Raw genomic sequence first — 72,089 nt, forward strand, 5'->3', positions numbered from 1 at the left:
CGGCATCGCTGTGCAATAACAGTAACATCAATTGATTTTCCTTCGGGAATTCAACAGTTCGGCTTTTGTTTTACTATTCTGTATTTCGGTTCCTGTCTTGTCAGCGTCATCAAGTGTCTAGACGCAGACTGTTGTCCCCCTACATGCCTTAACATGTAACAAAAAAGAGAAAAAAATCCTTGAAATATTGGGACGGGTCATGTGACAACAACTAGTTCTTCCACACCAGTTTCTTTCCTCCCCACAATAGGCTTATTATGTATTTTTCCAGTGTTCTCTTTCCTCTGCTCTTATTTGCCGTACCTTATTCGCCATTTCGATATTAATGTCATTAATAGGTCCTTTAAGGGGAGTTGGAATGCCCTATCCTGACAATGTTAAATTTACTGACTAGGCTTCACTGTATTTCAGGAACCACTGTAGCCATTGACATGAAACTTTTACAAGACATTAAACTGAACAACAATAATTGCATTTCAGCCACTGCTTTCGGATGTACAATTTTTAAATTACACCGTTAAACTTTTGTGTACTTTTTTGTATGTTATCCTAAATAATTTCAATTATACTTAACATTATGTTCTTCTTTTAGTTAAGTGGACTCAGGATATCTGTGTTATTACTCGCTGAAAATTTGAATACGCTACTAGACGTGGTGGCTAAGATTTAGGGAAAAATGCAACAGAAAATGTAAATTTCAGAAACGACTTCTAAACCTTCAAAAGACTGTAACTCACCTAATATATGCTTAACATTTTATTTTGGGTCACTCAGAAGCACGCTCTTGATCTTTTTCCAAGTTTTTTTGTTCTTTTCTTTCTCTGGACTCCTTAGTGGCCAACTGTGCTGCATACTCTGCATTATCAATGCGAACCTTGTCCATCCATTGAAGTTCTCTGATGAAGTTTGCCCCAGGATTAACTCCCATATGATGTAGCACTTTCACCATACCAATGTTGCCATCATTACAAGCAATGACAGCATCACTGCCCCCCCCCCCCACTTTAGTGTCTTCATGCCAACAAAAACATTTTTTGGTAAGCGAGTCCATATAAGATTATTGAACGACTCATTGGGATTTTGAGTCTGACCATGCAGACACTTCTTCATAAATTCAGGATTTGCCAGGTCTCTGTAAACAGATTTTATGATATCCATGACTGCTGCTGGGATGGCATGTTTATGGCTGTATGAACTGTTTGAGTACTGGGCATTGCGGTAATTGCACCATGAATCAGGTCCAGGAGGGCAAAGGTGGTTTACTGGTTTTACATCAGTTGACAGTCTAAGGAAGAAGGTAGACCATACTGCCTGCTTCATTTTCAACAAATCTTCAGTATTATTTCTATTGGCCATCCCATAATACTGCAGTAGTTCATGAATCATTTTGTCTGTCAGCCTGCCTCTTATGGTTTTACCGTCAGAAAGTTTGTCTCTCAGACTTTGTTTCAACTTCTTCAACCTGGCACCCATCCTCTTCTGGACATGATCTTTATAACACAGCAGTTCACAGCCTTCTACGAGGGTCACTCCGAAAGAAATGCACACTAGCTTTTTTTTTTAAAAATCCATCTTTTATTCTACATGTTTGAAATTTTACAGTGTGTAGATACATCCTTTAGGAACAATATTTTCATTTCTCCACATAATTTCTAACCCTCTCAACTGCCTTACGCCATCTTGGAACCAGCGCCTGTATACCCACATGGTAAAATTCTGGACCAACCTGTTGGAGCTACTGTTTGGCAGCGTGCTCAAGGGAGTCATTATATTAAAACCTTATTCCATGAAGAGAGTCTTTCAGTTTACCAAAGAGATGATAGTCACATGGAGCCAGGTCAGGACTGTAAGGCGGGTGTTTCAGTGCTGTCCATCCGAGTTTTGTGATCGCTTCCATGGTTTTTTGACCGACATGTGACCGTGCATTGTCGTGCAAAAGCAAAACATCCTACTTTTACCGATGTGGTCGAACACGACTGAGTCGAGCTTCAAGTTTCTTCAGTGTCATCACATGTACATCAGAATTTATGGTGGTTCCACTTGGCATGATGTCCACAAGCAAGAGTCCTTCGGAATCGAAAAACACCGCAGCCATAACTTTTCCAGCAGAAGGTGTGGTTTTGAATATTTTTTCTTCTTGGGTGAATTTGCATGATGCCACTCCATTGACTGCCTGTTCTTCTCTGGTGAAAAATGATGGAGCCATGTTTCATCACCTGTCACAATTCTTCCAAGAAATTCATCTCCACCATTCTCGTACTGTTCCAAAAGTTCGCTGCATACCGTTTTTCTTGTTTCTTTGTGAGCCACTGTCAACATCTTGGGAACCCACCTGGCACAAACCTTTTTTAACGCCAACACTTTCAGTATTCTACAGACACTTCCTTCCCCCATCCCAACGTAGCGTGACAATTCGTTCACTGTGATGCGTCTGCCAGCAGTCACCAATCCGTTAACTCTCTGCACATTGTCTGGAATGTGTGCAGTACGAGGCCTGCCGCTGCGAGGACAATCCCCAATATTGCCGTGCCCGCTTTCATCACGTAACCTGCTTGCCCAACGTCTAACTGTACTGCAATCGACAGCAGCATCTCCATACATCTTTTTCATCCTCTTGTGGATGTTTCCCACTGTCTCGTTTACACAGCACTGGAATTCTATGACAGCACGTTGCTTCTGGCGAACGTCAAGTGCAGCAGCCATCTTGAAGACATCCTGTGAGGGCGCCGCTCACGGGAGCAGGTTGAACTAAGTTTGAAAACACTGTAAAACTTTCACACATGCAGAATGAAAACTGTATTTTTACAAAAGTAGTGTGACCCTCATATACAAAAAAATTAGCGATTTTAGTAGGTCTTGAAGTAACGCACATAAGAATTTTAACATTTTAACCACTGTAGATTATATTTAAAAAAATAAAATAAAATACTTCCCATGTGAGTATATATATATATATATATATATATATATATATATATATATATATACACTCCTGGAAATGGAAAAAAGAACACATTGACACCGGTGTGTCAGACCCACCATACTTGCTCCGGACACTGCGAGAGGGCTGTACAAGCAATGATCACACGCACGGCACAGCGGACACACCAGGAACCGCGGTGTTGGCCGTCGAATGGCGCTAGCTGCACAGCATTTGTGCACCGCCGCCGTCAGTGTCAGCCAGTTTGCCGTGGCATACGGAGCTCCATCGCAGTCTTTAACACTGGTAGCATGCCGCGACAGCGTGGACGTGAACCGTATGTGCAGTTGACGGACTTTGAGCGAGGGCGTATAGTGGGCATGCGGGAGGCCGGGTGGACGTACCGCCGAATTGCTCAACACGTGGGGCGTGAGGTCTCCACAGTACATCGATGTTGTCGCCAGTGGTCGGCGGAAGGTGCACGTGCCCGTCGACCTGGGACCGGACCGCAGCGACGCACGGATGCACGCCAAGACCGTAGGATCCTACGCAGTGCCGTAGGGGACCGCACCGCCACTTCCCAGCAAATTAGGGACACTGTTGCTCCTGGGGTATCGGCGAGGACCATTCGCAACCGTCTCCATGAAGCTGGGCTACGGTCCCGCACACCGTTAGGCCGTCTTCCGCTCACGCCCCAACATCGTGCAGCCCGCCTCCAGTGGTGTCGCGACAGGCGTGAATGGAGGGACGAATGGAGATGTGTCGTCTTCAGCGATGAGAGTCGCTTCTGCCTTGGTGCCAATGATGGTCGTATGCGTGTTTGGCGCCGTGCAGGTGAGCGCCACAATCAGGACTGCATACGACCGAGGCACACAGGGCCAACACCCGGCATCATGGTGTGGGGAGCGATCTCCTACACTGGCCGTACACCACTGGTGATCGTCGAGGGGACACTGAATAGTGCACGGTACATCCAAACCGTCATGGAACCCATCGTTCTACCATTCCTAGACCGGCAAGGGAACTTGCTGTTTCAACAGGACAATGCACGTCCACATGTATCCCGTGCCACCCAACGTGCTCTAGAAGGTGTAAGTCAACTACCCTGGCCAGCAAGATCTCCGGATCTGTCCCCCATTGAGCATGTTTGGGACTGGATGAAGCGTCGTCTCACGCGGTCTGCACGTCCAGCACGAACGCTGGTCCAACTGAGGCGCCAGGTGGAAATGGCATGGCAAGCCGTTCCACAGGACTACATCCAGCATCTCTACGATCGTCTCCATGGGAGAATAGCAGCCTGCATTGCTGCGAAAGGTGGATATACACTGTACTAGTGCCGACATTGTGCATGCTCTGTTGCCTGTGTCTATGTGCCTGTGGTTCTGTCAGTGTGATCATGTGATGTATCTGACCCCAGGAATGTGTCAATAAAGTTTCCCCTTCCTGGGACAATGAATTCACGGTGTTCTTATTTCAATTTCCAGGAGTATATATATATTCGGAAAATTGCAAATTTTATAATGAGATAAAAATCCGAAAATGTGAAATTCTTTTTTTCCATTCTAATTCCTCTTAAGCCACTATAATGTTACTTATTTATGGTAACAAAGCGTTTCTATGGGTGACAATTTCGTCATCGTGTTGATGACACCAAATTATTTTCATTGGCTCTGCCAGTCAGGTAAATAGCAATAAAGCAGTAAACCCGATTCGCTACGGAATCTAATTACCATGTATAAGCTTCAAACGTCCGATAGCTTTACAAATGAGTTAATATGTTAAGCATTTGACGTTAAGCTCGTTAGCGAGAAAAAGTTTAGAAAAGTTTGAAATTATGCTTAAGGTTTGTTGAAAGACACTAAGTGCTCTCATTATGAATCACTGGATGAATTAGTCTAGGTAACGCTCAATGATATAATTCTGCAGTGTTACATTCAGTGATACATATATACAGATACTCTGTGCAAAGTGCGTTGCGAATAGACTCGGTAATAAATAAGGAATAAATTAAAAGGACGTGTCTGATTCTGAAGTGTTACTGCATTGACCCCGAAAATGTAGTAAGCTATAAACTTTTTTCCTTTCATCGTTTTTGTGAAGGCCGGTGAGGGCAGCGGTGCGGGGGCGGGGGGTTAGCGAGAAGAAGTTCCATAGAGGTTTGAAATTGCGTATACAGTTATGTCGGAAGTCGCTAAGTGCTAACATTCTTAAATACTGCTTCAATAAAGTCCGGGTGCTTGAGCGCCTTCAATTACGATGCCTCGAGACAAACGCACAGTTTCTAATTAAGTTTTATACCTCTTAATAGTAGCTTATGACAGCATTTAAATTTTTTTAATTAGCTTAATAATCACACGAAATACTGAAAACAATTTATTGCCTCTGGAAGACGTTAAATAGGCAGCCGGCTTCTATTGTTGGGTTCAGCGTTCCGTGTTCCGGGATAGGCGCTTCGCAGTGTAGAAAGGATCAAGGGGAATCAATTGACATTTATTGCCACTATAACACATTATCATTCTTCATCGGGGGATAATAAAACTGAAAGAACTAATTGACACCTTATTCTCGAAAATTAATATCCAACTTCGATGTGAATAGCACGTACGAAAGGTCTTGTGGTGAATTCATCTTATTAAAACTAAAGATCTACTTACCCTTACGCGAAGTATGTTGTGTATGTGTTGGATAATATCATTCGCCTTATTATTGGTTTTCCTGATACAGCATGTGTCGTAGTTTTAACGGTGTCAGTAATAGTACAAAAAGTAACTAAACAGCGTTAGGCACAAGTTGCAGCTTTCATAGCGTAAGATAACAATTTCCGGCACTCGTTTCAAGTTTCTGCGCCGACCGTTCCGACGTCCATCAGGTTTCCGTCGGTTGAGGAAGAACTTTCTTCGGTAAAAGCGGTCAGTAGCCACTTGGATTCCATAACTGTGTTAATGGGCGTATGCTCTCTCCCCCCTCACAGCTGCAGCTTTCTCTCATGCTAACTTCTCTTTGATTGCGACCATTCTCCTCTGATATGTAACTCGCAGTCGTGGACGTCCGAAAGCACCGACGGCAGATGTTCACTTACACCTTATTAGTCGTTCCATGTGCTGCTGACGTATCTACAGTATTCACCTAACAGTATACGCCTTCGTAGCAGAGGTCGCTAACACATGCTTCCAACACGGTGGTTGATGTGGAGATAGCCAATTCAAATATAGCAGGGAAAAAGAAATTTCATGGCGAATATTCGTAAGGTACTTGATTGCCAGAATTTGCGCCTTTGCCTTGGATTAGATTACGAATCTCATTGCAGTTTGTCCGTGGTTCGTTCGTCATCGGATGTGGCCATTAAGCTTGGTGCCATCCCCCCCCCCCTTCCCCCCTCCATGAAGCTACTCAAGAGAAGTAGGCTATGTGTCGTGACATGGTTTTACCCTCTGCTATTCCTATACTCAACACAATACGGTACACACACACGTATTCGTTACAATCATACACTCCTGGAAATGGAAAAAAGAACACATTGACACCGGTGTGTCAGACCCACCATACTTGCTCCGGACACTGCGAGAGGGCTGTACAAGCAATGATCACACGCACGGCACAGCGGACACACCAGGACCCGCGGTGTTGGCCGTCGAATGGCGCTAGCTGCGCAGCACTTGTGCACCGCCGCCGTCAGTGTCAGCCAGTTTGCCGTGGCATACGGAGCTCCATCGCAGTCTTTAACACTGGTAGCATGCCGCGACAGCGTGGACGTGAACCGTATGTGCAGTTGACGGACTTTGAGCGAGGGCGTATAGTGGGCATGCGGGAGGCCGGGTGGACGTACCGCCGAATTGCTCAACACGTGGGGCGTGAGGTCTCCACAGTACATCGATGTTGTCGCCAGTGGTCGCCGGAAGGTGCACGTGCCCGTCGACCTGGGACCGGACCGCAGCGACGCACGGATGCACGCCAAGCCCGTAGGATCCTACGCAGTGCCGTAGGGGACCACACCGCCACTTCCCAGCAAATTAGGGACACTGTTGCTCCTGGGGTATCGGCGAGGACCATTCGCAACCGTCTCCATGAAGCTGGCTACGGTCCCGCACACCGTTAGGCCGTCTTCCGCTCACGCCCCAACATCGTGCAGCCCGCCTCCAGTGGTGTCGCGACAGGCGTGAATGGACGGACGAATGGAGACGTGTCGTCTTCAGCGATGAGAGTCGCTTCTGCCTTGGTGCCAATGATGGTCGTATGCGTGTTTGGCGCCGTGCAGGTGAGCGCCACAATCAGGACTGCATACGACCGAGGCACACAGGGCCAACACCCGGCATCATGGTGTGGGGAGCGATCTCCTACACTGGCCGTACACCACTGGTGATCGTCGAGGGGACACTGAATAGTGCACGGTACATCCAAACCGTCATCGAACCCATCGTTCTACCATTCCTAGACCGGCAAGGGAACTTGCTGTTCCAACAGGACAATGCACGTCCGCATGTATCCCGTGCCACCCAACGTGCTCTAGAAGGTGTAAGTCAACTACCCTGGCCAGCAAGATCTCCGGATCTGTCCCCCATTGAGCATGTTTGGGACTGGATGAAGCGTCGTCTCACGCGGTCTGCACGTCCAGCACGAACGCTGGTCCAACTGAGGCGCCAGGTGGAAATGGCATGGCAAGCCGTTCCACAGGACTACATCCAGCATCTCTACGATCGTCTCCATGGGAGAATAGCAGCCTGCATTGCTGCGAAAGGTGGATATACACTGTACTAGTGCCGACATTGTGCATGCTCTGTTGCCTGTGTCTATGTGCCTGTGGTTCTGTCAGTGTGATCATGTGATGTATCTGACCCCAGGAATGTGTCAATAAAGTTTCCCCTTCCTGGGACAATGAATTCACGGTGTTCTTATTTCAATTTCCAGGAGTGTATATGTGAGACGGTTTTACCAAGACTTGTTTTGTACACATATCACTCTGCCGCTGGCAAGTAACTCAGGAACAATATTTTGATGAATAACGAAGTTTTTATTTTTAATGTTTTGATATGCTTGTCGAGAAACTGGTCACATGTGCACCTTCAGTGGCGCATTGTAAGTGTAGTTAAACGTGAAGAGTCTTTAAGACATCTGCTAGAAACAGTTATGTATGCAGTACATGCCTCATGTTGTTGAAAACAGTAGTCAAATACATGAACTTCTACAGAAGAAATTAAATTTTAAAAATAAATGCTATGTAGCCAACGTCGGCTCCTAACCATAAAAACCAGCAGAAAAATTTTCCTATCGGACAAGGAAAAAGGCGAATATACGCCTCTTTGTTAAAAGATTCTGATTGAAAGGTAGGGTAACAGCTGCCTCATTCTATCTTCCTCAGTACCTCTAAAAATTTTTGCAAAATCCTTGGCATGCGAGCATATTCGCCCTCTTTTTGACATGTTACTCACCGCTCACTCGTACAAGCTGCCGTAACTATATCTCTCTCACACCCAATAGTGCATCGCTTTAAGTCACTCATGCCCATCCACTCCCAATTGCCTACTCATTTGGCCCAACTCATTTTCATATCTCTTCCTGGCTTTCGACTGCCATAGTATTCTGTCTCACAATCACAGTCACCTTCTTTCTCTCCTACTACTACTGTCTGTTCTCACTGTCACTGTCTTCCTCTTATTCTCCTTACTGCTGCTGTCTCATTCATTGCTTCCAACTGCTGCTTTGTCTTCTCACTGTCACTATCTCTTCCTCGTTGTCATTGTCATATACTGTGTCTCTCACCCACTTTCACTTTGTCCTCCTCTTTATTCCTCTCCCACTGGCACTGTCTCTTTCACTCTTTTCCTGGTACTGTTCTTTCACTGTCTACTATGTTCCACTGCCACTGTGGCTCTTTCTCTCACACAGCCTTCGTATCCTTGTAATCAGTTATTCAACATGACAGTCACAATCGCATTATTTATTTTGCCGCCAACCGGTTTCAAACCGCGATGGGGTCATCTTCAGGGCAATTTACACCATTTGCCTGTGCACGGTAGGCAGGGTGACGACTCCGGCGAGCGACAAAATGGTGTAAATTGCCCTGAAGATGACCCCATCGCGGGTTGAAACCGGTTGGCGGCAAAATAAATAATGCGATTGTGACTGTCATTTTGAATAATTGATTATAAGTAAATGAATCGCTGTTTATCTCCATACAACTATGTTGTCTAAAAATTTTCGTATCCTTGGCTGTTTTTATGACACAACCAAAGCCTAATATCCTCCGGTATTTATTACATCTGCATCTCTTTCCCGCTGCTAATGTCTCCTTCTCTCTCAGCATAAAAAAGCGCCAAAATGTTCGCTTACCGGTATGTCTTCGAACAATTTTAAAGGTGCTGAGAAAGGTAGAATGAGGCAGCTGGTACCCCAATTTTCAATCAGGGTCTTCTAATGAGCAGGAGCATATTCGCCTTTTTTGTGCTCCGACATAAAAAATTTTCCGCTTTTTCCCTTCCTTACATGCCACAACAGGGCCTGATACTCATATGAGAAGAAATGTATGTAAAATTGTAATAATATAAAACTAATTTCACATCTCAGACCGAATTTTACGTCCATAAAGATTTTGCATGTGCTTCAGTACTACAACGTAGAGTTTCCAGAACCCTTCCGATGATAACGGAGACATTTTACGTCATATTTCTCAGTGCTGCGACACTTTATAAGCGACGTTTTCGCCTCACACCGCACTTTAAGTGAGTATCTTGCGAGAAAAAGTACGATGATTTTGAACATCTCTATTTCGTAAAATGATAAAGACATCCGGAAAATTTGCGAGGTTGTTAGAGGAATATATTTTAAAAATTGAAACCATTTGCTACGGATAGCCGTCTTGGAATCCGTGACTGGGGTTTGGTCCGTTGCAGATGGCGAAAAAATGGTAAAAAACTCTGTTTTGAGGTTTCCTTAGGAACCGCCCATGAATTTACGCAAGTGCATCATTCACTCTCATTCATTCACGGGTATATCTGTCAGTTCAATTGAATCATGCATTTATCAAGGGTACACCTGTCATCAATCAATTAATTTAATTTTTAATTGAGCATTTTACATTTAGGATGATTTTGAACCTTTGTATTTGAGAAACGGGTAAAGACATCAATAAAATTTTCAAGGTTATTAGAGTTCGGGGTCTTAGGAATATATGGTAAAAATTTCACCGGTTTCCTGTGCGTAGCCATCTTGAAATCTTAGGTTGGGGTTTAGTCGTCTGGTGACGGCGAAAATGTAGTAAAATCCCTTGTTTAGGGTTTCCCGATCGACCGCCCTTCAACTAATGCTGCTTTCGTCCCATCAACTCCACCGTAGACCACATCCAATGCAAAAAGAACGAATTGATTTACTCCATTTGCCTAAGCAGTAGGATATGTTAAAAATCATACTTTGACGCTATACTGTAGGATAGCGACACAAAAAGATCCTTATGGTGGATATACAAATGTTTCCTAGACCGAGGGCTACCCAAAGCAGTTGATCCTGCATTCTTATCACCAATATAAACCGAGGTATGTGACCGAAAAATCCCGTTTTCATGCTGTCGCTTGCATAGCTATAAAATTGCTGAGTTATTTAAGACATGTGACGGACAAAATACCCGTGGGGTGTCGGTGAGAAAAGTCTTGCGAGGAGCTACACGAGTTCATAGTCACCTGACAGTCGCATCCAGGACAAGGAATGGCAGTAGGCCACACACAGATCAGTCGGAACGTTATGAGCAGCTTTCTACAGTGGGCACGACAGGTCGGGGCTCGGTGGCAAGCACTTTACACGGTAGACAAGAGACGTAACAAGAGGATCGGGTACAGAGAAAGCATTGGTGAAATCTGTGTACTGGAAATGGGGTTGTTGAACTTTTAAGCGGCTATCGTAGAAAAATAAAAGAGTACGTTTGCTTAAAATTTCTCAGGTGATCTTAATATCATTTAATTTCAGTGATAACATTTATAAAATATTCCGTCGGTTCTTGGACGAACATAGACATATTAGAAACTGAAATACACATTGTTAATGTCCCATAGCAATATTTATTTTATATTTTGCTACGAACTGACTTTCAGCTGTCTAGGGCATCATCAAACAGCTTAGGACTGAATAGAAAGTCCAAACATCAGCGAGAGCTTCTAGCTTTACGAAAGCCGTTATTTCCAAACATATGTGGTTTTTAAATATTATACATCAATACAGAAGACATAACACTGAAATGCTTCAATCTGATATTTGTACAAAACAAGAAATGTTATGTAATGGTAAACTGATAGTATATGAGTATAAACCAACGAAGCCAATGCATGAGTGACTAAAACGTATTGAACTACTCAATTTGTGCAGATATTAGTTAAAATAGTTAAAATCAACTGTACACATACTGATACTGAAATATACATGACGATGGTATGTACCAACAGACCTTAAATTACTGCACATTGAACTAAAAGACTAAACTTACATGAATAAAAAGGGCAAACACTACACCAAGTAAGTAGTGGAAAAGACTACTATGATATGTGGATAAATATCCAGACGTTGATGGAAAAATGGGGGGGGGGGGGGAGCAGATAATTTACATGCAAAATGGAAATGGTGCAAATGGCTCTGAGCTACTTAAACCTAACTAGCCTAAGAACATCACACACATCCATGCCCGAGGCAGGATTCGAACCTGCGACCGTTGCGGTCGCGCGATTCCAGACTGCAGCGCCTAGAACCACTCGGCCACCCCGGCCGGCTAATTTACAAGTTTATCGTATTATGGTGAGCAGCTAATTTACAATAAGCTTTAGATCTTAGGGTGATCACGATGCTAATTGGTTGCTGCTACTTTAGCAAGAGTGAGTAATGGAAATGTATTTGATCATTAAGGATTAAATCAGGAATCTGTGGCTGATGTTGACTGATAGCTAGAATTTCCAGTAATGTTAGTTTTCCTCCTTTATTTGATGTATGAATACCATCACATTTATTATTGTAAGAATGGCATTTTTCAAAACGTGAACAGCAAAGATGGAATTATCTTTTTTTTTAAGTTTTCCGGTTCTTTTCGTGTTCAGTCAGTCTAGCAGTTGTAGACTTCCCTGAAAAAACTGGTCTACATATGCTTTGCCACAAACAAACTATACAAATTCCTAAAAAATCTACTTTGCTCTGAAGGTGGAATCCTGTCTTCTAAATGGCGCAGAATGTGGTCAACGATATTCTGCTGTAGAAATACAGTGTAGATTTCCTAGACATTAATTTAATGACAAGTATCCCCCCGTAGCATGGGGACCCACCTGTTAGTGTGATTTAGTACCACTTGAGGAGCTACACTCCTGGAAATTGAAATAAGAACACCGTGAATTCATTGTCCCAGGAAGGGGAAACTTTATTGACACATTCCTGGGGTCAGATACATCACATGATCACACTGACAGAACCACAGGCACATAGACACAGGCAACAGAGCATGCACAATGTCGGCACCAGTACAGTGTATATCCACCTTTCGCAGCAATGCAGGCTGCTATTCTCCCATGGAGACGATCGTAGAGATGCTGGATGTAGTCCTGTGGAACGGCTTGCCATGCCATTTCCACCTGGCGCCTCAGTTGGACCAGCGTTCGTGCCGGACGTGCAGACCGCGTGAGACGACGCTTCATCCAGTCCCAAACATGCTCAATGGGGGACAGATCCGGAGATCTTGCTGGCCAGGGTAGTTGACTTACACCTTCTAGAGCACGTTGGGTGGCACGGGATACATGCGGACGTGCATTGTCCTGTTGGAACAGCAAGTTCCCTTGCCGGTCTAGGAATGGTAGAACGATGGGTTCGATGACGGTTTGGATGTACCGTGCACTATTCAGTGTCCCCTCGACGATCACCAGTGGTGTACGGCCAGTGTAGGAGATCGCTCCCCACACCATGATGCCGGGTGTTGGCCCTGTGTGCCTCGGTCGTATGCAGTCCTGATTGTGGCGCTCACCTGCACGGCGCCAAACACGCATACGACCATCATTGGCACCAAGGCAGAAGCGACTCTCATCGCTGAAGACGACACGTCTCCATTCGTCCGTCCATTCACGCCTGTCGCGACACCACTGGAGGCGGGCTGCACGATGTTGGGGCGTGAGCGGAAGACGGCCTAACGGTGTGCGGGACCGTAGCCCAGCTTCATGGAGACGGTTGCGAATGGTCCTCGCCGATACCCCAGGAGCAACAGTGTCCCTAATTTGCTGGGAAGTGGCGGTGCGGTCCCCTACGGCACTGCGTAGGATCCTACGGTCTTGGCGTGCATCCGTGCGTCGCTGCGGTCCGGTCCCAGGTCGACGGGCACGTGCACCTTCCGGCGACCACTGGCGACAACATCGATGTACTGTGGAGACCTCACGCCCCACGTGTTGAGCAATTCGGCGGTACGTCCACCCGGCCTCCCGCATGCCCACTATACGCCCTCGCTCAAAGTCCGTCAACTGCACATACGGTTCACGTCCACGCTGTCGCGGCATGCTACCAGTGTTAAAGACTGCGATGGAGCTCCGTATGCCACGGCAAACTGGCTGACACTGACGGCGGCGGTGCACAAATGCTGTGCAGCTAGCGCCATTCGACGGCCAACACCGCGGTTCCTGGTGTGTCCGCTGTGCCGTGCTTGTGATCATTGCTTGTACAGCCCTCTCGCAGTGTCCGGAGCAAGTATGGTGGGTCTGACACACCGGTATCAATGTGTTCTTTTTTCCATTTCCAGGAGTGTATTATCCTTGGCCTATTTTTTTCTCCTGACTATATTATCAATCACGGCAGGACGATACCATTTTTGTATACAACTTCTTTGCGTATTTTTAATTCACTCTGAAAGTCTGGTTTGGTTTTCAGAGTAGATAGAAGGCAGTACACTCTAGAGTGGAATGTTAGGGCTACAGGGTACTCGAAGCTTGCAGATATTACTGTGTCTGTAGAAATTACCTACTTTTATCTCTTAAATGGATGTATTTGTTTACCAGTGTCAATGGCAAAGACTAAGAAGCTGATTGAATCTCCTCCTAACTGCACTGAAATCTTAGTTTTAATGTGATTTGAATTTAAATGTCGAAAAAATTGTTTAATTACCTTGTAGTACCGTTCCACAATCAGAGTGTAATAAAGGGTTCAGTATTGTATCTCATAACTCATGGGCTCCTTATCTAAAAATGTTTCCTGTACTGGGTCTCTTGAAACTGAAAAAAATGTTGCTCCGAGCATGCCGAAGTTGCCAGGATTTGTTCTCATTTTAAGTAGCAACTCTATTACAATTTCCATAGCCTCAAGGAGCATGAATATTGGAAAATAGGCTGTTAACATCAAACAAAACTAGCTAGGTGGAACAGATAAATCTTTCAGTTTTTTCACCTGACCAAGAGAACTAGGTATTCAAAATTTTAATTTTAATTTAATTTTTAACTAGTGAATCTAATTCTTTGGATGATTTGTGGCAAGGTGATCAGAACGATAACACTACAGGTCTTATTGGTATACCTACTTTGTGAAGCTTAAATAAATCATACAATGTGGGTGCTTTTGGATTCTCGTTTTTGCGGTATCGGAGTCATTGTCAGCAAATATAGATTGGCAATTGTTAATAAGGTTCTTCACTTTCATAGGATATTTAGTTGTGTAATCTGTTTGTAAGTGGAAGAATTCTACAGGGTCGAGGAATGCAGACAGTTTTTTCAATATATTCTGACTTATTAAGTAACACTAAAGTGTCCTCCCTTGTCAGCTTTGGTGCCAATAGCATCTTGAGTTCACAGTTTTTTCTTTAATGTGGTCTGCACACTCTGTTCCCTATGACTTTAATGAATTAGAATTATCATTAGTGGACACCAGATGCTCTGGTGTGACATCAGTACACTCAGAACTTCCTTAAAATGTATTTACATAATTAATAAATAGATGCAGTAAATTGATTTAATCCAGTTCGCCAGTTGAATTTTAGGAGTTTATTCGGTTTGTTGAAGGATAAATGAACAGAAACGATTACAAGGACGAAAAGATAACATGCAATTCCCTCTGACGATTAGGCACGAGTTCTGTCATCCGGAATGCGAAAGCTATCTGCTACTGCAACAGGAATCCATTTCCCCCGGCACTAAATGAGCCTCATTTTTACACACAGTTTCCCCAGAAAGGTGGAATGAGTAACCCAAGAGCCTCTAGGAAGGGTAGGGATGAAACAGGAATGTGAAGGAAATAAGAGATGCAGTGTTAGAGTCCAATGAAACAGGGCAGCAAGGATAGATGACGTACCAGCAGGTCATCTAAGATCACCAAAGGACAATCAAGTTAGCTTGGAGATTCCATAAAACTGGGGACATACCATTTTGCACAGTCTCGAAGATAACAAGGGCAGATAAGGGCAGGAACTATCGCATGAGTAGAATAATAGAAGGACGGAAAATAGACGAGAGTACGCCGCTCCCGGAGACAGATAAGAGCACCTCGTCCGCGCCATTCACGGATGCGAGGAACTACAGGTTAAGCTACCGCAAAGCGGGCCGTCGGTATGTGGAGAGCGCGGCCAATGGCTGGAAAGTGGTGTGTGCCCCCCGTGTAGCCAGCTGCCTGGGGCTAGGCAACAGCCAACTGGCGGGCGCGTAGAAAGTGCGCCAACTCTCCGCAGACGGGCTGCCTGCTGCTTCTACCGCTGGTGCTACTCCTGCTGTATGCTTCCGAAGCTCCCGTTCCATGCACTGCAACGGTTCTCGTCATACCATGATAGAAACAAGCGCTCCTAAGCTCGGTATTGCTCTAACAAATTTCTTTGTCAAAGTTGCTTTGTCGAATATATCTGATGAAAGGAGAAAATATAAAAATGCAGTAAATGAAGCAGGTGACAAGGAACAAAACCGACTCAAAAAAGAGATCAACAGGAATCCAAACTGGCTAAGCGGGAATGGCTAGGGGACAAATGTAAGGATGCACAAGCACATATCGCTAGTGGTAAGGTAGATACTGCATACAGGAAAATTAAAGAGAACTTTAGTGAAAACAGAACTAATTGTATGAATATCAACACCTCAGATGGAAAACCAATCCTAAGCAAAGTAGGGAAAGCAGAAAGGTGGAAGGAGGATGTAGAGGGTCTATACAAGTATGATATTCTTGAGGGTAACATTATGGAAATGGAAGAGTGTTGTGTCGGCAGACTTGCCAACACTACGCACACTAATTGAAAGAGGCGGCCAAGATGCACGCGCTAACTCACGAAGGATGGAGTGAGGTCTGAAACAGGAGACTTAATGAATGCTATAAAGAAAATACGTAGCTCCTTTGGTACTTATCTTTTAATCCATCCTTTGTATACATCGTTCTTGATGAGACATCTGGAGATTGTGGCGATACAAGTGCGACTCTTTAGATACAAGCTATCTAAGGCTAATGGCGCCTTGCTAGGTCGTAGACTTGGACTTAGCTGAAGGCTATTCTAACTGTCTCTCGGCAAATGAGAGCAAAGGCTTCGTCCGTATAGTCGCTAGCAACGTCGTCGTACAACTGGGCGAGTTCTCGTACGTCTCTCGAGACCTGCCGTGTGGTGGCGCTAGGTCTACGATCACACAGTGGCGACACGCGGGTCCGACATGTACTAATGGACCGCGGCCGATTTAAGCTACCACCTAGCAAGTGTGGTGTCTGGCAGTGACACCACAAAGAGGACGTAGGCGAAGAAGAGACGGAGGTGTGATACAGCGAGAAGAATTTTATAGAGTACTGAAAGACTTAACTCGAAACGAGACCCAGGGGGTAGTAGCGTTGGGAGAGCCAGCCATGACAAAACTCTTCCATCTGATGAGCAAGATGTGTGAGACAGATGAAAGACCCTCGGACTTCAAAATGAAGATAATAATTCCAATTCCTAAGAAAGCAGGTGCTGCTAGACGTCAATATTATCGGACTATAAGTTCAATGAGTCACGGCTGCAAAATACTAACTCAAACTCTTTACAGAAGAATGGTAAAACTGGTAGAAGTCGACCTCGGGAATGATCGGTTTAGATTCCTCAGAAATGTAGGAACACGCGACGCATCACTGACCCTACGACTTATGTTAGAAGACAGGTTGCTACGTCTATAGCATTTGTGGACAGAGAGAAAGGTTTTGACATCGTTGACTGGAATACTTTCTTTCAAATTCTGGTAGGACACGTTCTGAAGCATCAAGGGATCATTAATTTAGGATTCGAGGGAAGTTAGGAGGGTAAAAATCGTATAGGGGGACGAAGGCATGAATATCCTAAACAGATTCAGAAGGATGTAGGTTGCAGTAGTTACTCGGAGATGAAGAAGATTGCACAGGACAGAGTAACATGGAGAGCTGCATCAAACCAGCCTCTGGACTGAAGACCACAACAACATCCACATGGTCACATGGTGTACAGAGAGGCACAGCACGTCATTTGTTTAGAATTTTTCACATTTTCTAGGCAAGCAAAAAGTTCATCTACCTTGTTTTTCAAGCCCCAATGTTCTGATGAAATAATATTACTCTTCAGTAAACTGTTACATATTAATGATCCTGTTCTGCTTTAATTTATTTCAATAATGTATGTCTGTAACCTGAAACCTAAATAATTTGCCCCTTTGACTCCAGTAACCAGAAGGAATTTGTGTTTTGTGCTTACGCCCCCCCCCCCACTTACACTTTCTGTAGGATGTTCGGCTAATATATACTTCTCCCTCCTATTCAGGTCTTTCAGGTCTCTCAACTGCAGCAACAAACATGGCACGGCTCTGTGACTTCGTTTTAGTCAGAAGCAATCCACTCAGCTTTTTGTTTACACGTCTAACAGCCGGTGTTATCCTAGGGCTTGTCATGGTGGTGTAAAGGGTAAAGAGGTACCATTGTCAGTGACTCTTTGGAAATGCTTGGTAGAATAAGTCGACTATGGCACTGCGGTGTGGTAAGATGCTAAACGGTTGTGTAAAATTCGAGTGTAACTGAAATCAGAATATGCTCGTCATTTTTCGGATTTTGCGTGCCTGTTTTCATGTTCGTACTGCAAGGACTGGCGTGCTAAATGGCACTTTCAGAACCTGAGAATGTGTTTTCTATAGTGAAATGCCACGCTCGTGGCATTTTAAAGTTGTTAATCTTCAGTACACGGTACGAAGTCGGCTTTCTTACTGATCCGTCCGAAAAGTTGAGGGATTTGAACTCTTCACATCTCCAATCAATCAGTTTTGTGCGCCGTCGTGACTGAACTGTGTTTTTGATGTAATTATACGCTTCTCTGACTAATATTTTTCTAAATCCTAGAATTTCCTTGTAAGAACATTCCAATTTTAGCAATTTTACGTCCATGTGCACATTGCAGACGGTCTAGTTCAATCCACGTGAAGTGCATTTAGGTTTCAGTGAAAACTGTCATGTTACTGAATTGTTTCCACGATCGATATTACATTATTTGCTATATACGATTAACAAAACACTCCCTTCTTCTCTGCGTGCTTTTTCAGAAGGTAAGCCGCTGTTGCCGATGGAGCTGGTGTTCGTTTTGTGTAAAGCTTGACTACCTTACGTCTTATATTTTTAAGCTATGGTGACAGACTGGGCGTAACACACGCCTTGTACTGCATTAAGCTAGAAGCACAGTTGCTAACGCGCACTTTGGCCGAGTTCAAGTGTTTGTTGCAACTTGTCAGTTGCATGCAGTTCACTTAATTGGTTACGATGGGCGTACGGCCGCCTCAATAACTGAGTGGCCAGAGTAGGTGGTTGGCATGTGGAGGACCCGGGTTCTGTTGTTGTTGTTGTGGTCTTCAGTCCTGAGACTGGTTTGATGCAGCTCTCCATGCTACTCTATCCTGTGCAAGCTTCTTCATCTCCCAGTAACTACTGCAACCCACATCCTTCTGAATCTGCTTAGTGTATTCTTCTCTTGGTCTCCCTCTACGATTTTTACCCTCCACGCTGCCCTCCAATGCTAAATTTGTGATCCCTTGATGCCTCAAAACATGTCCTACCAACCGATCCCTTCTTCTAGTCAAGTTGTGCCACAAACTTCTCTTCTCCCCAATCCTATTCAATACCTCCTCATTAGTTACGTGATCTACCCACCTTATCTTCAGCATTCTTCTGTAGCACCATATTTCGAAAACTTCTATTCTCTTCTTGTCCAAACTGGTTGTTCTATTCCCGCTAATACCACGGACTTTTTCATTGGTGGGAGATCTGGACCAAGATGCATTCTGCCTTGAGATGTCAGTTCACAAACTATTTGAATGAGAAGTAGCGACACCACGTTACGGTAACTGATAACGCCCGGGAAAGCGGCGTGCTGACCCGTGCCGCCCCATACTGCATCCACATGACGCCATTGGCTGATGGATGACAAGGTGGGCGGTTGGGACCATATGTGAGCAGAAGGATGGTGCTTTCCTTTTTCCGTCAACGTTGTAAATATGTTGTTCAAAGTAAGCCCTGTTCTAGGTGTTACTCCCTTAATGAAGCATTGAGTTCGCGTGCCTGTATACTCTTTAATCCACGGGGTAATTTTGTGTACGAGAGCGCATTTCAGCCCACGGGGTAGTTTGAATTTACTGTTGCATGTAATCCAGATCCAGTTTTAAAACAGGGAGGTTACAATTTTTCTTTAAACATGACTGCATGATTGTCGTTTCAGATGAGTTCACGTAACAAAAGAGAATACTTTCTTTAGTAATAAAAGTAAGCCTGTGATATCTTTGCGTTAAGTGAGCTACAACTTGCTTCTGTCTGTTGTTATTTAATGTCATTGTATGATTTATCAGAGATTTTAGTAGCTACAGTCTGGAACCGCGCGACCGCTACGGTCGCAGGTTCGAATCCTGCCTCGGGCATGGATGTGTGTGATGTCCTTAGGTTAGTTAGGTTTAAGTAGTTCTAAGTTCTAGGGAGCTGATGACCTCAGAAGTTAAGTCCCATAGTGCTCAGAGTCATTTGAACCATTTTTTTAGTAGCGGCGTAATTCATTCCTTTCTCAGTAAAGTCGTTTTAATAAGACTAATGCAAACAATTTGTTATTCTATTGTTGAAGTTATGGGCGTAATTATTTCTTCTGCCGTACAATGGATTATTTACAACAATTTGAATAAAATTACGTACTGTAGTGCTGCAGTTAAAATACCAAATATCAACGTAACATCCTCTTTGTGCTTACGAATGAGCTACTGCTTCCTCTTGTGATCGAAAAGTGGCCGGTGACGGCAAATTGAAATTGACTTTGCAGGACAATAAAACAGTGCAAGAAGAACATCAGTAATTATGTCACCTTGTCTTCCTCAGAATCGCCAGTAATCGTGTGTAGTGGCAGGTAAAACTTGATGTGTCAACGCACTGCACAGTGTCCTTACGCTTCGCTTTATAAATACGAAATAGTAGAGCTGTAGCTGACACTTTCTCGTTGTTCTACGGAAATGAGATTCGTGATTGTGCTGCAGACGTCCTGTTTCACTACTAATACTGATTTCAAAAGCAGCGACATGCTCGCGAATTGAACAGTGACCCGAATATAGAATAAATTTCCTTTACTTCATGTCTATGGCCACAGGCAGTCTGTCTGCGGCGAATGTCTGAAGTGGTGAGATCTCCAGCTAAGCGCGTCTCTGCTAAGTCCATAGGACAATGGATTTCTTAAGTTCAGTCTAACTGAAAATTTAATCACCTTTGTTTGAAGTTTAGATCTAAAATATCTAATGTTATCTTAAATTGCAACGCAGTGTAATTCGAGTGTGAAGTTCAGAATATCTTCCAGTAGTTGCTTTGTCACTACTTTGTGAGTAAAGTGGAACCACGTGTTGATTATCTGTAACTCTAACTAAGATCATCAATCTTAAATGCGAATGTGTGTAAGATTATAACGTCTCGTCTTGACAATATTTTTCAATATAGCAACTTTTCTTTATGTTCAACCCACTTGGGGTGTACTTTGTGAGACCAGTACCACGTGCTTATGCAATTGTTTGACCCATCAGGTTAATAGTAAGACGATAGTAACCAGTTCGAGGTTTTTCTTTGCAAATTGCGTTTCGATGTAATTTATTTTTATTATTAAAATTATTGTGGAGTTACACTGTTTGTGTAAACCAAGTTGACCACGTGAAGCATGTGGTGTAATCATCAAAGTAGCCCTCAGCTATTCTTTTCGGGAAGATTTCACAGAGAGCTAGTACGAATATAGTATACTACTGTGTGGTAATTTCATGACGGACAGGATTGCGCTACGAACTTAACTTCTTTGGGTGAAAATTGAATCGGTTGGTTGTGGTGTTGTATGCAGTCTCCCAATCTTGGCTCCATATTTGATGTGTTCCTTAAGATTACAAACTCACATTTTCACAATCCTAAATAAGGCATCAGTTTAGTTATGAATCAAGTTTAATATGCTGAAATTTTAACGGAACAATGATTAATGTTAAAATAAATGTCCAAATATAAACTGATTTATTTCTTTTTATTTAAATTCTCTTTATATATATATATATATATATATATATATATATATATATATATATATATATATATATTTACTCCTGGAAATGGAAAAAAGAACACATTGACACCGGTGTGTCAGACCCACCATACTTGCTCCGGACACTGCGAGAGGGCTGTACAAGCAATGATCACACGCACGGCACAGCGGACACACCAGGACCCGCGGTGTTGGCCGTCGAATGGCGCTAGCTGCGCAGCACTTGTGCACCGCCGCCGTCAGTGTCAGCCAGTTTGCCGTGGCATACGGAGCTCCATCGCAGTCTTTAACACTGGTAGCATGCCGCGACAGCGTGGACGTGAACCGTATGTGCAGTTGACGGACTTTGAGCGAGGGCGTATAGTGGGCATGCGGGAGGCCGGGTGGACGTACCGCCGAATTGCTCAACACGTGGGGCGTGAGGTCTCCACAGTACATCGATGTTGTCGCCAGTGGTCGCCGGAAGGTGCACGTGCCCGTCGACCTGGGACCGGACCGCAGCGACGCACGGATGCACGCCAAGCCCGTAGGATCCTACGCAGTGCCGTAGGGGACCACACCGCCACTTCCCAGCAAATTAGGGACACTGTTGCTCCTGGGGTATCGGCGAGGACCATTCGCAACCGTCTCCATGAAGCTGGCTACGGTCCCGCACACCGTTAGGCCGTCTTCCGCTCACGCACCAACATCGTGCAGCCCGCCTCCAGTGGTGTCGCGACAGGCGTGAATGGACGGACGAATGGAGACGTGTCGTCTTCAGCGATGAGAGTCGCTTCTGCCTTGTTGCCAATGATGGTCGTATGCGTGTTTGGCGCCGTGCAGGTGAGCGCCACAATCAGGACTGCATACGACCGAGGCACACAGGGCCAACACCCGGCATCATGGTGTGGGGAGCGATCTCCTACACTGGCCGTACACCACTGGTGATCGTCGAGGGGACACTGAATAGTGCACGGTACATCCAAACCGTCATCGAACCCATCGTTCTACCATTCCTAGACCGGCAAGGGAACTTGCTGTTCCAACAGAACAATGCACGTCCGCATGTATCCCGTGCCACCCAACGTGCTCTAGAAGGTGTAAGTCAACTACCCTGGCCAGCAAGATCTCCGGATCTGTCCCCCATTGAGCATGTTTGGGACTGGATGAAGCGTCGTCTCACGCGGTCTGCACGTCCAGCACGAACGCTGGTCCAACTGAGGCGCCAGGTGGAAATGGCATGGCAAGCCGTTCCACAGGACTACATCCAGCATCTCTACGATCGTCTCCATGGGAGAATAGCAGCCTGCATTGCTGCGAAAGGTGGATACACACTGTACTAGTGCCGACATTGTGCATGCTCTGTTGCCTGTGTCTATGTGCCTGTGGTTCTGTCAGTGTGATCATGTGATGTATCTGACCCCAGAAATGTGTCAATAAAGTTTCCCCTTCCTGGGACAATGAATTCACGGTGTTCTTATTTCAATTTCCAGGAGTGTATATATATATATCACTGGTTGTCGTAAGATGACTATTAAAAAATTATAATTAATGTTAGTCTGGATGGGAATTTGGTAAGCTAGACTGCATACCTGGTGAAACAGTTGCTTAGTAATCCAAGGTTAACTTCCCCAGATAGCTCACATCTTTTAACCCGCTTTTATTGTCTTGAATATCTGCACCGCTTTCAGAACAACTTAATCCATCAACATTATAATGTTTATATAAAGCAGATCTGAAGATGGTCATTATAGGCCGAAAAAGGTAGTCTGTACACAAAAAGTTTGTGACCAAAGACGTGAAGTAAAGGAAATTTATTAATACTGACGTGTGCTTCAGACGTTACGTAAACTGTGTGGAGCTATGATGAGACTTGCTGATCCACTGAAGGTGATAGGAAAGACTGTAGGGAGGGAATATGTACACACACACACACTGCAGAGGACACATCTTGCATCAAATGACTTTCACTGGTCTCCAAAATTAAAGAAACACAGAGAATTAAAAAAAAAAAGTCTGGGTTTGAGAGAAGGATGAATAACTTTTGCTGACGATGGTGAAGGTTAAGGGCGATAGCGAAATGCCTGAAAGATGAGGCGGATCAGACAAGCTCGCCGTGGTTGCAGCGCCCCCCCCCCTCCCCCTCTCCTGGCGACAATCGCAGGCAGGCACTCTCGCTTCTTCCGTTAGCCGGCTCACCGCCTGTGACGGCGGCCTTGAGGTGCGAGCAACGGGACACCGAGTGTCATTAGCCGTATTTACCTCTCCGTCACCCATCCGTGTTTCGCCACTCACTGACTCTCTCTGTTTTGCTTCTTTGAACAGCAAGACAATTGGTGCTACGTTTCACTCACTGCACTCCACTGTGAAAAAAAGTCGTGACATCGCATCATTTTGGGGATGTATCCAGCAGCACTGACTCAGTTAACCCATCCCACCTTCATTTTTGGGCATGTATCCAACAGGAGTGAATCATTTAACCAATCTCACCTTCACCAAATCGTCAAATAATGGGATCATTTATTTTGGAGATCACATCCCATTAGAACTACTGACGTTCTTGGGAGAGCCAGTCCTGACAAAACTCTACCATCTGGTGAGCAAGATCTATGAGACAGGCGAAATACCCTCAGACTTCAAGAAGGATATAATAATTCCAATCCCAAAGAAAGCAGGTGTTGTGAGATGTGAAAATTACCGAACCATCAGTTTAATAAGTCACAGCTGCAAAATACTAACGCGAATTCTTTACAGACGAATGGAAAAACTGGTAGAAGCCGACCTCGGGGAAAATCAGTTTGGATTCCGTAGAAACGTTGGAACACGTGAGGCAATACTGACCTTACGACTTATTTTAGAAGAAAGATTAAGGAAAGGCAAACCTACGTTTCTGGCATTTGTAGACTTAGAGAAAGCTTTTGTCAATGTTGACTGAAATACTCTCTTTCAAATTCTAAAGGTTGCAGGGGTAAAATACAGGGAGCGAAAGGCTATTTACAATTTGTACAGAAACCAGATTGCAGTTATAAGAGTCGAGGGGCATGAAAGGGAAGCAGTGGTTGGGAAAGGAGTGAGACAGGGTTGTAGCATCTCCCCGATGTTATTCAATCTGTATATTGAGCAAGCAGTAAAGGAAACAAAAGAAAAATTTGGAGTAGGTATTAAAATTCATGGAGAAGAAGTAAAAACTTTGAGGTTCGCCGATGACATTGTAATTCTGTCAGAGACAGCAAAGGACTTGGAAGAGCAGTTGAACGGAATGGACAGTGTCTTGAAAGGAAGATATAAGATGAACATCAACAAAAGCAAAACGAGAATAGTGGAATGTAGTCGAATTAAGTCGGGTGATGCTGAGACTGGGAAATGAGACAGTTAAAGTAGTACATGAGTTTTGCTGTTTGGGGAGCAAAATAACTGATGATGGTCGAAGTAGGGAGGATATAAAATGTAGACTGGCAATGGCAAGGAAAGCGTTTCTCAAGAAGAGAAATTTGTTAACATCGAATTTAGATTTAAGTGTCAGGAAGTCGTTTCTGAAAGTATTTGTATGGAGTGTAGCCATGTATGGAAGTGAAACATGGACGATAAATAGTTTGGACAAGGAGAGAATAGAAGCTTTCGAAATGTGGTGCTACAGAAGAATGCTGAAGATTAGATGGGTAGATCACATAACTAATGATGAGGTATTGAATAGAATTGGGGAGAAGAGGAGTTTGTGGCACAACTTGACAAGAAGAAGGGACCGGTTGGTAGGACATGCTCTAAGGCATCAAGGGATCACAAATTTACCATTGGAGGGCAGCGTGGAGGTTAAAAATCGTAGAGGGAGACCAAGAGATGAATACACTATGCAGATTCAGAAGGATGTAGGTTGCAATAAGTACTGGGAGATGAAGAAGCTTGCACAGGATGGAGTAGCATGGAGAGCTGCATCAAACCAGTGTCAGGACTGAAGACCACAACAACAAGAGCATTTAAGTCACTAGTTATTACAATTTGCTTATGACTAGAGAGCGCTTGCTTTAACAACTGGCGCAGTGGTTAGAACACTGTACTCGCTTTCGGGAGGACGACGGTTCAATCCCGGCTCCGGCCATCCTGATTTAGGTTTTCCGTAATTTCTCTAAATCGCTCCAAGCAAATGCCGGTATGGTTCCTTTGATAGGGCACGGCCGACTTCCTTCCCCATCCTTCCCTAATCCAGTGAGACCGATGACCTCGTTGTCTGGTCTCCTCCCCCAAAAACAACCCAGCCGTTTAACAACAAGCCGCGCGGAGTGGCCGCTCGGTTTGAGGCGCCATGTCACGGATCGCGCTGCTACTCCCGCCGGAGGTTCGAGTCCTCCCTTGAGTACAGGTGTGTGTGTGTGTGTTGTTCTTAGCATAAGTTAGTTTAAGTAGTGTGTAAGTCTAGGGACCGATGACCTCAGCAGTTTGGTCCCTTAGAAATTCACACACTGTTTAACAATTCATCTTGAAATGAATTCGTTTCTGCCACAAAGGCACCGTCATTGGGGGCAAAAACAGCAAATCACACATATCATAAAAATAGATACATGCTCCACATCTCCTGAACCACTCGACCGACTTTAGGCAAACTTGGTATGCATATCCCTTACTGTCAAGTAACAATTGCTGTACAGATAGAAACCATCTATCGGATCTGTCATACGAGGGTCTTTCGATAAGTAACGCCCCACATTTTTAAAAAAAAAAAAAGCCATTAATATACACAGACAAACCTCCTTGCTTATGCTTCACATTTGATGTTTGCTCTGCACGTCGGTGAAGTTTCGAACCGTTCTGGCAAATGGCAGAGCCGTAGTATAGCGTCAAAATGGCGTATACGAGTATTGAATGAAAAGTAATGCGTCCACCTTCTTTAATTGGGTTTGGTTGGGAATATTTTAATAAATCAGACGCAGAAATAATCCTTAGAATGTGATCTTTAGTTACCACTATTCACTTTTCCACATAATCACCAGCCAATTGGATATATTTCTGCCAATGATGAAGAAGTTTACTGAAGCCGTCACGGAAGAAGTCGACACTCTGTTTCCGCAACCTCACTCTCACAGTTCTCTCCACGTCTTCATCAGAAGCATAATTATGTCCCCGGAGATCGAGTCCTGTCACAACTGAATGGAGAAAAGTGCCACCGTCATTCTAGTAACGCGAGAGGAGTTCCTGGCAAATTTCATGTCTGTGCGCTTTTATTTCAGGAGTCAGCATCCGGGGTACCCATCGTGCACAGATCTTCCGATAGCGAAGCAAAGCAATAATGTGATCCACACGTTCTTGTGAAATACCGATTGAGCTTGCAATTTCTCTTTGAGTGATACGACGATAGTCCTGAATCAATCTGTCAACATTTTGCTTGTGAAACTCTGTGGTTGCTGTCACAGGACGTCCAACTCTTTGTTTGTCAATCATATCACATGTTCCTCGCCCAACGACGCACAGTACTCACATCAACGCAATCATCATAAACTGCTTTCATTCTCTGATGAATCTCCTTTGGGGGTGACACCTTCTGCTGTTAAGAATTCAATGAATGCACGTTGCTTAAATCGCATTGACCGACCGTCTGCGCAGGGTTCCATACTTTATACTGTAACAACACAACCGTTCAGTGCTAAGGCTTCCCGTCAACTGGAGCTGTAGAGAAGAGACTATGGAACAAGCCAGTACCTGCCGCATATCAATGCTGCCAACTGTTGAAGAGTTACGAAGGTGGAGGCATTACTTTTCAGTCAACTCTCATACACACGACTCACGTTACAAGCACCATGGTGTTATTGAATTCTTGTGTACAGAAACAGAAAGCGTGGTGAACGTCTCTGTGCAGTTTATGGCGATGCTGCAGTTGACAGTAGTAAATAAAGTTACAGCTTCAGGAAATAGAGCAACAGGGCTCCATGATCAGCCACGCTCTGGACGTCCTGTCACAACCACTGCTCAAGACATGTTGAGGGGTGCGTGCGGATGCCATTATTCGTGCCGACCGGCGCATCACAACTCGACAATTGGCTCAACAGCTGTCGGTCAGCATTGGAAGTGCGTCTGCAGTGATCGAGATTCTCAGACATTCAAAGAGGTGCTCACGAGGGTTCCGCGAATGCTCACAACGGACCACAAGATTCAAAGAAAGACCATTTCATCTGAATTGTTGGAGCGTTTTGAGACCGAGGGAGAGGCCTTTCTGTCACGGATCGTTACTGGGGACGGAAGCTGGGTACACCACTTTGTGCCGGAAACAAAAAGACAGTCAATGGAGTGGCATCATCCTCATTCACACATAAAAGAAGAAATTCAAGACAACTCCCTCTGCCGGAAAAGTCCAGGTGGCAGTTTTCTAGGATTGTGATGGCGTCATTCTCGCGGACGTGATGCCAAGAGGGTCAACCATCAACTCAGAGGCATACGTGAAGACTCTGAGTAAACTCAGGAAACGTTACCGACTTGTTCGATCGGACAAGAATCCAACAGAAATCGTGCTCCAACACGATAATGCACGCCCACAGACAAGTCCGAGAACCTGGGAACACATCGCCAAATTGGGTTGGACATCACTGCCTCAATCCACCCTACAGTCCAGACCTGGCACCCCCGGACTTCCATCTCTTTGCGCCGCTTAAAGATTCTCTACTGCGAACACACTTTTAAGATGACGAGAGTGTCAGTGATGCAGTGAAAACATGGCTACGCCTACAGGACAAGAGGTTTCACCAGCGGGGAATACTTGCTCTTCCACAACTTTGGCGTGCGGCCATAGAACGTGATGGAGAGTACGTAGAAAAACAAGACATGTTGATGTATTTTGTCACCATATTCTGACTCTTAACAATATATATCTTCTGAGAAAAAATGTGGAGCGTTACTTATTGAACGACCCTCGTACATCAGGAGATACGACGCTCTTAACACTGAGACGTGTGGAAACCTGCCGCATTAAGCATGACGCTTAGTTTTATTATTTCTGTGTTACTAATTCTATTCATAATACATTCCTCGGACAGTATCCACATATGCCGCTAAAGGCACCAACAAAATTATATCACGGTACCACACATTGAAAGGTGGCTACACTGAGCCACAGCGCCAGAGATCGCGCTAGAGAGTATTGTTCCGCCGCCTCCACTGGCAGTGATTATTGAGATGTCGTAGTGGGCAGTGCTTGGGGAGAGCTCGTGGTAGTCAGTGCTTGTTAAGAACGCGTAGCAGAGAGTGTTCGTTGAGATGTGCTAGTAGGGAGTGCTTGCTGAGATGTGATACTGAAAAGTTCTTGTTGAGATGTGGTAATAGCGAGTCGGTGTGGAGATATATTGTAATGATTAGAGTGATTTTGGTCAATATATGAAGGTAACGAAACTTGATTTATTTTTCATTATTTAATGTCGTAAATAATGCTTCATTACAGGTTCAGTCAACAAAGCATCTGGCTTGTGTTCTGGGATTAGAGTGTAATTCTGGTTTTCTTGAGTAATTATGGTATTTCTATTTCCCTTAATTAATTCAGTATAAATTTCTTGTGTTGTTGAAGAAGAACCGTGCCAGATGCGTACGTTGAGTCATACTCCCACACACAGAACAGTTACACTTGTGCTTTGGTTTCGTAGGTTTTATAGTTGCTGGGGACTTAATTAATTAATTGTGTTAATGAAAATTTCCATTTCATTCCTTGTTGTTGTTCTATGCAGTCAGATTGCGTAATAATACTAGTCTGGGCCAACCGTTTACGAGACTTCGTAATCGGACAGACAGCTACTGAAGCAAAAAATTAAAATTATTTGCATTCTATTTTAATTAAGCCCCCATGCACGTGGCGACCGCTGCTTCGGATCGTCCCTTGGAATTCTTCTGATTGTAAAAATAGTAGACAGTAGTATTGTTGTAGTAATTTGTAGTTTAGTAATTGTAGCCTATATTGCATGTGTAGATTTGGTAACTGTCATTCTTCTAATGGTATTTTTTTCTGCAGAATTTAATTTTGTTATCTTGTATACGGGTTTGACAATGTTGTGCAGTTAGGAAGATTTCAATTGTTCGATTAATCGTGGTTGAGGGAAGCATTTCGTGTGAATGGTATTGTTGGAAATAAGGAGGCATTGTGTGTAATTTTCGTACAGTGACGAGTTTTGTATGTTTTGTAAATGATTACGCGATCAATGAAAAAGGCGAAAATGATGGATAGTGAGAATGACGAAATTGTTGACATGGCGAACTCGCCAACACAGGACAACAGTATGATGAAAAATGAAGTGGAAAACAATTTAATAAGTCGGGAAAATAGTACGGAACCATTTCAAAATTTTTCGCAATCAAAAAATTTTCAGAATTCGAGATTAACGACAGAAGATTCTGGAATAGTATCGAATTCAGATAGCTTTACAGCTATGACGAAGGAAACTGGTTTCGCGGGAAATGTTAGGGGCGAAAAGAATTTCGAACCAGTTACTATGGAGCATTTGATGAGTGCAATATTAAATTTTCGATCTGAATTTAAAACACAGATGGGAACAATTGAAACACAGATAGGAAGAATTAACACGAAGATGGAAACTTTGACAATACGGTTAGGCTCACAAATAGGAACAATTAAAACCGGGATGGAAACAATGGAAACACAGTTAGGCTCACGAATAGGGACATGTTTCAAAAACATGAAAGATGAATCAAAGAAAGAAATTAGAGAAGAAGTACAACCGATTTTGAATGATCACAATAATAGTTTAATTTCAACAGGAATTAGACAAGAGGAACAGGACAGGGAACAGGAAGAAAAAGATCGCGTGATAGTACAAAAATTTTCAGAGTTAAATTTACAACGTGCACACGATAAGGAAGAAATAATTGAGAGAATCGAGGAATCCGTACCAAATGACAGAATAAATAACTTAACGCAACAGTGTGAACAGTTAACTACTAAATGTGACAATACCGAAACCCGAGTCGCGACACTTACGGAAGACGTAAACTTATCGGAAAGAGTTGAGGAGATTTCAGATAAATTGACAAATCTTAGTTTACATGGGGACAGAGAGTCGGATGATACAGCTCCATTACCATTTGCAGAAACCGAAGATTACCAGAACATAAATAAGCATGTTGAAAAACAGGGAAAATTTAATGAACGCGTTAAAAGGGAATTTGAGGCATTACAAAAGCAAGACAAATATATTGAAAGCGAAATCGTAGGAAAAGACAGCAGACGAATTTTAGTATCACAGATAGCAGAGGGCTTTGAAGAAAGTAATTTGTTTCATTTACGGGATGTAACAAGAGAGCGCCAGGCGCGGGAACTTGACAATAATCGACATTGGGACTGGGACAGACGCGGTAGGTCTTTGTCGCCGCGAGGCGAAAACGTTGACTATAAACACTTCTTGACTGTTCGGAAGATCAAGATATTTCGCAATTCTAAGAATGACATACATCCATGTTTATGGTTAGATCAATTTACGTACGCACTTCCGCCAAATTTGCCATTAATTCACAAACTGAAAATTATGTGCAGCTATTAATGTCCTCAGGGGATTCACTACACTAAGTGAATATGTGCCGTAGCGCTCACAGGGCCCCGAGCTGTAGTGGTGCTATTTCCCTTTTAGTTTTCTGCACCGCTGCCTACTCTTTCACTATTCTTTTTACCTATAAAAACAACTCTTCAACTATCCATCTATCTAGACAGTAGGTAAAGAATAACCGGATTTGACTGTTTTACCCAAAAGTGACTTTGGAAATTACCGTTTGGACTTACTATATTTTCTGCAGCATTCATTCGTAGTTTAAACGAAATTTTACCTGTTTATCTTTGTGACAATATTACTTCATATGTTGACCATTTCGACTTACTATATTTTCTGCAGCATTCATTCGTAGATTAAATGAAATTTTACCTGTTTATCTTCGTGACAATATTACTTCATATGTTGACGATATTCTTATTGCTAAACGTTCTTGGAGTGAGCACAACAAAATTTTGGATTCATTATTACGTATTCTTGCAAGAGTTGGCATTACAGAGAACTTGGAAAAATCTGAATTTGGTCGTTCTTAGGTGAAATTTCTCGGTCACATTATTTCTACAGACGGTATTCTTCCTGATCCAGAGAAACTAGACGCTATTCGTAATTATGCTGTTCCTTCCACAAAACGTGCTGTTCGTAGTTTCCTTGGTGTCTGTAATTTTCTTAGACGCTTTGTTAGATTGGATGATTTGGCCACACCTCGTTTACACATTTCAGTTATGCGCACTTTGGTCCCAGAAAATGCTTTCATAAATTACGAGAAAATTGCTACTTCAGTAATATGGAAAAACGTATTCGATCTGTTCTTGCCAAATGCAAATTATGTCAACAGGCAACGTTAAAATTTTTGTGGAATGACATACTTTAGAGAAACCAACAGTTATACGTAAACATGCGGAGAGTACAAGGATACCGCGCTATGTTTTGGCGGCGGCAGATACTCAAAGCAACAGTGAAGTCTGCGCGGCGCACAAGGCTGTCGTTGACCGCAAACAATTACTTCCTACGTCACGCGCCTACAGCTGATCGAGCGCTCAGTGCGAATGCGCTGACAGCCGTAAACAAATACACAGTCTAATTTCTCCGATTAAATTCTGTATAAAGCTATAGTGACTTTATAAATTATGTTATTAACGTTCAGTATTTTTCAGGATACGGTTGTATAAAATATTTAAGACCTTCAGGTAAATTCTGTGCATGTCCGACGTTAAGACGACTTACTATGGAGAAAATTTCAGGAAGAATGTAATTTCGAAGAAAAAAGTAATAAACTAAAAAAGGTAACTGTTAATTGAGTTTATTTTTCAGGTAACATAATTCCACCTAGGTACGTACTTTAGACGTAATTTGCTGCTCGCGATTACGTGATTCAGACTTTGTGCTGAATTTCATGTTCCATGAATTTACTTGTGAAGCGACGTGCTTGTGTACATTTACTGATTTTGACAATTATTGATTAATGAACAGTGTTATGACTTATGTATATTATGCATCGCTTGGCTGCTATGCTTTTTCACTGATGTCATATTTTTTTTATTATGTGCCTGCTGTGCTTATTTATTTACATTTTAATTGTCACCTGATTAATTGTGCTGATATGGTTACGTATGTAAGTTATACTTTGTGATTTATCTGCTTGCGCCTTCATGTTTACTTATTAAGATTACATATGAACATTTATTTGCTTATGCTGATATGATGCTAATGACTTGTTTATTACGTAAGATATATGTTTGCTGCTGTGCATATGGATTGCATATTTACACATTTCTGTTTGTTGTCACAACTACTCTTCAATTTAGAATATAGCAATGCTGATATACTGTGTACGTACATAGAGTTTAGGTTACACTGTGGTATTAATTATAGATTGTTCGTTTGGCAGAGCCTCGTTGTAGGAATTGTGCTGTATCCATTTGTTGACATTCTGTTCTCTATTGGTATATTTACTCGCTATTGCATGTTTTGCTTACGCTCAGTGCCTGATATTTTTAAGATAAGAAAATGAACTGCTATAATGCTACGAACGACATTAGTACAAGAAACTTCATAGAAGTCACATGAGATGGAGGTTTTATGGAAGCTGTATAAATTTATGCTAATAGGAAGGAAGCTAACGACATGACATACCAACACTAGGTTAGACCATTGACAGTTATTACACTGCATTTTTCGTGAGTAATTGAAATAGGAAGTGACACTTGACACAAGAAATACTCCACATGTTTGCTTCTGTTTGCCATAATTCTTGAAGTGGTGTACACACTGTGAAATATTATGATCATTAACACTTCGTAATCGTACTTACTTACGGAAAGTTATTCAAACTAAAGGCTGTTAGAGGTCATGTATGCATTTGTTTTATTTAATGATGGACAAGGAACCAAAATGTATCTTATAATTTATAATGAGTAGAAAATTTGGGTCAGATGGATTACACAGAGGTTGTGTGTGGACACTGTGTCTTCGGATTGTATGGGATGCTGAATTGAAGTTTGCACTAGGATTTTGTCTGTACTTGTTCGAGGAGACTGACTAGAGGAAAGAGTTGTTATGGAAGTGAAATGATATTGGTGCTGAGGTTTATATATATCGACGTATTGAAGAGGTATGATTGAGGTATTGAGATTATGTGAAGTTGATGATTATTGGAGTTTTCGTGGACAAGAGGTAAGGTAAATGATATTGATGATCGACGTATTGAAGAGGTATTATTGAAGTATTGAGATTATGTGATGCTGATGATTATTGGAGTTTTGGTGGATAAGAGGTGAAGTAAGTGAGGAGCATATTTTTTTTTTCGTTGGTCTATATGGAACAAGGAGGATAAAGATGGCAGACTAGAACACTAAAGTAGCAGGAAGATTGTCTACACACACACTTTGTTAAATCACTAAGCAGTATATACTTTTTTTTTGGAGAGAGGAAGCATTTGCATATCTTGGCTCACTGACAGTTGTTCAGCAACCGTACAATTTGATCTGGCTTGGCAAACATTGGTCTTGACATGATTACTATGACGCTGACTAACTATTATTGATTGTTATACATTGCTGCCACTACTACTTGATACACATGATGAACATAAAATTTTGACAGAATTGCATTTACAAAGTTAACACTATTCAATTACACAGTAGCACTAATGTGGATGAAAGATGAGTGAGTGTTTTTTGTGTGTTTTCCTTTCCCTATCCCAAATTGGTACCAACCTATCTCCTAAATATTATTTTACTTGTTGTTGTGGCTTGCACTGACACCCATAAAAATTATAGGTTTACTGATATTTGTGTATTTGTAATATTTAATATGACAATTATCTGATATCATTTGTGTGTTTATTATGATTTGTATGTTTAGTGTAAAAGCATTGTATGTGTATTCAAACTATTGTTCATGCCTGAACTGTCTGATTAGTGATGGTGCTGCACTTTTCAACATGATGTGTGACATTTAGTCATGTTTAATTTCTGCTGATGAACAGTGTGATTAGTGAAAGTGAATATTATGGACTGCTGTCTGCACCTGCTCAACATTGCTGGGTGCCACTGATGGACTGCTTCTACTGAAATGATGTCACTTGTTGGTGTCTGCACCTGCTCAACATTGCTGGTGCCACTAATGGAACTGCTTATACTGAAATGGTGTGACTTGTTGGTGTCTGCACCTATTTAACATTGCTGGGTGCCACTGATGGACTGCTTCTACTGAAAAGATGTCACCTGTTGATATCTGCACCTGTTCAACGTTGCTGGTGCCACTGATGGAACTGCTTATACTGAAATGGTGTTACTTGTTGGTGTCGGCACCTGCTCAACATTGCTGGTGCCACTAATGGAACTGCTTATACTGAAACGGTGTTACTTGTTGGTGTCTGCACCTATTCAACATTACTGGGTGCCACTGATGGACTGTCTCTACTGAAAAAATGTCACTTGTTGGTTTTTGCACCTGTTGACCATTGCTGGGTGCTACTGCTGGAACTGTCAACTACTTGTTTCTTGGGCTATGGAAAGCGTTTATGTGAATATTTGTGTAAACTGATTTTTTGTGTATTACTGTTTGTGAAAAGTTATGAGACTCTTACCTGCACATATTCGTCATTGCTGACGCTATTGATTGAACTGTTTAACCACATAATACTTGTGTAAACTATTATGTAAAGTCACATGTATGAAAGAATTTGTATTGCTTACTGTATTTTATATATTAGGTTATTGAAAGGTCAGTGCAAAGCCAAAATTTTATCTAGTTATATGATATTTACGCATTAATATTATCTTTTATTTTTGTCTGTATTTTTTTGACCAATGCTGGCAAAAATACCATCAAATTCTAGCCCGTGGAGGAAGGGCATATGAAAGGTGGCTACACTGAGCCACAGCGCCAGAGATCGCGCTAGAGAGTATTGTTCCGCCGCCTCCACTGGCAGTGATTATTGAGATGTCGTAGTGGGCAGTGCTTGGGGAGAGCTCGTGGTAGTCAGTGCTTGTTAAGAACTCGTAGCAGAGAGTGTTCGTTGAGATGTGCTAGTAGGGAGTGCTTGCTGAGATGTGATACTGAAAAGTTCTTGTTGAGATGTGGTAATAGCGAGTCGGTGTGGAGATATATTGTAATGATTAGAGTGATTTTGGTCAATATATGAAGGTAACGAAACTTGATTTATTTTTCATTATTTAATGTCGTAAATAATGCTTCATTACAGGTTCAGTCAACAAAGCATCTGGCTTGTGTTCTGGGATTAGAGTGTAATTCTGGTTTTCTTGAGTAATTATGGTATTTCTATTTCCTTTAATTAATTCAGTATAAATTTCTTGTGTTGTTGAAGAAGAACCGTGCCAGATGCGTACGTTGAGTCATACTCCCACACACAGAACAGTTACACTTGTGCTTTGGTTTCGTAGGTTTTATAGTTGCTGGGGACTTAATTAATTAATTGTGTTAATGAAAATTTCCATTTCATTCCTTGTTGTTGTTCTATGCAGTCAGATTGCGTAATAATACTAGTCAGGGCCAACCGTTTACGAGACTTCGTAATCGGACAGACAGCTACTAAAAACAAAAAATTAAAATTATTTGCATTCTATTTTAATTAAGCCCCCATGCAACATAGTTCAGAAGACCTAACGTCCTAAACATTCAGATGAGTGAAAAACAGCCGCATCACGCGTGATTTTTAAATTTATTACTTCTTTGCTTCTAAACCTTTTCGAAAAATATTTAGCAGACAGTATCCGCACATGCGTACGTACACAAATAAATCATTGTACGACAAATGAGTGAAGAGATGTGACGTCATAAACACTGGGATTCGTGAAGAAATGTCGCATCACGCGTAACGTTTTCATAGATTTCGTTACTACTGAGACCCTTTTACAGTCTGCCAGCGCTTTAGACAGCTTTCAACTGCAAAGCGCAGATGGTGTAGACGAAAGCAGTAGCCGTCTATAGGGCTATAAAGAGACATTGTCATAGAGTCGTTTACAAAATCACGGTGCGCCCAGCTTACAGAAACTGTTTCATAATTTCAATGGTGTTTACACAAATACATGGAATGAAATTTTCTCGATATGACAATACGAACATTGTTCAATTTTTTGTTTTCGTTATAACAGAAAATTAGTGAAATGAATACCCGGGAAATCCCGGATTTGTCAGCTAGTATAAAAATATGATTTTTATCATATATCTTGTACATTATCATAAGAAATTACAATGAAATGAATACACTTCGCTATATACAGGCGTTGATGTAAGTCAACGGGGACAGTTGAAAATGTTTGTCCCGACCAGGACTGGAACCCGGGATCTCTTGCTCACATGGCAGACGGTCTCTCCACGCTTTTTTTTTTTTTTTTAAATCTCATTTTGTTCGTTTGTTTCATCTGCTCGGGCCGGTGTGTACATTACTTTTCCTGTAAAACCAAATGATGAAGATGTGGAATAGATGTTCCAGAAACGCAGATAGCAATTTGTGCAATGAAGTCTTTCAGTCAGTAAATAAACTGAATATCTTGTGGTGGGAGAAAATGAGGTAATGGATTTGGAAACTGGTGTTCGCAAGATAAAAGGCGTAACATTGCGTGTTAGAAGAAAGAGCGCAGAAGTAAAAAAATAAACTTTTATAAGGCAAAAAGCTTGTCAGACAGTGAAATACTGCCTTATAGAATTAGAAAACAATTAAAACAAAAAATTAATATATCATACAGTTGTGGAAACCATTGCAACCAATGGGTCAGAAACATGGGAAATTAATAAAATAGATAGAGGCTTCTTGCGATCGAAATAGATTACTAGAAGAGTAGTAGCGGATCTCAGTGAAGGATCACATAATGATGAAATGCGGAGGAAAAGTTGAAAAGACAGTTACTGGCACGAAGGAAAAAGGCTACTTTGATTGGACACCACCTGAAAGAAGAAAAAGGGTAGACCAGCAACACCATAGGAACAGGATGTACTCGTAGATTAAACAGTGCAAAGAAGAGATCTGCATTGTGGAAATTGGTTGGACACGAAGTAATGGAAAACAGGAAGCGAGAAAGACCAACAGCCGTATTAAACCAACATGTGTACAGTGACCAGTCACATTAATTTGACCGCCTGTCAGAAGCATAAATAACCACGAGGACCGCTGTGAGGCGTGATAGAAGAGAGAGAACGGAAATCTGGAAGGTACTGACAGGGATGTGAAGCAATGGAGACTCCAGTACCGTGGCCAGCTGAGCTCGCGTTTTCGGTTGAGGATTCATGGAGCCAGCCCAATCGAGGTGGTACCGCAGATACTCGATTGGGTTTTATATCGGGGAGTTTGGTGGCGAGGATAGTACGGTAAAATCACTCTGGTGCTCTTCGAACCACGCACATGCACTGCAAGCTGTATGACACATTGCATTGTCCTACTGGGAGATGCCATCGTGACGAGAAAAAAGAAACTGAATGCAGGAGTGACATGGTCCCCAAGTATAAATGTAGGCCTGTGTTGATCCATTGTGACTTCAGAATGAGATCATCCAGGAAATGTGAAAACGTACCCCAGGCCATAAGCCTACCGACGGTTGTTGCAGGGTCCTTGCTTTTAGACGTTTTTCTCCGTACACATTAACGGCCACCTTGTAAGTAGGCTGTTTAGGTTTTCTTATTGCTAACGTCACGTAGCGCTCTGTATGAAAATCACTGGCTGTGCTGTGTGCAGTCTGTGGCTGGTTTGCATTGTTGTCTGCCATTGTAGTGTTGGCAGCTGGATGTGAACAGCGCGTAGCGTTGTTCAGTTGGAGGTGAGCCGCAAGCAGTGGTGGATGTGGGGAGAGAGATGGCGGAGTTTGGAAATTTGTAAGACTGGATGTCATGATCTGTTATGTATATTATGATCTTTCAACACTATTAAGGTAAATACATTGTTTCTTCTCTATTAAAATCTTTCATTTCCTAACTATGCCTATCAGTAGTTAGTGCCTTCCGTAGTTTGAATCTTTTATTTAGCTGGCAGTAGTGGCGCTCGCTGTTTTGCAGTAGTTCGAGTAACGAAGATTTTTGGTGAGGTAAGTGATTTGTGAAAGGTATAGCTTAATGTTAGTCAGGGCCATTCTTTTGTAGGGATTTTTGAAAGTCAGATTGCGTTGCGTTAAAAATATTGTGTGTCAGGTTAAGCACAGTCTTATGTATAATTGTACAAAGGGGACGTTTCATATGTCGACCCTTAGCCGAGGATACCTCACTGGAATCTTCTGATTTTTTTCTTGTAGTTTGTGTAATTAGTGTAGCTATTGTTTTTGCTAGCGCGTAATTGTAGAGAGAATCTCCTTTGTAGTTGCAGTCTTTCATTGTTGTACAGTAAAACAGTTGTGGCAAGCATGTAGATTTGCAGCAAGTATTTCGCAGCTGCGCTTGCAATTAACTAGATATTATTTTCAGTGCTATGTTAATGTGTTCTCTCATTTTTGCTCTTCAAATTGTGTTTTTCTGAGTTATCGTGTGAAATATTGTGACAATAATGGCGTGTGAAAAACGTAATACTAGGCTCCAAAGTAAACTGAGAAATGACAGTGAAGACGAAAGCAGTGTGTTAGCGCCACCATGTAATGAATTAACTAATATTCAAAGTAGTAATTTGGTAACTGTGCATAGGGAAATGGAGCGGGCGTCAAATAATGGTGTAGACAGTGAAACAGGTAGCGAACAGGGAAGCATTATCGATCGATCGGTCGGCAACAGGTCGCCTCAGGAATCGGGAATGACAGAACACAATATTGCAAATACTGTAGACTCAGGTTTTGGGTTCTCACCGTTTTCTCAAATGAGTCAAGACACATTTTCCGCTTGTCAAAATCTGATTGTTGCCAGTGCAAATTCACTGCCGAAAAGCACTGAGGAACATGTTTCAGACACCAGTGCATTATTATTGCAATTAATGCAACAAATGGAACAAAATCAGAGACAAATGGGACAAAGGCTTCAAAAGTTAGACACAATGGAGCAACAACAGAGACAAACACAGCAACAGTTAGACACAATGGAACAAAATCTTCAAAAGTTAGACACAGTGGAACAAAATCTTAAAAAGTTAGACACCACGCTTGAACAAACACGTGAAGATTTAACTACTGAGTTACATAACATCGAATCGAAATGTCAAAAAGTCTGTAATGACGTAAAAACACAAATTTGTGAGCATTTCCAACCTATTTTTTCGCGTCATGAAAATGCATTACAGAATCACGAAGCAGCCATAAAAGAACTGCAAACGATTGTTCATGAAAATCACGACACCTTGCAAGCTAAAATTGACTCAGTTGCATCTTGCAACTTGCAAAAACTCAAGAAAACTTAAAAGGACACAGTAGATACTATTTCAACACAAATGGACACTCTGAAACTTGGTTCAGAAAAACACACTGAGGAAATAAGTACACTATCGGAGAAAGTAGCCGAACTTTCGGGTCAGTTCACTAACTAATCTGCAAAGGTAGATGATGATCTGAATGACACAAGACCTGTAGCCATCACTGACACAGAAGAGTATGAACAAATTAAGAAATTCAAACAAAATCAGAATCAAATTAATACGCAATACATAAGAGAAATCCGGGAAGTACAAGATCAGTTGGCACAAGTAATACAAGAATTTCATATTTCAGAGGACACTCGCGCTCCAACACGGGAAGAGGAACTTAGAAATACGGAAAAGCCGCAAAATAATAACACAGAGCATTTCGGAAATTATGAAAGAAATTGGCAAAGTGCGCCGAATTTTGAGATGGAACCGCCGACACGACGTAACAATGACCGATATGCTACTAGCCGACACGATGATTTTGACTATAAGCTGTTCATTACTACACGTAAATTCAAAACATTTAAGAATTCTGGCAACGACATTCATCCACAAGTGTGGCTCCATCAATTCTCTCATTGTTTTCCTCCCAACTGGTCATTGGAGCACAGGTTAGAATTTATGTGCGGATACTTGGAGAATGAACCAGCTGTAAGAATGCGATCGGACATTCACGATTGTCACAGTGAAGGAGATTTTTATCATGCCTTCCTCTCAGCATATTGGCCTCAAGCTACACAAGACCGAGTAAAACATAGCATCATAATGATGAAACATTTCGAACAATCTGAATTTTCCAGTCTTGTGAAATATTTTGAAGACATGTTGCACAAGAATCAGTACCTGTCAAACCCATACAGCCCCTCAGAACTCATCCGCATTTGCTTAATCAAACTGCCTGAACATTTACGTCATATTATTTTAGCAGGACGTTACAAAGAAGACATTGAAGCTTTTCAGGGACTGTTACAAGAACTGGAAATTGACACTGACAATCGCGGAAATCGCGGAACGCGAAAACAGGAACACTACAATTACAGGTCACATCCGTCACAATTCCGCGACGAAAGAAATAAAAACTGGACGCGGCAAGGCTATTCTCACAACACAAATCGTGACCAAAACAGACACCACCCGTATGACAACCACTGGCAGAGTAATAGTTACAGAGAAAGTTCGCATTTCCGAAGTAATGAATATGACAGAGACAATAATAGAAACAGACAATATGGTAACCAGAACTATTATTATCAAGGGAGACAGAGTAATTTCAGATGCAACAGTTCAGCGCGCAGTTATGATTCAGGGAGAAATTCTCCACCACGTGACCGGCAAGAAAGAAACTATGAAATCTACCGACATGACGACAGACGAGATAATCATAACGACAGACCTGAATTTCATCAGAACTGGCGGGATTCAAACAGAGCAGGGCACTTTCGACAACGTGAATTTGTAGAAGCTAGGTCTCCTAATCCCAATAACGACACGCGTCAATAAAGGAACAGACAATGACTCGCACCGCAGGCAGCCACCTGCGCCGGCTGGCTCAGAGAAAAATAACACAGACGCTAACCTTGAGAAAAGATTTAGCATTCCTTACCGACGTATAAAACATGACAATTGCTTTTCAGTTGAAAGTCTGCGTACTAGGAAGAGTAAAGGTTTACACCACATTTCACATGTAAAACCGTTTATTGAAAGATAATCTGCTTTTTAACTTTGTCTTTGCCATATAACTTTTCACTTTACATTGCTAGTAGGCTTTGTCAGACTTAGAATCTGTTAATATGCAACAATGTTTGAAGTTAAATATCCAGTCAAGAACCAAGAGAACTTATTTCAACAGAAATTATGAATGGATTGTTATAGTGAACAGACGACATAATGTTGTTATTTGTACATTCTTGCTTGTTAGTTGCACGATTACGTAACGACTATAAGGCTCACATACTTAGAACATTTACCAGTACCGCTAATGAGATTTTAATACAACATTTTGGTTTACTTGAAATTTGGTGTATCATGAGGTAAGTACATTGGCTTCTGCAGAACTTAGCTTTCGGAGGACGATAACTACGACACTTCCACAGAGATTATCTTACAGCGAGACACACATTTAGCGCTACAGGACACGTATTTGAGTGATTAATTTTGTACTTCAATCATTTATTTTTAAAGATATTTGAAGTACAATGATACAAAGATTTTCCGTGATACATTTCATTCAATTGCTGTAATCTGTAACACCTGAGGGTATAATTACATTAATCCTCAGGGGGGTACACGCTTACTTTGTGTACCATGTGTGTGGCAAACACAAGGAGCCCTAGCTAATATGGTATTTGCTTATACAACTTTACACTTCGGTACCATATTTCTCTAACACATAAATTACACAGCTATCTGATCATTTAACTGAGAGACAAACATTTTTTTTACTACATCAGTGACACATGTTTACGCAATTACACAGTTGGGTAACTTCACATTTATGAAATTGTATTTTGTATGTACTTTGTGAACTCTTCATATTTTTTCAGAATCATTGTGATACTATGAGAGCTTTGAATGATGTATTTGGTATGGGTCATGATATTTAAAGTACGTTTGAGGTGGATGACACTATTTAAATGAGCGGAGAAGTTTTTTAGGTTTTGAAGTTATTGCAGAAAGCTACGACGTTTTTGAGATTTGACTGAGGTGTTATGATGTTATTTTTACAATTACGATGTGTATTATGCTGCTGAGGTATGTTTATGATCAATAAGCTGATGCTATATGAGTTATTTGATTATGCTACGTATCTGTTATGATGAAATATTGAAGAAGTGTCGACGAATAAGGTAAGGAATAATGAGTAGTGGTTAGGGACTCTGGTTTGTGAAACAGGTTGTTAGAAACCAAGAATCGTACTTTAAGAGTTATGAAAGGTATGTAAATGCGTGAATGTATTACAATGCCGACGAAAACTTTTTGGACTCTGTTATATCAATAGGATTTTGTTTCTACACACTTGTAATGCGAATTCTTGACCTGTGAAATATTTTTATATGAGACTGTCACTGTAGCGGAAACTGCTGTCGTAAATATTTCCATAAGAAAGTTAAGTGACCACCTGCACGTAATGCGTCGTGGGCACCCAGATGGGCGACAGTCGCCTGGAAAGAAGTCATTAGTGAGTGCCTTTCAGAGGCACAGGTGAAAAAAAAATGAGGCCATTATCCTCGCTATTGACGTTCCTTTGTAGAAAGCATCGCAAAAACGACACGGTCGAACTTGAAAACATATGATTACACTGTGGAGCTCTTAATTTATGATATTTACTAAATTGCCTAATGAAATGACGAGGAACATTTTTACATCTATTGTCTTGCTAGTTGAGAGAAATGCCATATGGCTTGCTTTGTGTATATATTTGCTCATTTCGTTTAATATCTAGTTTCTAGCTGCACTGCAGCATTGGTTAAAATAAAATTTTATAGATGTACTAATATAAATATTTTCTGTCTACAGATCGAGTAAATAATAATTTTTTTCAAAAAAATGAGGGAGAACAAAAAGACATTTACCTTCATAGGTACTGCATTCATAATTTTCTTTTCAAGTACTTGGTAATTTATTTTGTAGAATAAGTTGTGGTGCACCACTTTAATGACATAGATATTAAGATGTGAATAGACATTTCCCTTATCTGCATTGTTGTCTTTACTGTAATATTTTTCTGCTTGAGCTTTGTCATGCTTAGATATAATTTATTGCATTTGCTTCTGCTGTTTGGCAGGCATAATACTACTAAATTTCACTTTACATTACTCTGTTAAGCCAGTTTTACTACTGATTTATTTTTCTTGTTTGCTGCTCATTGCGTAATATTAGTTGTAATATTGCTACTTGCTTGGCCAATTTGAATATTTTGTCATTGCTGTTTGTGTTAATTGTTTTGTACCGCTGCATTGCCTCGTCCCTTAGTTTAGCATCTGAGCTCAGTAGATTTAAGTTAGCTTAAGAGGGGGTAAGAGAATGAGTTGCAATGAATTGGAAGAAATGCATTGAGAAGTTATACGAAAAAAGTACAAAAAGCAGGCATAGATAGGACCTTTTGGGAATAATGAAGAACGAAGGGAGATCTCCGAGAAGTAAAGAAAGTTTTGTTTGCAAAATACTGCAGTAAAAGAAACCCTGTCCTTTCCTTGTGTTATCCCACTATGTGTTTGTGTTCCCTTGTGTATTAGTGTTTTTCCTGTCTTTATGTGTTTAGCTGATGTTATGTTGTAGAATTTTTCTAATACTATGTTATTTACTTTGTAAAGATGTTTAAACATTATTTACTCTGTTCTGTTTTAATACTCATGTGTGAAGTTGATGTTTCGAAAGTTATTCTGATATTTTATGTATGTACTCATGTCATAATTCCTGTAACACTGATGTATATGTTATTTCGATTCTTTTGTAAAGCCTGTACTACAAATGTTATCTGTATTGTTATGTTTTTTAATGATGTATTTTGTACCTCTGTAATTGTATTCTTATGTTCTAAAATTGTAATTGACACTAGTTCATCATATTGTTATATTATATTATATATATCATATTATAACTTGTAAGTTACATTTCACTGCACACGTTTCTGTTGGTCATAGTATATGGACAATATGTGAGAAGTAGGGACTGTTAGTGTTTGCACATGTGTTAAAAATTCAGCAAGGGACTGGATAACAACATTGCTGGTTCTAAGGACAATTCCAAAAACTTTGTGAGTGCACAAGTGGTGGTTATGGACTTGCTATATTGTCTGCAAGACACTTCGAGGGTGATTGTGCACCTGCACAGTCGCAGCAGATGGCTGCTGGCCATCTCTACAAGGACTACAGTGGGTCTACACCTTTGCTGACTCACCAGTACCATTATTTCTACAAGGACTGCAGTGGGTCTGCACCTATGGTGGCCCACCAATACCACAATCTCTACCAGGACTACAGTGGGTCTGCACCTCTGGTGGCCCACCAATACCGTAATCTCTACCAGGACTACATGGGGTCTGCTCTGTGATGACCTACCTACCAATACTGTTCAAAATTTCGACTGACTCTGCTGTGAGTTTGCTCTGTTGTGGACCAATACCTGTCTGCATGTCAAGAGTCAGCACTGTCTTTCCGTTGGAAGGACAACACTACTTCTTCAAGATTGCTTGGAAATCCACTACTTCCGTGTGCATTTTCTTTTACTGCTCAGACTTTGAAAAAAAAAAAAAAAAAAAAACACTGCAATTTTACTATGATGGATGATCAGGACTGTTTTTATGGACAGTGAGAAAATTTTAGCTTTTGACCAACATTGTATCAATAACTGTGTGCATTTGATTGCTTGTTATTGTAATTGTGAAAAACTTTTAACAAATATGTATTGTCCAGTGCCCAAAACAATTTGTAAAATTTTTTGTGGGGAGCATGGGGGCTATGTAAGTAGGCTGTTTAGGTTTTCTTATTGGTAACGTCACGTAGCGCTCTGTATGAAAATCACTGGCTGTGCTGTGTGCTGTCTGTGGCTGGTTTGCATTGTTGTCTGCCATTGTAGTGTTGGGCAGCTGGATGTGAACAGCGCGTAGCGTTGCTCAGTTGGAGGTGAGCCGCCAGCAGTGGTGGATGTGGGGAGAGAGATTGCGGAGTTTGGAAATTTGTAAGACTGGATGTCATGATCTGTTATGTATATTATGATCTTTCAACACTATTAAGGTAAATACATTGTTTGTTCTCTACTAAAATCTTTCATTTCCTAACTATGCCTATCAGTAGTTAGTGCCTTCCGTAGTTTGAATCTTTTATTTAGCTGGCAGTAGTGGCGCTCGCTGTTTTGCAGTAGTTCGAGTAACGAAGATTTTCGGTGAGGTAAGTGATTTGCCAAAGGTATAGCTTAATGTTAGTCAGGGCCATTCTTTTGTAGGGATTTTTGAAAGTCAGATTGCGTTGCGCTAAAAATATTGTGTGTCAGGTTAAGCACAGTCTTATGTATAATTGTACAAAGGGGACGTTTCAACCTGTCCGATGGCGCATAAAACGTGAGTCATCTGAGAAAGCCAACTGTCATCAATCAGTGGAAGTCCAGTTGCGATACTGGCGTGCAAATTCCATTCATCTTCGACAGTGAACAGTAGTTAGCATGGGTGCTTGAACCAGTTGTCTGCTGCGGAGGCCCATGCGCAACAACGTTCGCTAAACGCTCGCAGAGAATACACTGTCGGTAGCCCGTTGGTTCATTTGGGCGGTCAGCTACTCAACAGTTCGTCGGTACTCATCTCCGTAGCCCTCATTAACCCTTGCCATCTAACCGGCCCATGTGGCCGAGCGGTTCTAGGCGCTTCAGTCTGGAACCGCGCGACCGCTACGGTCGCAGGTTCTAATCCTGCCTCGGGAATGGATGTGTGTGATGTCCTTAGGTTAGTTAGGTTTAAGTAGTTCTAAGTTCTAGGGGACTGATGACCTCAGATGTTAAGTCCCATAGTGCTCAGAGCCATTTTAGCCGTGCCATCTATGGCCTGAGGTGCACCCCAGTTTCCTCCGCGACGGTTTTGGACTGCACTATGTTGCTGTGCACGGTGTACTTTAGCATCGGCTGTACGCGAACGGTTTACAGAGTTAGCCGTTTCGCAAATTCTTCTACGCTTTGCCCGAAAGCCGTTAATCGTGCCCTTTCGGACACCAGATAAATCGCTCCGTTTCCGCATTACGACAACGACTGCATTGTTTTTGTGCGTTCCTGACATGCTTTATATACCCTCCACTGCTAGCGCTGCCATGTATCGTCTGTGAGTGGTTGTTGCACATTCACGTCGAATGTGACTCGACCGTGTATATCTCCAGCAGGAGCGTTCTTCGTGAGCGAATTACCACGGAGAGGATCTGAAGTGTTCTTGTATACAGTTCCGATGAACGTCACATTTGCGATATTGGTTTGTGAATTAGAAACTGAAAAAACTTTCGACGGTCCAACTGCAGTTTCCTTGTCTTCGAAAGCTGGTGCTCAGAGCTGATGATGCTGAAGAAACCACACAGATAGTTGCATGTTCTGCATATAATCTATTTCTACATCTTTAATCTACAGAGCACTGTGAGGTGCATGGCAAAGTGTACTTCCCATTGTACCAACTTGGGCTTCCTCCACTTCTATTCGGGTTTGAAGTGCGGGAAGAGTGATTGTTTCTATGCCACTGTCCCCTGAGCGGCGAGTTTTAGCGTGTTCCTTTGTTCCTCAATGCTGACTACTCTTGAAATTTAGTAAGTAGGCTTCCGCGAGATAGTTGGTGTCTATCTTCAACTGTTTCCTATTTGAATTTTTTCAGCATCTCCATGACGCTCTCCTACGGTTTAAACACGAAACCTGGAACCATACATGCTGTTCTTGAATATTTTCTGGTAGTCACATTTGGTATCGATCTCGAACATTTGAGCAATACTCTAGTATGGATTGAAGGAGGGTTTTGTAAACCATCTCTTTTGTACACAATTTGAACGTTGCCAGTATCCCACCAATGAGTCGAAATTAACCACCTGTTTCACCTGCGACTGGGCCTAGGTGATCAAACTATTTTGTATCTCTAAAAACTGTTACGCTCACATATTTACGAGGTGCGGCTAGAAAAAAACCGGACTGATGCTGGAAAAAACATTTATTTACAATTATTTACAATTTCATGTTATCTCCTTCAATGTACTCTCCTCCTCGGTCTCTACACCGCTCCATACGAATTTTCCACTGTTCATAGCAATGCTGCAGATCATTTTCGGTAAGTCCATACATTACTTCCGTCGCTTTTGCTTTTACTGCTTCAACAGTCTCAAATCTAGTTCCTTTCAAAGCTGACTTGACTTTAGGGAAAAGAAAAAAGTCACAGGGGGCCAAATCAGGTGAGTAGGGTGGATGATCTAAGATGGGAATGTTGTGTTTTGCCAAAAACGTCTTCACTGACAACGCACTGTGAGCTGGGGCATTGTCTTGGTGAAGGATCCATGACTTTTTTCTCCACAAATCGTTCCGTTTTCTCCGTACTCGCTCACGTAGGGTAGCCAGGACGCTAATGTAGTAATGCTGATTCACTGTTTGTCCCTCTGGTACCCAATCAATGTGCACAATCCCTTTGATGTCAAAAAAAAACAACCATCATTGCCTTGAATTTCGATTTTGACATTCGTGCTTTTTTTTTGTCGTGGAGAACCAGGAGTTTTCCAATGCATCGATTGGCGTTTAGTTTCGGGATCGTAAGTAAAAAACCACGATTCATCGCAAGTAATAACATTTTGTAAGAAGGTGGGATCACTTTCAATGTTTTCCAGGATGTCAGAACAAATCATTCTTCGGCGTTCCTTCTGTTCAATTGTGAGACACTTTGGAACCATTTTTGAACACACTTTGTTCATGTTGAAACTTTCATGAAGAATCTGCCTAACACTTTCCTTGTCAACTCCTGTTACCTCAGACACTGCTCTGATTGTTAAACGGCGATCTTGTCGAACAAGTTTACCGATTTTTTCAATGTTTGCATCAGTTTTTGCTGACAATGGTCTGCCAGTGCGAGTGTCATCACTGGTGTCTTCGCGGTCATCTTTAAATCGTTTAAACCACTCAAACACTTGTGTTCGCGATAAACAATCATCGCCGTACACTTGTTGTAACATTACAAAAGTTTCACTTGCAGATTTTCCTAGTTTGAAACAAAATTTGATGTTAACACGCTGTTCTTTCTATACACTCAACATTTTCCGACGCACAGACAAAACGTCAACTACTTAAAACAGACGCCACGGGCAGACTGAGTGCAGGAGGCAGATGAAACTCGAGCAGTAGGCGGAGCGAGAGTCACGTGACAGGCCACGCGACTTTCAGCCTTATTGCATTCGTTTTATTGTTTCACCTGTACTAGTCCGGTTTTTTTCTAGCCACACCTCGTATATGAGTTGACTGACACCAATTGTGTTCTTTGATACTGTAGTCGTAAGATACTACATTTTTTCGTATTGCGTCGTACATGAAATGGAAGAGGACGTAGATGAAGATGAGATGGGAGATAAGGTACTGCATGAAGAATTTGACAGAGCACTGAAAGACTTAAGTCGAACCAAGGCCCCAGGGGTAGTCGACATTCAATTAGAACTGCCGATGCCAGTAAGCAGGATGTATGAGACACGCGAAATACTCTCCGACTTCAAGAAGAATATAATAATTCAAATTCCGAAGAAAGTAGGTCCTGACATGCGTGAAAATTATCGAACTACAGTTTAATTACTCACAGCTGCAAATTACTAACACGAATTCCTTACAGGAGAATGGGAAAACTGGTAGAAGCCGACATCGGGGAATGTCAGTTTGGATTCCAGAGAAATGTATGAACACGTGAGGCAATACTGACCCTACGACTTGTCATAGCAGATAGGTTAAGGAAAGGCAAACCGACCTTTATAGCATTTGTAGACTTAGAGAAAGCTTTTGACAATGTTGATTCGAATAACCTCTTACAAATTCTAAAGGTAGCGGGGTAAAACACAGGAAGCGAAGGACTATTTAGAATTTGTACAGGAACCCGGTGGCAGAAAGGAAGCAGTGGTTGAGAAGGGAGTGAGACAGGGTTGTAGCCTATTCCCGATTTTCTTCAATCTGTATTTTGAGAAAGTGATAAAGGAGACAAAAGAAAAATTTGGAGTAGGAATTAATGTTCTGAGAGAAGAAATAAAAACTTTGAGGTTTGTCGATGACATCGAAATTCCGTCAGAGACGGAAGGGCAGTTGAACGGAATGGACAGTGTCTTGAAAGGAGGACATATGATCGACATCAACAAAAGTAAAACAAAGATAATGGAATGTAGTCGAATTACATCAGGTGACAGTAGAGGAATCAGATTAAGAGTGGGACAAAGTAGTAGATGAGTTTTGCTATATGGGCAGCATAATAACTGATCATGGCCGAAGTAGAAGGGATATAAAATGTAGACTTGCTGTGACAAGAAAAGTATTTCTGAAGAAGAGAAATTTGTTAACAGAGAATGTAGACTTTAGTGTTGGGAAGTCTTTTCTGAACGTATTTGTGTAAGCATGTATGGAAGTGAAACGTGGACGATAAACATTTAGATGAAAAGAGAATAGAAGTTTTCGAAATGTGATACTACAGAAGAAAGCTATATATTAGATGGCTTGATCGCGTAACTAACGAGGAAGTACTGGAAAGAATTAGGGAGAGAAGAAATTTGTAGAATAATTAGACCAAAAAATGGGATCGGTTGATAGGACACATTCTGAGACATCAAGGGATCACCAATTTAGTACTGGAAGGAAGTGTCGAGGATTAAAATCGTAAAGGGAGACCAAAAGATGAATACAGGAAGCAGATTCAGAAAGATGTAGGTTGCAGTAGTTACTCGGAGATAAAGAGGCTTGTACAGGATAGAGCAGCATGGAGAGCTGCATCAAACTGGTCTTGGATTGAAGACCATAACAACAACGTGTCATGCGTAGTTTTTCATATCTGAACATTTAAAGCAATTTGCTAATCTTTGCACCACTTTGAAACCTTATCAAATTAATATTCGTGCTTCCTTTTGTAGGTAGTTCTTCATTGTACGAAATAGTGCTGAAAAGTAATGCATCTGAATTTTTTTATGTGAATACTTTTAAAGCTTTTTTAAATAATCAAACTTTGTTCACAATCTACATCTTTATTCTTCATGTCTGCTTACTTATTTGTCAACATAGTAACCCTGGAAACGAACACATAGGCACTTTTTCAAGGAGTTGGGTATTTTAACTGCACCATCAGAGTACATAAATTCACTAATGAAATTCGTTAGAAATAATCCAACTCAATTCGCGAAGAACAGTGATGTTCATACGTACAACACTAGAGGGAAAAATGTCCTTTCCTATCCGTTATTGAAGCTGTCAGTTGCTCAAAAAGGAGTTCATTATTCAGCATCAAAAATCTGTGATCATTTGCCCAACATAAAGTGTCTGGCAGGTAGGAGATCAAGTTTTAAATCTAGCTTAAAAACATTTCTTTTGGACAACTCCTTCTATTACATAGACGAGTTTTTTTGTGTTGGCCGAAGAGCCAACACCGTGTAACGAGTGGAGGCCGAAATGCACGCGTTTTAGCTCACGCAGGCTGGCGTGAGGGGGGAAGAACTATACTGATGTGAGGTCTGGAACTTGACAAGGAATGAGAATTCAGACAGCGGACGTAATTAGTTTGATACTTAACTTTAATCCATTAATGACGAACGTCGCTCTTGACGGTGCATGATTCACAATATTATCTGTTCAGAATACGTTCTTGAAGTAATTAGTAACTGAGTATGGCGCCTTGCTAGGTCGTAGCAAATGACGTAGCTGAAGGCTATGCTAAACTGTCGTCTCTGCAAATGAGAGCGTATGTAGACAGTGAACCATAGCTAGCAAAGTCGGCTGTACAACTGGGTCGAGTGCTAGGAAGTCTCTCTAGACTAGACCTGCCGTGTGGCGGCGCTCGGTCTGCAATCACTGATAGTGGCGACACGCGGGTCCGACGTATACTAACGGACCGCGGCCGATTTAAAGGCTACCACCTAGCAAGTGTGGTGTCTGGCGGTGACACCACAAGTTTCTGTTTCAGAACTGGTAAAAAAAAATTGTACCTGTAAATGTAGTTGCATGTGTAGAACTAAAAATTTCAGTAATTTAATATTAGCACTATCCATGTGTATGTACACTCCTGGAAATTGAAATAAGAACACCGTGAATTCATTGTCCCAGGAAGGGGAAACTTTATTGACACATTCCTGGGGTCAGATACATCACATGATCACACTGACAGAACCACAGGCACATAGACACAGGCAACAGAGCATGCACAATGTCGGCACTAGTACAGTGTATATCCATCTTTCGCAGCAATGCAGGCTGCTATTCTCCCATGGAGACGATCGTAGAGATGCTGGATGTAGTCCTGTGGAACGGCTTGCCATGCCATTTCCACCTGGCGCCTCAGTTGGACCAGCGTTCGTGCCGGACGTGCAGACCGCTTGAGACGACGCTTCATCCAGTCCCAAACATGCTCAATGGGGGACAGATCCGGAGATCTTGCTGGCCGCGGTAGTCGACTTACACCTTCTAGAGCACGTTGGGTGGCACGGGATACATGCGGACGTGCATTGTCCTGTTGGAACAGCAAGTTCCCTTGCCGCTCTAGGAATGGTAGAACGATGGGTTCGATGATGGTTTGGATGTACCGTGCACTATTCAATGTCCCCTCGACGATCACCAGTGGTGTACGGCCAGTGTAGGAGATCGCTCCCCACACCATGATGCCGGGTTTTGGCCCTGTGTGCCTCGGTCGTATGCAGTCCTGATTGTGGCGCTCACCTGCACGGCGCCAAACACGCATACGACCATCATTGGCACCAAGGCAGAAGCGACTCTCATCGCTGAAGACGACACGTCTCCATTCGTCCCTCCATTCACGCCTGTCGCGACACCACTGGAGGCGGGCTGCACGATGTTGGGGCGTGAGCGGAAGACGGCCTAACGGTGTGCGGGACCGTAGCCCAGCTTCATGGAGACGGTTGCGAATGGTCCTGGCCGATACCCCAGGAGCAACAGTGTCCCTAATTTGCTGGGAAGTGGCGGTGCGGTCCCCTACGGCACTGCGTAGGATCCTACGGTCTTGGCGTGCATCCGTGCGTCGCTGCGGTCGGATCCCAGGTCGACGGGCACGTGCACCTTCCGCCGACCACTGGCGACAACATCGATGTACTGTGGAGACCTCACGCCCCACGTGTTGAGCAATTCGGCGGTACGTCCACCCGGCCTCCCGCATGCCCACTATACGCCCTCGCTCAAAGTCCGTCAACTGCACATACGGTTCACGTCCACGCTGTCGCGGCATGCTACCAGTGGTAAAGACTGCGATGGAGCTCCGTATGCCACGGCAAACTGGCTGACACTGACGGCGGCGGTGCGCAAATGCTGCGCAGCTAGCGCCATTCGACGGCCAACACCGCGGTTCCTGGTGTGTCCGCTGTGCCGTGCGTGTGATCATTGCTTGTACAGCCCTCTCGCAGTGTCCGGAGCAAGTATGGTGGGTCTGACACACCGGTGTCAATGTGTTCTTTTTTCCATTTCCAGGAGTGTATATCTTGTTATCTGACTTGTTCCACATCATATCGATAAAATAATCGTGAAAATGAGCTGCGGAACATGGTATAACTAAACTAAACCAAAGTCCCAACAAGAGGCCAGTGATACGTCACGCAGCTGGCGCCAGTAACTCTTACGTGTAGTGTCATCTTTGCCATCGATTTCGCTTTGGCCGGCCGCAAGTCAGTTGTTCATCGCGGGTTTGGCGGCTTAAGTCTGCGGCGTCGAGGCAGCAGACTCACTGTGTAGTCTGTCGGTTGTGGTTATAACGGGGTCGATAGGTTGTCCCTTACTTGGTGCGCATGCTCATTGCGCGCGTATTACTGAAGTGCTGCTGCCGGATACGGCGGAAAGATTTGGGTTCCCCCCACTAGGTGTGGTTTTAGGCTTTTCTCGCCAGGCAGTGCATGTTGAGAAGAAGGGCTTGCCTGAGCATCGCTTGACGTTAACCGTTCGCCTGGGTATATGGCGTGTGTTTGATTTAGATAAGTGCAATTGTGTGCTCATCTGTATTTGTTAATTGTTGACTATTGTTGTCTTCAGTGTGAATTTGGTGACGAGTCTGATATGTCAGAGTTATGTCACACGTGGCATGATAACGAGGCTTGGGCTTTCCATCGTAGTTTCCTAGCACTTGATGAAGGATCTGCAGCTACATATAAGGAAGCCCAGTGAGCCGCTCATTATTGGGTGATTGTATATCTAAACTTGTTGTAACCTTGGTGATTAAGTACCAAAATTTGCACCCTATTTTACGAGTAACGAAATACTATACTGTCTCGTAAAACTACATCAGATTCCATGAAAGTGTAGTTCCGGTGGACTCTCGCCCGTTTAAAATAATACTCAGCTGTTACTATAACATGGAGAGCTGCATCAAACCAGTCTCAGGATTGAAGACCACAACAACAACAACTACAACATTTCAAGGAACAATGCTATTTACGCATGTATTGTAGTGTGTACATGAATTCTTACGTGTTGACTTAAAAAAATTTCCTGTTTTAATGGTATGTTTTATTCTTTTATGCAGTTTTAATAAGCAATTGCAGGTGTGCTGTTGACGTTGATGTACGTTTCAGTTGTGCGGAACGCAGTGTATTCCGTCCGGTACGGTGGGGCGTGGCAAACGGGGCTTGACGACTTTGCCGTTGCCACTGGAACTGTGATTCGTTAGCCGGGCTCCATGTTGCTGGACAAAAAATGGTTCAAATGGCTCTGAGCACTATGGGACTCAACATCTTAGGTCATAAGTCCCCTAGAACTTAGAACTACTTAAACCTAACTAACCTAAGGACATAACACACACCCATGCCCGAGGCAGGATTCGAACCTGCGACCGTAGCAGTCCCGCGGTTCCAGACTGCAGCGCCAGAACCGCTAGACCACCGCGGCCGGCTGTTGCTGGACATCTGTCTCGATTTCATCCTAAAGTTGGGTATTGCTGTGCTCTTGTTTCTGGCTCTGTCAGGCCATTACGCTTTGTAGCTCGTTCCTCCGCCACTTTGGCGAATGCACCTTTCGCTCGAAATATGAATTTAAACCTGTAAAACTGGGGCTCACTCCTTAATTAGTGCCCGATCAGATTGCTGGAGTCTCCGCCTTATTAATTCTGTATTCCCTTGTCAGCCATTTGTTTATTATATTTGTACCTTGTGTGCTAATTTTGAAGTTAGAATTTTATAAAGAAGGGTTTCATGTGCGTATGTTCTCAAGGAATGTTCAGATGCTGAGGAGCCGTTTTTTATTATTTTTTATTTTAATTAGTGCTTCCCTGTACTGGCAGCAACTGGGTTATTCCTTAGTCAGATGTTAGCGTTCCCGGTGTCTTCACTGCCGAGCTCTGAAGTTTTAGAAGTTGCCTTTATTGTTACTTGTGTGCCTTATGTTATGCCTTACTGTTGTACCTTGGTATGAATTTATATTGCAAAAGAGAAGTCATTGTAAAGGCGTGTTCAGAGTTTGGAAAGTTTTATTTTTACTAAGTATTTACAGCAATAGAAATTTTGTTAATGTTTTATGCTTTTATTATGCAGATTTTAACAGGAATTTAAGAAAAATTTTTATTGTGCTCCTGTGAGGCTGTTAAATTTATCTGTTTTTTTTTTTTGCATTTATATTGTGCAGGGTAATAAACATTGTTTAACACAAGCTGTGTGCGTGTGTTTGGTAATTACGGCCCTGCTGTTTCCTGTTGTATTGTTGTTGTTGTTGTGGTCTTCAATCCTGAGGCTGGTTTGATGCAGCTCTCCATGCTACTCTATACTGTGCAAGCTTCTTCATCTCCCAGTACCTACTGCAACCTACATCCTTCTGAATCTGCTTAGTGTATTCATCTCTTGGTCTCCCTCTACGATTTTTACCCTCCACGCTGCCCTCCAATGGTAAATTGGTGATCCCTTGATGCCTTAGAACATGTCCTACCAACCGATTCCTTCTAGTCAAGTTGTGCCACAAACTCCTCTTCTCCCCAATTCTATTCAATACCTCCTCATTAGTTACGTGATCTACCCACCTTATCTTCAGCATTCTTCTGTAGCACCACATTTCAAAAGCTTCTGTTCTCTTCTTGTCCAAACTGGTTATCGTCCATGTTTCACTTCCATACATGGCTACACTCCATACAAATACTTTCAGAAATGACTTCCTGACACTTAAATCTATACTCGATGTTAACAAATTTCTCTTCTTCAGAAACGATTTCCTTGCCATTGCCAGTCTACATTTTATATCCTCTCTACTTCGACCATCATCAGTTAATTTGCTCCCCAAACAGCAAAACTCCTTAACTACTTCAAGTGTCTCATTTCCTAATCTAATTCCCTCAGCATCACCCGACTTTTTTCGATCACATTCCATTATCCTCGTTTTGCTTTTGCTGATGTTCATCTTATATCCTCCTTTCAAGACACTGTGCATTCCGTTCAACTGCTCTTCCAAGTCCTTTACTGTCCCTGACATAAATTGTATTATTGTTCGCAAATAGCATTTTTCAGCCAGTTTGTTGATGCCATCACAGCAGAACGTTTAATTTTTTTGACGCAGCCACAACCTCACCTTGTAACCTCCCCCTCACTTATCGACCTTAATGACAGTGAAAAATTAAACCTCATGTACCTAATGGAAATTTGGGAAAAGCAATCGTCACCGAAATTAATCTGTTGGTAAAGAGGGAGGAAAGGGTTACATCTAAATGAAAGTAAAAATGCAAATGAAATTGGTGGAAATTAATTTTGAGAAAAGGGTAAAATTAATAAAGAAAGTAAATGACACGTTAACAATTAATTGCCGTTAATCATATATTTGAGATTTGGGGAAAATTACGGTCGCCGGTCCTATGGACAACTACTATAATAACTGAAAAAGATAGGTTATTGCACATATAATTAGCACTAAAAGCGTGGCAACTGAAGGTTGACACGTGTAGTGTGAAAACTGAAAGTTTGTCAGAAGTAATAAATTTCGCTACACTCTGACTTAATTTAGCAAAAGAATTAATAAAACCGGAAAATTGAAACTTAATTTAGTGACTGAAATTAATAGTGAGATTTGTTTCTGAAGCACTACGAAATTCAGTAAAATAAGGTCAGTCTTGGGCTACCTCAACAATCATTTCAAAAGCTACTTGAATCTACGCAATTTAGAAATGACAGATTTAACTTTGAACTAGAATTAAATGATTCTGAACAATTAACAATAGTAACATTTAGTACGTACCAAGCTGAGCTGCAGTCACAGGTAAGCTAAAATATGGTAACAAAACTAGCACTCTTAATTTGTGCTTATGTAATCTAAATATTGTAGCCAGCTATGAATACATTAACTGAACTTTGAAATTAAAGCAGTGAAATGGAATGATATTACTTCAACGCTGGCGTCTGAATTTCAACGACACTCGGGTTCATTTCGGAAAAGGAAGGGACCCTGCTTGGTAATGCAATTTGGACAATGAGGAACAAAGGTTCATGCTAAGTTGCTGTAATTTTGTGATGCAACAATTTTAAAAGCTGACGTCTGCCATACAGATCTAAAACTTTACGTGCTTCCAGTCTTCCTTGTTGGTTGATTGAAGGTCTGAAGCCGTCGGTCGAGCAGGTGACGAGTCACTCATTGTCGGCCGTCGCTGTTGCAGAAGCTGGACGTTGGCGCGCCTTCTTCTCGACACAGTCACCAGGCGAAATGGGCTCTTGATGTGCGCCAGCTAATGATTCCCGTCCGCGACATCGTGTCAGAAACTATCATAACAATTCGAGCGCAATTACATGCTGCCAAACTCCGAAAGCGCGGCAACCCGCGGGAGCGTCACACAACACACCTGCTCCACTGCACTACTCCAGCCAGACTCCCTCTGCTCTGCCCGCGCTCCACGCGGCAGAGTTAACACTCCCAAAGATCCTAAACACTTGGTTCTCCACACGACCTATCGATGTAGTCGTTCGATAGCATATATATATATATATATATATATATATATATATATATATATATATATATATATATATATATATACTCCTGGAAATTGAAATAAGAACACCGTGAATTCATTGTCCCAGGAAGGGGAAACTTTATTGACACATTCCTGGGGTCAGATACGTCACATGATCACACTGACAGAACCACAGGCACATAGACACAGGCAACAGAGCATGCACAATGTCGGCACTAGTACAGTGTATATCCACCTTTCGCAGCAATGCAGGCTGCTATTCTCCCATGGAGACGATCGTAGAGATGCTGGATGTAGTCCTGTGGAACGGCTTGCCATGCCATTTCCACCTGGCGCCTCAGTTGGACCAGCGTTCGTGCTGGACGTGCGGACCGCGTGAGACGACGCTTCATCCAGTCCCAAACATGCTCAATGGGGGACAGATCCGGAGATCTTGCTGGCCAGGGTAGTTGACTTACACCTTCTAGAGCACGTTGGGTGGCACGGGATACATGAGGACGTGCATTGTCCTGTTGGAACAGCAAGTTCCCTTGCCGGTCTGGGAATGGTAGAACGATGGGTTCGATGACGGTTTGGATGTACCGTGCACTATTCAGTGTCGCCTCGACGATCACCAGTGGTGTACGGCCAGTGTAGGAGATCGCTCCCCACACCATGATGCCGGGTGTTGGCCCTGTGTGCCTCGGTCGTATGCAGTCCTGATTGTGGCGCTCACCTGCACGGCGCCAAAACGCATACGACCATCATTGGCACCAAGGCAGAAGCGACTCTCATCGCTGAAGACGACACGTCTCCATTCGTCCCTCCATTCACGCCTGTCGCGACACCACTGGAGGCGGGCTGCACGATGTTGGGGCGTGAGCGGAAGACGGCCTAACGGTGTGCGGGACCGTAGCCCAGCTTCATGGAGACGGTTGCGAATGGTCCTCGCCGATACCCCAGGAGCAACAGTGTCCCTAATTTGCTGGCAAGTGGCGGTGCGGTCCCCTACGGCACTGCGTAGGATCCTACGGTCTTGGCGTGCATCCGTGCGTCGCTGCGGTCCGGTCCCAGGTCGACGGGCACGTGCACCTTCCGCCGACCACTGGCGACAACATCGATGTACTGTGGAGACCTCACGCCCCACGTGTTGAGCAATTCGGCGGTACGTCCACCCGGCCTTCCGCATGCCCACTATACGCCCTCGCTCAAAGTCCGTCAACTGCACATACGGTTCACGTCCACGCTGTCGCGGCATGCTACCAGTGTTAAAGACTGCGATGGAGCTCCGTATGCCACGGCAAACTGGCTGACACTGATGGCGGCGGTGCACAAATGCTGCGCAGCTAGCGCCATTCGACGGCGAACACCGCGGTTCCTGGTGTGACCGCTGTGCCGTGCGTGTGATCATTGCTTGTACAGCCCTCTCGCAGTGTCCGGAGCAAGTATGGTGGGTCTGACACACCGGTGTCAATGTGTTCTTTTTTCCATTTCCAGGAGTGTATATAAAGAGAATTTAAATAAAAAGAAATAAATCAGTTTATATTTGGACATTTATTTTAACATTAATCATTGTTCCGTTAAAATTTCAGCATATTAAACTTGATTCATAACTAAACTGATGCCTTATTTAGGATTGTGAAAATGTGAGTTTGTAATCTTAAGGAACACATCAAATATGGAGCCTAGATTGGGAGACTGTATGCAACACCACAACCAACCGATTCAATTTTCACCCAAAGAAGTTAAGTTCGTAGCGCAATCCTGTTCGTCATGAAATTACCACACAGTAGTATACTAAATTCGTACTAGCTCTCTGTGAAATCTTCCCGAAAAGAATAGCTGAGGGCTACTTTGATGATTACACCACATGCTTCACGTGGTCAACTTGGTTTACACAAACAGTGTAACTCCACAATAATTTTAATAATAAAAATAAATTACATCGAAACATTGTCTGAGGATGTTTGTGTAACCTAAACAGACTCAGAAAATGTCCCAAAAAGAAAAAAAAAACAGCAGAAATGCACATGCTCAAAACATCAAGAAATTTTAGCATTAGGTTGATTAACCATATACCAATTTTTAGACCATAATAATTGAGTGGAGACACTCCTTATTTCACTCTGTCATCTTACACAAAAGAAAACAGATTGACAACATATTAAAATTCATAGAAAACATAGAAAATGGTTTAGCTATTCTAAAATCATCAAAATTCCTAACAGTATCAAGAAATGGAATTCTATTTACAAAATTAACCAGAGTACATGGTCATAAAAAACAGGTATATCAAAATACGCAAATTAATAATTAATTACATAGAATACACATTTTATATAACCTTTTCATAATTAATATTCTCGTCATGAGAGTCCACTTAACGCTAAAAAAGAAAATAATATACAGCAGATCGACAAAAACATAAATATTGACAGCAGAATTCTTTCACATCAGCTGTCCGGGAAGAAAAACAACTCCGCCTTCCGTACCCGCAAGCACAAGAATGCCGACAGCGACCCAAGAGCCGACAGCGGCTCCGCCTCGCCAGTATTGTTGCGCCCGCCTGTGCGGCACGCTTGATCTCACTCGCTCTTGTAACGGCACTTCCAGAACTTCCGTTTCACTGAATTCTTTCGGAAAAACTCACTCCCGAGTAATCTCAAGGAGTCCATTAACACTATCACAGTGGATAACTGAACACTGTCCGTCATCATACGCATGTACTAGCCTGAAACTTAAAACAGCGTCTAAGTACATCGGCAATGACTAGCAAATCACATATTTATGAAATCTTACAGCCAGTTACAAAATTATATTTACATTCCTTAATCTACTGTGACTCATCTAAAAACTTACAATAGCAGCTTGGATTTTTCAATTGATTAAGAATCAGTTACTCTTAAATCATTTAATCAAAATTAATTACAACTTCTTTAATGTCCTCTTGGTCAGGCAAAAGCATGGCAATCTAGCAAATCGTTAATTCTTACACTCTATATTTACATACTGTACAAATTACCCATTCTGTGGTATTAATCAATCCTTGATTGGTACAATTTCAAGTCTACAATGTTCCGTATACCTAATAGTTTTCCAGAGCTTGGATACTCTAAGCAATAAGCATTTGTGTGAGGTATACCAATGACTTTATATGGTCCATTACAAACAAACTTAAATTTAGAGATTTCATTGTCTATCTCGCTCGACTTCACATGAGCTTTTGCAAGTACTAAGTCTCCGATTGCAAACATAGCAAAACGCGCTTTAGCGTCATGACGGCGTATGCGAGCATCGGCTTTTAGCTTCATTATTTCTCGCAAACGATCTTTTTTCACACCAATACTAATGTCAATCCGTGGAGGGAATTTGATTATCTCTTCCACTAAACTTTTACTTCTGTCATCTAACAGGATTTCCTCACGTTGCAGTAGTTCAAATTCATGCCTACGTCAATGGCATCCGGCCAGTTAACAATGTGTATAGGCTGGTATTGCCTATGCAGACCGTCTCCTGCCTCGTAAAAACAAAACTACTAATGTTTTATCTTGTGACGTACATGCCAAAGTTTTGCTTTCGCAATTAATCACTGCACGGTACTTTAATAGCCAATCCAATCCGATAATTACTTCCGCAGTTAAGTCTGGCACGACGACAAACTCTTGTTCAAATCGTGCCCACATATCTCGAAGTTGACAAAAATCTGTTTTGTGACCGGTTTACTGGCCTTCCCAGTAGCACCGATAATTTTCACTCCTGTTACTGGCATAACTACGATACCAGGTCTGTCTTTCAGTAACTCAAATATTTTCCCAGATACAGCACTCAATTCTGCACCGGTGTCAATCAACACGTTTAGATGCAGGCCGTGCATATTAACAGACACTACTATCTGTCTACACTTGTCCTCGACTGTTTCTTTACTTTCCCACAGTAAATCCTCGTCTATATCCAGGTCATTCCAGAAAAAACCATCTGGCTTTGATCCTAAATCCGGCTTATCTGGCGGCTTTTTCAGCCTCTGTTCACATACAGTTTTAATTTCAACACGTTTGTCCTGAGGCTTAGTTTGCAGCTCCGCCTCCAATACCGAAACCTTTTCCTCTAACTCGTCAACTAGCGAGTGTTGCTTTGCTATCAATTCACTAATTGTCACCTTCGTTGATTCCTCTTTGGTCAGATTGATCTCATCTGCCAATCTACCTGGAGGAATGTGCCCAGTAGTATCTGAAATTACTTCCTCTGGATCTGCGCAACCCACACTGCTACCGTCTGACCGTATAACGTCAGCTCTAACCTCATACACGCAGTAATCTACGTGCTTTTCTACCAATCGTGTCCGGCTATCACTAAAATTTTCGTAATCTTTCTCCTCAATACTCTCGCAACGTTTAAACTGGAGGTTTGCGTCGGATGGGTCGGCTACTTCTACCACCACAACTTTCGTTAAGATCTGTCGGTTAGGGCCAGAACTTTCCGTTACTACTTCAACATCTAACTCCTGCGGGACGAAACACGACGAATCTTGCTCGTGCTCCCCATTAACATCAACTATTTCTGGTAAAGTCTGCCGGTTAGGGCCAGAACTTTCTATCATTTCACAAACACTATCTGCCTGCGGGACGAGACGCGGCAAATCCTGCCCGCGCTCCCCATAAACACTTCTCCCATACATGCCCCTATAATCTCTTAGTCCGTCGTATAAGCGACCGAACTGCCTTAACCAGACCTCATCCCTCTCTGCATCCCCTCGCTCGATGACGGACGTGTTATCCGACATCTGGTCTTCTCTCAACAATTGCGAATCATTCTTAAACTCAATCTCCAGTTCCGCTGTGGGTGTTACAGCTGCCACTTTATAATCGATTTCCGGAACACTACTTAAATTGTTCTCACTGACATTGAATGTATTTTCTACTGCCGTTTCTAAAGCTGATCTACTACTTGTGGGCGCACTCCTTTCTCTTAACACTGGCACACACTCCCGCCGTTGAATATCCATACGGAATTTTCATAACGACGACACTTCGGTTTTCTACTGTTATTGGGCTGCCAAAATTTCTCCACGCCTGGTCGGCCCCTCACCGGCGCGGCTAATGGTTTCCCTGTCTCGTCCCAGCAGATACGCTCCCTGGATGTTGCTGAGGCGGCTGATCACACCCTCTGGCGTTATTACTATTCTGCGAAGCCCTTATCACGTTAGTATGATAATGGTTTCCGTCATTCCTGTTATTATTTGCATTGTACCGATTGTTATTACGGTCCGAACCGTTTTTGTTATTGCTGCCATGGTTGCGGTATGCATTATTCCCATAGTTATCGTTGTTGTGGTTGTTGTGGTACCCGTTGTTGTTACCATGGCCTCTACCACTGTCGCGATTATTGCGCCAATTGTCCTCGTCTTCAACTCTTTCCAGGAAATCATTGATTGTCTTGTAGTTGCTTCCTACGTATCGTTTTGTATCATCTGGAAGCTTCTTGTAGAGTTCCCAGACTATTTCGGATTCCGTGCGGCGATCACGCAAATATTCCAACTTGCGGATCCAGCCCTCACAAAACTCCTTCATCGAGCCGCGCGAATTCACATCGAAAGGCCTCGATACCACAAATTCGCGCCAGACACTTTGCTGTTTTTGCTCTGACCAGTATTCAGCCAGAAACAAATTCTTAAACTCGTCAAAAGTCAGGTTCGTAATGTTGAGGTATAAGCCCCAACGCTTGGCATCACCAGCCAACACATCAATAACCGCATTAATTTTTCTCTCATTAGTCCATGATCTGGGTAAAACTCTTTCACAATTTTTAATGAAATCCGTCGCGTGTATACCGCCTTTTTTCAAGGTGTCGAACCGCTCCTCTTTCGTCAACAATTCCGAACTATGTGCACATATTAGCACATAACTCTGTTTTTCGTCTAGTTTCTTTTCTAATTCCGACACTCTCGTAATTACTTGGCAAGTGGTTGTCGCAAGCGTTTCCACTTCCCTCTTTTTCTCTTCGCAGGTATTAGCCTGCTTCCTCACTTTGATATCTACTTCGGATACTAAAGCCTTTAAAGTTTCCACCTTCTGTTGATCCTGTTTTTTCACTAATTGAATTTGTTCCGTCACCTTATTCTCGATGATAGGAGCAACCGCTTCTCCTACACTTTTCTCGATTCTGCTAATTTCGGAATCAAAACGAGTATTTATGCTCGCAATTTCCGCCTGAGCTCGTATCATTTCCTGTTTAAGATTACCGATTTCGGTATTAATCATAACAATATCTTCTTCGATTTTATGAACTTTTGTGTTAACAACTCCAACATTGTTGTTAATAACATTAATAACTTTGTTCTGATTGTCTAGCTTCCGTTCAATTTTTTCAGACTGAGCTTCTTGCTTGGCAGACTAAGCTTCTTGCTTGGCAGCCTGAGCTTTAATTTCTGCCGATTGACTCTTGATTTCGTTAATCAAAACATTCAATAAATCAGTTAAATTCCCGGAAACTACCGGTTTTACTTCCGTAGCGGCTTCCTCTTTAATTGTCCCCCCGTATTCGCCATCAAGGGGTTCAGATTTGATTATCACTTCCGATTCCGAAACATTTTCTAAAGTTTGGAATTCCATTTCTGCTCCTTGTTGCGTTTCGGCGGTCGCGTCTTTCATGCTAGCCGCCTGCCCCTGAACAATGGGTTCTGCGGTGCGCGTTTCCCACTATTCGACCGATTGTTCCATATCCAAGTCTACCAAATTTTGGTAATTGTTGCCTTCACACATTTTAATAATTTTCAATACAAATGCCAAATCTCAAATATAATTAGGATTACTCCCACTACTTATTCTCGTTGACGTAACGGCCTGTTCGTAACCAGTACTTTGTTACGAGATTTGCACAATGCAAAATTCGTGTCCAGAACAACTTCACATCTGAAGATTGTCCTGTCACCAGGTCGCCACGTGTAAACTCCCCCTCACTTATCGACCTTAATGACAGTGAAAAATTAAACCACGTGTACCTAATGGAAATTTGGGAAAAGCAATCGGCACCGAAGTTAATCTGTCGGTAAAGATGGAGGAAAGGGTTACATCTAAATGAAAGTAAAAATGCAAATGAAATTGGTGGAAATTAATTTTGAGAAAAGGGTAAAATTAATAAAGAAAGTAAATGTGCGGTCGTCACGTTAACAATTAATTGGCGTCAATTAGATATTTGAGATTTGGGAAAAATTACGGTCGCCAGTACTATGGACAACTACTTTAATATCTGGAAATGGAAGGTTATTGCACATATAATTAGCACTAAAAGCGTGGCAACTGAAGGTTGACACGTGTAGAGTGAAAACTGAAAGTTTGTCAGAAGTAATAAATTTCGCTACACTCTGACTTAATTTAGCAAAAGAATTAATAAAACCGGAAAATTGAAACTTAATTTAGTGACTGAAATTAATAGTGAGATTTGTTTCTGAAGCACTACGAAATTCAGTAAAATAAGGTTAGTCTTGGGCTACCTCAACAATCATTTCAAAAGCTACTTGAATCTACGCAATTTAGAAATGACAGATTTAACTTTGAACTTGGATTAAATGATTCTGAACAATTAACAATAGTAACATTTAGTACATACCAAGCTTAGCTGCAGTCACAGGTAAGCTAAAATATGGTAACAAAACTCGCACTCTTAAATTGTTAATGCGTAATCTAAATACTGTAGCCAGCTATGAATACATTAGCTGAACTTTGAAATTAAAGCAGTGAAATGGAATAATATTACTTCAACGCTGGCGTCTGAATTTCAACGACACTCGGGTTCATTTCGGAAAAGGAAGGGACCCTGCTTGGTAATGCAATTTGGACAATGAGCAACAAAGGTTCATGCTAAGTTGCTGTAATTTTGTGATGCAACAATTTTAAAAGCTGACGTCTGCCATACAGATCTAAAACTTTATGTGCTTCCAGTCTTCGTTGGTTGATTGAAGGTTTGCAGTCGTCGGTCGAGCAGGTGACGACAGTCACTCATTGTCGGCCGTTGCTGTTGCAGAAGCTGGATGTTGGCGCGCCTTCTTCTCGACACGGTCACCAGGTGAAACTGGCTCTTGATGTGCGCCAGCTAATGATTTCCGTCCGCGACACCGTGTCAGAAACTAACATAGCAAGTCGAGCGCAATTACATGCTGCCAAACCCCGAAAGCGCGGCAACCTGCGGGAGCGTCACACTACACACCTGCTCCACTGCGCTATTCCAGCCAGACTCCCTCTGCTCTGCCCGCGCTCCACGCGGCAGAGTTAACACTCCCAAAGATCCTAAACACTTGGTTCTCCACACGACCTATCGATGTAGTCGTTCGATAGCATAGTTTTCCCTAGGCAAGACCCAGCGTAAAAATACAAATAATATTTACAAAACAAACCAATTATACATCGACATAAATGCATATATATATATATATATATATATATATATATATATATATATATATATATATATATATATATATAACTCCGCCATTGCCGGTCCCAAGCCCGGATCCTCATCTTACAAGTGATGAGGGAGGAGGAGGGGGAGGAGTAACAACCTCGTAAAAAAACCTGGGTCCATCTGGCTCCGGATGGTAGCACCCTGTGAGGGCCCCTGCCTAGGGTTACGGGTGAAAACCGGTCAAAGGTCTCATAGGCGGATGAGGAATTTTTAACTCCCAACGGCTGAGAGAGCGGAGGAACCAAAAATCTATAACTGCAAGCGTCTGTACCCAGATTGGGCGGCTTGTGGGCATGTTAGAGGCGGCTGTTTCAAGAAAACCTTCTAACGCTAACAACGTTAGTCGTATTTCTGGTAGGTTGCGCAAGTAATCTCCCCAACTTTGAAGAATTTCAACAGTTACAATCTTAACGCATGATGGAAATGTCTTTCAATAACGAAACTACCCCAGGTGGCCAATCCACCGTCGGCAACGACGCAAGCAGACCCATGGATTCTGGGGAGTCTGCAACACCATGCAAATCCAACAAGATTAAACCCAGAAAAATCTTCAACATAGCAACTCTCAACATAAACTCCCTTCTCAAAGTGGGAAAACTTAAGCACCTTACAGACCAGTTACACACGGAAGACATACAAATTGTGGCGCTACAAGAAACTGGCTTCACTGATGAAAACACATTTGAATCAAACAAATTCAGAATATTTAAAGGAAAACCTGGAAAAATTGTAATGAAGAAATGCCCTCAGCTTGGCACAGCTTTTGCTGTAAACACAAAAATTCTGAACTCTGTCGAACATATTTGGTCAACATCATCGAGAACATCTTTCCTCACTTTTCGATGTGCAAATAAAAAATACACATTAATCAATGTTCACGCTCCCACAAATGACAAAAATAATGCTAAAAATAGGGAAGAAACAGATGAATTCTGGGAAAACCTTAAGGATCATATATCAGAAATCCCAGAAAACAATGCAAAAATACTTCTAGGAGATTTTAACGCTCAGATTGGAAAAGAAAGGAAATTCCGCGATATTGTCGGCAACTTTCCCGCACACAAACGAACCAACAAAAATGGAGAAAGGTTAATTATGCTCTGTAAGCAGTTTAAACTCAAGCTAATGTCAACACGTTTTAAACATCTTCCCAGAAAACAAAAAACCTGGGTATCTCCGATAAAGAGTATCGGAGAATTTCAAATAGATCACGTTGCCATCTCCTCCAAATGTGAAAAAAAAATATTGAACACACGTGTCCGAAAATCTCTAAACCTCGACTCCGATCACTATCTCACGAAAATAAAAACTAAACTGATCCCACAAAACAAACAGAAAAGCAGAAACGGTGAATATAAAAACAGAAATAAAATAAATTTTGATCTTACAACCCTGAGAAATTACAACCTTAAGTCCAACTCTAACCTCAAGGATTTTCAGAAAAAACTAAAGACATTCTCCCCTTCACAAAACCTCCAAGAATTTCAGAACAACTTGATTGAGGTAACAGAAACAACCTTTCCAAACAAGAGCAAACCGAGACACCCGTGGTGGGACAGCAACTGTAATGAAGTTCTGCATGAAAGACTTAAAGCCTGGAAAAAGTGGAACTCACATAAAACAGAAAACAACTTTGATGAATTTAAGCAAGCCAGAAAGAATGCCTCGAAAACTATTCGCAACACCAAGAGACAATATGAAAAACAACAACTGGACTCCATCGAAGAGAATTTCAAGAAATGCAACACGGCAGCTTGGTACAAAACATTCAACCAGAAACTCCGAGGATACCAGTCCCCTTGCCTAAACCTTATGAGAAATAATAAGACTCTCGCCACCAACAATACTGAAAACTGTGAAATCCTGGCTGAATATTTTGAGACACTCCTAAACTGCCAAACACCCATCCAGACTCTCAGTTTTACGCAACCAGAAACATTACCAACACATTCAACACCTCCGACACGAGAGGAAATCACAAACATAATCAAAAATCTCAAAAACAGGAAAGCATGTGGAGAAGACACAATTACAGCAGAAATGCTCAAGCTTGGGGGAGAAACATCAGTAGAAGCACTACACAAAGAACTTGAACAAGTATGGGAAACCAAGAAAATCCCAAGTCACTGGAAAACTGCCCTAATTCACCCTTTGTTTAAAAAAGGTGACAAAAGGGATGTTAACAACTATCGTGGAATATCGCTTCTCCCAGTCCCATACAAAATTCTATCAAAGGCCCTGCTCAATCGTGTATCACCAATTATAGAGGGAAAACTTGGAGAATATCAAGCTGGCTTCAGACCAGGAAGATCCTGCGCCGAACAAATTTTTAACCTCAAAACAACAATGAACTATTTATCTACAAGGAGCAAGAAATATTTCATAACATTCATTGATTTCAAAAAAGCTTATGACTCAGTCGATAGGGACACACTCATCAAAACCCTTCGAGAATATGAAATAGATGAAACAACAATCACCATAATCAAAGAAACATTAACAAATACAACATCAAAAGTAAAATTCCAAGGAGAAATTTCACGGCATTTCGAGGTCAAAACCGGCGTCAGACAAGGAGATGCGCTGTCCCCGGTACTCTTCAACTGTGTTCTGGATGAAGTCATAGCAGAATGGAGAAAACTCACGCAAAAACATGGAGTTGAGAAAGTCCAAATTGGAGGGAAGTGCTATAAAGCCATTGAAACCAACTGTTTTGCCTTCGCTGACGATCTCGCCTGTTTAGCTTACACACAAAAAGACACAATAAAACAAATAGAATTACTTAAGGAAACTGCTGAAAAAGCAGGCTTGCAAATTTCATTTGAAAAGACAGAAATCATTACAAATATCAAAAATCCACCAAAAAAAAATAACTACGAAATACGGGAAAATACAGGTATCTAAACATTTTAAATATCTTGGTGAACTAATTCAGCCTGTGGCAAAAGGTCATCCAGCCTGCAGGGCTAGAATACAAAAAGTAGAGACAGCAACTCACTACTGCAGACAAATGTATTCAAAAAAATGTATATCCAAAAACATTAAACTCAGACACTACCAGACTGTCATTAGACCGCAGATACTATATGCATCAGAAACACTGGCAAATTTTACATACGCAGAACAGATAGAAAATCGTGAAAGGAGAATTGTGAGGACAATTCTTGGACACAGGAAAATAACAGATGATCAAGGTAAGTCTGTATACAGACTAAAAAGCAACAAAGAAGTGTATACGAAGTGCAGGAAAATTACAGACGAAATTAGAAAAAGAAGATGCTCCTTTTATGCTCACATCATGAGGATGAACCCGAATAGGCTTACAAAACAAATATTTTCGTACATCGCAAATCTAAAAAATAAAAATTTATGGTTTATCAACACAGAAAGAGATCTAAAAGAAATGGGCATAGATCAGGAAACAATATTTAACAGAAACCTTTTTAGAAAAAAACTGAATTCATTCACGGGTTTCGGTGTGAAAATTAAGAAGACTTGTGGAACTAAATGGTCTGAAGAGAGAAAAGCCGCCTTCAGCGCAAGAATGAAAGAAGTGTGGACTGAGAGATAGAAGACTTCCCAGAAGCGCAAGAAATAACTGTTTTCACGGTCTTTAACGGCCAAATTTGTATATATATATATATATATATATATATATATATATATATATATATATATATAAACAGTAAAACAGTAACAATATATAAAGAGACAGAATTGTCATATCTTCAGGTGACAAAATAAGGAAACAATTTATAGTACAATAGATTGAAATAGGAGGATATGCATTACCGGCGTTACAACCTCTGCTTGCACTGCTATCAAAGGGAAAACCTCAAAGATGTTCCACAAGGTTAGGAAATAGATTAAAATCGAATGGGACCAATTCGCTACTGTGTGGAGGATAATGGATGACAATGAAGACTAGGCATCAGAATGTTGCAGGTGTGGCAGCGATCGTGTGTGGTCTGGCACTGTCAAGTTGACGCAGAGGATGCTCCACGTGTGGGATGAGCTCTTCGAATTCGTGGTTTCAGTTTTCTGACAGTCTTGTAATGCCTTGTAGACATAATGCTCGTGCCTTTAGGCATGAATTCCAAATACACTACACCTTGAACATCCCTGAACATTGCGACCAAGTCTTTGCCTCCGGCGTCGGAGATACTTTGTGGCGGAATTCCATTCATGATCAAAACGCTGAACCCAGCTTTCATCACATGTCACTATGTTGTTAAGGCATCCATCACTCTCATGGTAAATAAAGAAAAAGAATTTGTTGACACATGTTCAGTCTCCTCTGATCCATGTCACGTTTGAACGTTTGAGGCACCCACCGTACAGAATGTTTTGTGTACCGCAGTTCCGCAGTGACGGCCTGTACACGCTCTCGTGATATGCCACATTTAGCTGAGAGCTGTGTCTGTGTTACCCGACGATTTTCTCAGATGAATGCATGAACCGGCTTCCGATGAATCTCGTCCGTTGCCGCAAGCGATCGTCCACGCCGAGCTCCATCACGCACGTCGATGTTAGCACCACCGTTTGCTTCATTACCAGCACGAACAGCCCAACGTCTCACATTATTGGCGTCTATACAATCATCTCCGTACATAGCTTTCATTCTTGCAAGAACTTCAGTGGCAGTCACGTTTTCCGCGATGAGTAACTCGCTTACAGCACTCTGTTTCTCACGAGCCGACATACACTCCTGGAAATGGAAAAAAGAACACATTGACACCGGTGTGTCAGACCCACCATACTTGCTCCGGACACTGCGAGAGGGCTGTACAAGCAATGATCACACGCACGGCACAGCGGACACACCAGGAACCGCGGTGTTGGCCGTCGAATGGCGCTAGCTGCGCAGCATTTGTGCACCGCCGCCGTCAGTGTCAGCCAGTTTGCCGTGGCATACGGAGCTCCATCGCAGTCTTTAACACTGGTAGCATGCCGCGACAGCGTGGACGTGAACCGTATGTGCAGTTGACGGACTTTGAGCGAGGGCGTATAGTGGGCATGCGGGAGGCCGGGTGGACGTACCGCCGAATTGCTCAACACGTGGGGCGTGAGGTCTCCACAGTACATCGATGTTGTCGCCAGTGGTCGGCGGAAGGTGCACGTGCCCGTCGACCTGGGACCGGACCGCAGCGACGCACGGATGCACGCCAAGACCGTAGGATCCTACGCAGTGCCGTAGGGGACCGCACCGCCACTTCCCAGCAAATTAGGGACACTGTTGCTCCTGGGGTATCGGCGAGGACCATTCGCAACCGTCTCCATGAAGCTGGGCTACGGTCCCGCACACCGTTAGGCCGTCTTCCGCTCACGCCCCAACATCGTGCAGCCCGCCTCCAGTGGTGTCGCGACAGGCGTGAATGGAGGGACGAATGGAGACGTGTCGTCTTCAGCGATGAGAGTCGCTTCTGCCTTGGTGCCAATGATGGTCGTATGCGTGTTTGGCGCCGTGCAGGTGAGCGCCACAATCAGGACTGCATACGACCGAGGCACACAGGGCCAACACCCGGCATCATGGTGTGGGGAGCGATCTCCTACACTGGCCGTACACCACTGGTGATCGTCGAGGGGACACTGAATAGTGCACGGTACATCCAAACCGTCATCGAACCCATCGTTCTACCATTCCTAGACCGGCAAGGGAACTTGCTGTTCCAACAGGACAATGCACGTCCGCATGTATCCCGCGCCACCCAACGTGCTCTACAAGGTGTAAGTCAACTACCCTGGCCAGCAAGATCTCCGGATCTGTCCCCCATTGAGCATGTTTGGGACTGGATGAAGCGTCGTCTCACGCGGTCTGCACGTCCAGCACGAACGCTGGTCCACCTGAGGCGCCAGGTGGAAATGGCATGGCAAGCCGTTCCACAGGACTACATCCAGCATCTCTACGATCGTCGCCATGGGAGAATAGCAGCCTGCATTGCTGCGAAAGGTGGATATACACTGTACTAGTGCCGACATTGTGCATGCTCTGTTGCCTGTGTCTATGTGCCTGTGGTTCTGTCAGTGTGATCATGTGATGTATCTGACCCCAGGAATGTGTCAATAAAGTTTCCCCTTCCTGGGACAATGAATTCACGGTGTTCTTATTTCAATTTCCAGGAGTGTAGTTACTTTACACGCAGGCATGCTTAACACTAAATTTCGGAGCCCTCTAGCGGCAAAGGGTTGCAACTAGCGTCAGCGACGCGGGAAACTCGACGTGTAATATGGATGACATGTTATGTCTCAACCGATATTGAGAACAAAACAAAAAATTCGGCGGCATTGCTTCTCAGTACGCCGTTGTAGAT

Source organism: Schistocerca nitens, chromosome 2, assembly GCF_023898315.1.
Source record: "Schistocerca nitens isolate TAMUIC-IGC-003100 chromosome 2, iqSchNite1.1, whole genome shotgun sequence".
Classification (NCBI taxonomy): domain Eukaryota; kingdom Metazoa; phylum Arthropoda; class Insecta; order Orthoptera; family Acrididae; genus Schistocerca; species Schistocerca nitens.